General features: G+C 30.9%; 3 protein-coding genes across 5 annotated transcripts; 1 reads left to right on the plus strand and 2 right to left on the minus strand.

Annotated features, from left to right (window-relative positions):
* The first annotated feature begins 32861 nt into the window (after positions 1-32861).
* On the plus strand, positions 32862-37274 carry LOC139860325 (cytochrome P450 711A1-like). 3 transcript variants are annotated; one of them, XM_071849093.1, is made up of 6 exons: positions 32862-32949; positions 33042-33087; positions 35235-35411; positions 35498-36254; positions 36652-36747; positions 36818-37274. In XM_071849093.1, the coding sequence occupies exons 3-6, from the start codon at positions 35248-35250 to the stop codon at positions 37151-37153; spliced, it is 1353 nt and encodes a 450-aa protein (XP_071705194.1). In that variant the 5' UTR covers positions 32862-32949; positions 33042-33087; positions 35235-35247; the 3' UTR covers positions 37154-37274. The 3 variants fall into 3 exon arrangements, with proteins under 3 accessions (XP_071705194.1, XP_071705197.1, XP_071705202.1); XM_071849096.1 differs by having other exon boundaries at positions 35259-35411; XM_071849101.1 differs by having other exon boundaries at positions 35303-35411.
* Positions 37275-37941: 667 nt separating this feature from the next.
* LOC139873240 (uncharacterized) lies at positions 37942-39570 on the minus strand. The gene is made up of 5 exons (XM_071861204.1): positions 39490-39570; positions 39263-39396; positions 39138-39196; positions 38311-38552; positions 37942-38172 (listed from the first exon to the last, which is right to left on the minus strand). Exons 1-5 carry the CDS (start codon positions 39568-39570, stop codon positions 37942-37944), a joined length of 747 nt encoding a protein of 248 aa, XP_071717305.1.
* Positions 39571-39997: 427 nt separating this feature from the next.
* Positions 39998-41876, minus strand: LOC139860339 (cytochrome P450 711A1-like). The gene is made up of 3 exons (XM_071849109.1): positions 41139-41876; positions 40463-40558; positions 39998-40389 (listed from the first exon to the last, which is right to left on the minus strand). The coding sequence occupies exons 1-3, from the start codon at positions 41874-41876 to the stop codon at positions 40060-40062; spliced, it is 1164 nt and encodes a 387-aa protein (XP_071705210.1). The 3' UTR covers positions 39998-40059.
* Between the last annotated feature and the right edge of the window lie 30213 nt (positions 41877-72089).

A 72089-nucleotide genomic window follows, 5' to 3' on the forward strand; every position in this document is an offset into this window, starting at 1 on the left:
TAATAATAATAATAATAATAATAATAATAATAATGATGATGATAACAGTAGTTTTTAAATAATATGAAAGGTTTAATAATGTCACACCCCCAAATAAGGCATGGGGTATTTGTGACTAATTATATCAAATCATAGTTGTATAAATGAGAACGACTCTATATGAGACGTTTTATTAAGTTTTGCAGCGGAAGATAAATAGATTACATTGTATTTAGAACATTAAATGTCTTTAATTGATATGATATGTAATGAAGACTCCAAGTATAGCAAGCAATCATCATCAAAGCAGCAGATATACAGCGAAAGCAATACTTAAGTACCTGAGAATAAACATGCTTAAAAAGTCAACACGAGGTTGAGTGAGTTCATAGGTTTATTATAAATAATGATTTCAGTAATAGTGTTAGACCACAAGATTTGTTTTCATAAGTAGATCACTCAGATCCAGTCAAGTTGATCTCCCGCAGGATCAAAAGTTATGCCAGTGCGTGATATTTAGACTAAACGTTGTTTGCCCCGTGACAAGTTGTTCTGTCCTTGTCGTTTTAATTTCATTATCAAGTAATACAAAGACTTAGTCAAATGTATAGGGGACGTTACTCCCGATAGGCCTATCCCCAATAATTAAGAATGCCGCAGCAATTAAAAATATCACTGTAGGGACTTAGTCGGACATAGCCGGGTATAGCATAGTTTTGACAGTTGGTACTGATATTTAGACTAGACTTTCAAGTTTGCCCCGTAACAAGTTATCGTTTATACTTGTCGGTTGGGGACTTGCTGGTCATAGTCCAACATATCACAGTTTAATAGTTGGTACTTGTGTCTAACGTATAAAACAGTTATAAAATTTGTGCATGTATTCTCAGCCCAAAAATATATATAAAAAGGGAGCTATGAAAACTCACATTAAATAGCAGCTGAAGTATTCCACGCAAGAAGGAAAGTAAAGCAAGTAAGTGATCTAGATATCAACCTTGAGGTATAACGTTTGATTAGTTAATGTCTAACTTGACATAAAGTATGTTTATTAATATAGCAACTATATTGACAGTGACGGTTTTCGAGAAAAGTTCCTATTTCTCAAAAGTTTCTATTTTTGAAAACCTACTATTTATGAAAAACTTCCACTTATAGTAAGCTTCTAGTTTAAGAATGTTCGGGTTATAATTCTTAACAAAGATGTTGTACAATCTCGCCCAAACTTCGTTGCTAACATGCAAGTCACTCGAATGATCTATTGTTACCGAGCGGCCCAGGATCTCTTGACCAGAATCTAAGTCTTGGCATTCGAGATCCACAAGCGTCCCATAATGGTAACAAGGATCACCCTAGGCTACAAGTAGCGGTAATGTTTGTAGTCTTTGTACGCTATCTTTAATTATAACCTTCACGTTAGGTGCGTATATACATATATATTCATTAATTCGATTTTAATTATAACTCCTATATATTAATTCATAAAAATACTTTTATAATTTTTAGTAACATATATTACTAATTATAACATGTTATTTATTTTAATTTTAATTGCATATAATTTATAACATTATTTACATGTTTCGGTAAAAAAATAATAAATCGAAGTAAATAGTAAAAAGTAAAAAGTAAGAAAAAAATACTTACTAGTAGTAATTCTTCAAAGAGAGAATGAGAGAAATTTTGGTGTGAGTTTGAATGAGAAATAAGGGGTATTTATACTTGAAAAAATTAGGTAAAAAGAATAAAATAATTAAAAGAAAAAGAAATATTTTAATTTTTAATGGGATTTTAAAATTCAAAAGTATTAAATGTTAGGTCATGGGATAATGCACAAAATAAAATAATAAAAGTAATTTTCCATTATAATTTTTAATTAAAAAGTAATTTATTTATTTATTTATTTATTTTATTAAAAAATCATTTATTTTAAGGATTTTTTATATATATATATATATATATATATTTTTTAAATAAACAAATTGATTTACTACTTTACCAAGAATATTTGTCAATATTTTTTTATTCATAATAACAATACTGATAATAAAGATATTAATTATTGATATCTTGTTTAAAAGGATATTAATAATAATAATATTAATATATCAAATTAATGCGTAATTATTTACAAATAATTGTTCGTGAATCGTCGGAATTAGTCGAGGTTAAATGAAATCATATAAAGATTTTTGTTTAAATTTTGCCGGAAATTTACGGGTTGTCACAAATAATAATGATAATGATAATAATTCATCATAACTTAAATATATTTATTTTCGAAAATTGAAATAAGTACTTAATATTAATTTAAAAAGGTAACATATTAATGTTAATATATTCGAAAAGTATTTTAGTTTTAGTAATAAGAATCATAAAATAATAATGTTAGTATTAAGATTAATAACTTTAATAATAATTGTAGTAGTGATAATGTTAATGACAATGATAATATTAATTATAAGAATAATAATAACAAAAATAATAATAATAATAATAATAATAATAATAATAATAATAATAATAATAATTATTATTATTATTATTATTATTATTATTATTATTATTATTATTATTATTATTATTATTATTATTATTATTATTAAATTAGGCTACCTTAAAGGAATGGCTTTAAAAAAAATGCCCCGAACCGGGCTCGAACCCGCGACCTCTCGCTCACCTGCAAACACACAAACCACTCCTCTGTTTGATACTTTATTGTTTAACTTGCAAATTAAATCGTTTTATCTAATCTGTCTGACTTCATCTTCTTTACCATTACAAAATCGACCAGAGTACCAATTAACAATCATACAATTATCTAAACTAATTTTAGGTTCTTTTACATAAAATATTTATAAATACTTTAGTTAATTAAAACGGAAAAAGAAAAAAAAATTAAAACCTGCTGCTGTTGTTCGACGCAAAAAGAGAAAAAAATTATTGATTTTTATTTTTGAGATCGTTTTAGACTAAGATCATAACACAAAATACTTTGTAATTCACTCATAGAAAATATCTCGATCATCAATTGGACTTAAATTACAACAGAGAGCTCGAATTTAATCGAAGAACAACCTTTGACTTTTGAAAATAGAAACTTTGACTCGAAAATTAAGATTCGTTAAGATGAATTGGAACTTACTGTTTTGCAGATAGTTTGAGTGTATGATTCCAAACAAGACTGCATTTACACTTTTTGAAATTTAAATCGAATTCGTGCCATTGTATTTTGAGTTCAATAACAGAGGTACGAGCTTTTATACTTATTTTTCTGGTTTTTAAATTCAAGGAAACACAAGTTGCTGATAATGATAATGGAGAATGACTAGTTTACACTTAGATGTTCGATTATAATTGTTGTGGTGTCGATACAACATATTCACACTCACACAGAAATATATAAAAAAATCAATCACGATGGAAAAATAATAAAGCAGAAAATATAAAAAAAAATAAAAGCAGAGGGAAGAAAAAAATAAAAAAATCACGATCAATACAGATAATGTTATAACTAAATTAGGTATCTATTTTTTTCATTTTTTTTTATTTAATTATTAATTGATAATTTATATTAATAATAATAATAATAAATATAATTAATAATGAGAATAATATGATAATTAATAATAATATCAATAATAATGTTAATAAGTATATAACAATAATATTAGTAATAATAATACTAATAATGATAATACTAATAATAATAATAATAGATTATTTAATGATACTAATAATCATAATAATAATAATAATAATAATAATAATAATAATAATAATAATAATAATAATAAATGATATGAATAATAATAATTTTGGTAATAATATTAATAATAATAATAATAATAATGATATTTCATTATTTTAATATTAATGTTAAGTATTAATAATAATACTAATATATTAATAATATATTAGTAATTATATTAATGATAATGATAATTATTATTAATAATAATAATTATAATACTTGATAATAATAATAATGATGTATACACACACACACACACACACACACACACACACACATATATATATATATATATATATATATATATATATATATATATATATATATATATATATATTTACATATCTTTTATAACCAGTTCTTCGTGAATTGTCGGAAACAGTCAAAGTTTAGTTTAAATTTTGGAAATTTCCGGGTTGTTATAAATACGAATAGCAATATAAAGACACGGTAGAATTAAGAATAGTATCACCCCAAGGTAATAGTAGAAGTAAACAGATTTTCTTGGTGGGAGATTGAAAAGAAGGATGACAGAAATGATAATTAGGAAAATATCAAGGATTAAAACTGATTAAGCATTTTCACAATCTTTTGGATGTATGAACTAAGATAGAAAGTATAGGAATGGTGAGAATAATGGAACGGACGAGTTTAATTTATAATGAAAATATCAGACAGAGTAATCGAGGTAGATCACCGAATTTATTTATAGAGATCTTAATTTCCTTATTCACAGAAGAATCAAATCTTTTAGATTTCGAAGAATTTTCTTTGAATCCCTTAAATTCCAAAATTCAACCAAGATAACGTCAAAAGATTTGACGCACCTTATTTTCTAAATTCAACCTGACCACGTCAAAAGCTAATACAAATCTTTACTTCTTTAATTCACTCTTCTGTGATAACTTCACTCGTACTCTTCGAGTAATCGAATCATATTATCCATACTACTCAACAATAATAAAACTCTATCTATCAGCTCATATTCGTCAGGAAAACATTCTTACTGTTAGCCATGATGATCTTGATTAAATTTCAGGGACGAAATTTCTTTAACGGGTAGGTACTGTGACGACCCGAAAATTTTTGACCAAATTTAAACTTAATCTTTATATGATTTCGACTCGATAAGCAAAGTCTATTTAATTGAATCTCAAAAACTTTGAACTGTGTTCATATATACATTTGACCTTTGACTATTCCCGACGATTCACGAACAATTGGGTGTAAATATATAAATATATATATATATATATATATATATATATATATATATATATATATATATATATATATATATATATATATATATATGCAATTATAAATATAAGTGTATATATATATATAATATTAATAAAGTATACATTAATCATTTGAATTAAAATATAAAATAATACATAGAGTAATTGAGTTGTTATACATATATATATGACTTCTATATACAATTAGTACTACATGTATATTGTAAAATACATAAAATGTATAAATATTAAATATAAAAGACATGTTAAAAATTACATAATTAATAAATCATAATATTAATATATTAAATGTAATAACAAGTTTGAATATAATTGCTATAATATTATTACTTTTATTAAAAGAAATATAAATAGTAAAATCAGTATTAATAAAATTATTACATATAACATAAAGATGAAATTTGATATAAATAAATTGTTATATATTATTATTATCATTAATAATACTAATATTATTTTAATTAGTATTATTATTAATATCATTAATAATATCATTACTATCATTTTTTTGTTGTTGTTGTTGTTCTCATTATTATTAATATCATTATTAGTAATTAAATTTATTATTATTGTTAGTAACAATATTTTTATTTATCATTTATTATTAATATTCTCTTTATTAATAATATTATTATTAATAATATTATTATTAGTATTACTAATAACATTAATATATTTATACTTGCTAAAAATCAAAATGTAAAAATTATATATATATATATATATATATATATATATATATATATATATATATATATATATATATATATAAACAAAATATATATAAATATAGTTATATATAAATATATACACACATATATAAAATATAGAATTATATACATAATAATTTATACAGAAATAAATATACATATATATACAGATATATACAAATAAATAAAATTTCATATGTGTCCTGTTTCCAGTCATTTTCGAGCTGTTGCTAATTTGTTTTCTTGTCTAAAACTTCGTACAAATCAGTGCATTATCAGGAACAAATTCAAGGATTTGTTAACAGTCCATATCATCCTTTGTCTGTTCTTATTTTTTTATTTAAATACAGAATGAACCAAATCGATTTAAACCAGCAATTTCTTTGTGTTATTAACAAACTCCATCAATACATTATCACTCTTATTAATTACAATCACTATCAGATGGTTTTAACTATCACACTAAACAGAAAACGCAGGTAAAAGCTCGACTGCCCTGTTTTTGGATCAATTATGCAATACCTTGAAATCGAATGAAATTTTAAAATGTAATAATGCTGTTAGGTTGGAATTCTTTCACTGAAACTATCTGGAAAATCTCAAGTTTCAATTCCATCTATCAAGTATGAATTTGAGAGTCAAAGTGTCGGTTTTAAAAAGTCAAACGTTTGTTCTTCCTCGAATTAGAGTTAACTGTTATGATTCAAATTCAATTGATGTTTTCAGAAGTTTATAGGAACGATTTGCTAACTATTTCATGTAGAAACCATGTTCTAAAACTATTCGAATTTTGAAAACAAGGTTTGAGTTCATCATCGAGCTTTTACTACTGCTATTTATATTCTTTTTATTATTTTGATTCAATTTATTTAGTCACTCAATACAGGACGTTTTCGTTTCAATTACTGGTCATAACTCAAATTCTGGTCTTGTTGTTGTTATTGATTTTTACCACGATTGAATTTTTGGGAAGAAGATGAAGGGAACAAAAACAGTATTAAAACGGGTTATATTTAAATGGGGAGAGTTTAAATCAGAAAAACATGGATGGCAGGATGGATAGAGTGTTGGGTTGAGGAACGAGAGGTCTCGGGTTCGAGTCTTGTTAGGAGCATTTTTTTTAACAAGCTTTATAAAAGGGTTCGTGAATCCAAGGCCAACCCTGCATTGTTCAGTTTCGTCGTATGAATATTTTTACTACAAAATATTGGATAGTGAGTTCATTTGATTCCCTTTTACTCTTTACATTTTTGGGACTGAGAATACATGCGCTGTTTTTATAACTGCTTTATTAAATGGTTTTGAAATATATTTTGAACTGTGAATACATGAAATGCTTTTATAAATGTTTGACGAGATAGACACAAGCAAAACATTTCTCAAATGAATTATTATACAGACAGAAGTTTTGTGGATTATTATTGAATTATGTGGACATGATAATTGCCACCAATTGATGTGAATATTTTCCTCTGATTATTATTGCTTGGTAACCTAAGAATTAGAATCGGGTATGGCCCTAATTCACGCGAATCCTAAAGGTAGCTACCGGGTTTAACACACCCACCCAGAATGTTCACTAGACGGAAGAGCTAGTGGGCGTGGTGTTTAGTACTTCAAAGTTTATATATTATACAGATGAGAGGCTCTGTTTTGGGGATATTATTTATGTGCATTATATGTTAAGGTCGGTTACCATGTTGAGCAATAAAATCGAAATGAATGTTATGTATCGAGAGAATAATTTTTATACACAGGTTATGTGTATTAGTTTTGTGCACGAGATATGTGCACGATTATTGAAAATCGCGAGGCAACCTACGGGGGAGAAAAGGATACGAACCTACTCTGCTAAGCATTACGAAAAATGGTTTCGTACACGAGATAGGTGTACTATATTTGAATCTTGTGGTCTATCAAAATGATGAATTTTATTGTATACGATAAACTTATGAACTCACCAACCTTTTGGTTGACACTTGAAAGCATGTTTATCCTCAGGTATGAAAGAAATCTTCCGCTGTGCATTTGCTCATTTTAGAGATATTACTTGGAGTCATTCATGGCATATTTCAAAAGACGTTGCATTCGAGTCATTGAGTTCAACAAGATTATTATTAAGTCAATTATAGTTGGATATATTATGAAATGGTATCCATGCCGTCAACTTTCGATGTAATGAAAGTTTGTCTTTTAAAAACGAATGCAATGTTTGTAAAATGTATCATATAGAGGTCAAGTACCTCGCGATGTAACCAAATGTAATGTATTCGTCCAGATAGTTTAGGACGGGTCATTAAAAAGAGGTCCAATCGTGTTGAGTTTTGGTCGTTGGTTACGATCAGTTATAACCAAAGAGGTCCAAGTGTAAATCAAACTATTGACCAACTAATGTCAAAATGGTCCTCATTTATGCAACCTTGTCGTAAGTGGAATGCAATATGGCAAACCTCACCTGTTTACAAATAACGCTAACTGATGGCAAAAACTAAACTTCTGGACAAAATTTCCATTAACATGGGGATACTGTGACGACCCTCACTTTTCGGCTTCTGAAATTACTAAAATATCCCTAGGTTTTTCTGCATGACTATATGTATTAATTAATTAGGGTTGTTATATATACGATTTAATGAACGTTGACTCAATAGTGATTTTTAGTCAACAACGTACGCTTAAATAAATAATATAATTATTATAAACAAGGTTATATTATATAAATTTATATAATGTATTAATGTAACACTTTTTCTTATTAATTTAAATATATAACTTATATTACTTTTGTTATATAGTTAATGTATTATATAATTAACTATATAATAAATACAAGTTATATATAAAATAAATGTAATGATATTTAGGAAACTAATAAAACTATAAGTAATAATTGTAATTAAATTAAAATCATAATTATTAGTTATATATATATATATATATATATATATATATATATATATATATATATATATATATATATATATATATATATATTATCGAAATTACAATATTTTTTATGTAAATTCGTATTTATTAATTAAGCAAAAATAAAAATAATTTGATAAAAAGTTTTTGAAATATATAAATCTATAATACAGTATGTAAAAAAAATATATATATAAAAAAAGGGGGACGACCCATATTTAAAAAAAATGTTTATTTTTTATAAAATGATAAACTAATTTTGCTTTTTATTTAAAAATTATAATTAAAAAATGGCTTTTATTATTTTATGATTAATATGACTAGATGATATTACTTTTAATTTTTAAAACCCATTACCAAACCAACTAAGATTTAATATATATTTTCCTTTTTATTTCTTTTACCTATTTTATTTTTTTACCTAATATTTTTAACTATAAATACCACATACATTTCTCATATCAAACTTGCAACTTAATCTCTCATTTCTATCTTGAAGAACTACTTCTAGTAAGTATTCTTTTCTTTCTTTTATTTTTTTTATTTCGGTTTCTTTTTTTTTATCATAGCCGAAATAAATTAATTAATGATATAATCTATATATATAATTGATATAAATATACATAACATGCTATAATTCGTATTAGATATTGCTGGAAGTTATAAAAATATTTTTATGAATTAATATTTTGGAATTATATTTATTTTGTAATTAAAAATGAATTAATGAATATGTATATGTATATACGATGTATATATGGAATAATTAGTGAAAAATCAAATAAAATAATCTTAAAGGTTTCCTAACCTTAATATGATACAATACTGATCAAACATAATGTTTATAAATGTTAAATATGAATTTATAATTATTATTCATTTATTATTTCGGTATATAATGTATATAACATTTAATTAGAAAAAAATATTTTTAACAATAATAAAAATATATATAAAATTTTTATGGGATTATAAAACTCATATAAACAAGTGAAAATTATAAAAATAATTGTTTTAGTCGAATTGGTATTTTATCTTTATTTAAACTTATTTATGGTTAAAAATGAAGGTAAATACTAAATAAATATTAAACAGTAACAACAATATTTATAAAAAAAATTCTGAGTTTGTTAAACTTATAGAAGTCTGAGAAAATTATAAACTCAATTATTTAAGTCAATTTTGGTATTTTATACGTAATTAATTTTGATTTAATGCAAACCGAGAACAATATTAGAAATAAATATTAAAACGTGATAAAAATATTTTATAAAATTTTCGTATGTTTACTATGATTAGTAGATACTTTGAAAAATATAAAATATAATTTTAAACTCATTTACCTATTTTTTGTATTTTAAGTATTAAATGATTATTAAAGATAATAATTAATGTATAAAAACTAGTAATAGTATAGAAAATTTTATAAAATTTTGTATAAGTTTTCTACTGATATGAAGTCAATAAAATTATTAATTAGAATTCTTAAATAATTATTAATATACATATTTGAATTAAATTTGAATTTAGATAATATATATATTTATAGATTTCGATATATATAGTAAATACAAGATATATGTGACGACCCGGAAATTTTTGACTAAATTTAAACTTAATCTTTATATATTTCCGACACGTTAAGCAAAGTCTGTAAATTTAATTATCAAAATTGTTGAACTGTTTACATGGATTCATTTAACCTATGACCAGTCCCGACGATTCACGAACAACTATTAGTAAATAAATATGTAAATACATATATGGATGATGATGTAGCGTGAGGGTACGAAATAGTATTATTTTTACTAGGAAATACTACAAAATATGACACAAGTTTTATTAATTTACGGATGGGATATACCTAAACCTTGCTACAACACTATAGGCAGTGTACCTAATCGTAGAGTAGTGTAGTTTTTAGTAAGTCCGGTTCGTTCCACAGGGAGCTAGTGATTACGTACTATATTTTTATAAAACTATATTTATATAAATATATATATATATATATAAGTAGTAATATTATTATAAAAGGGGGGTTTTTACCGTTTAATGACCGGTTTGTCGATTTTATATTTTTAAGCGTAAAGATAAATGACAATAATTAAAGTGCGTAAAATAAATAAATGACGATAAATAAAATAACAATAAATAAAATTGCGATAGAATATGAAATAAAAGGATTATGCTTATTTAAACTTCCGTAATCATGATGTTTGACGTTTTGATTTTAATTAATTGTTACTCGGGTTAATTGTCCTTTGTCATGGTTTATTTGATACCTATCTGGTTTTTATCCATAATAGTCCATCGGTCATAAATATAAAGTGCGAGTGTCCTCGTCAAATTACCCTTATACCCGAAGTCAAATATTCCAACTAATTAAGGATTTAAACTGTGACGCAGTTATCACTTCTGTCAACAATTACACCAGTTATCACTGTATGTAATCTACCCCTGTTTTGATTAGATATGAATATTAATTTACCCACTTGATCAGTTTGAATAATCAATTACCCAACCCGAATAATTAATTAAATGATTATAATAGATTCCATATGAACGTCACTAAATAGGACAACCATAATCATTATTAATTATTAGGATAATTAATTTGAAGATAGGTTCGACAGACTCCAATGAGTTGTCACTCAATTAGACAATACCCCCCATCTATTAATAGTCAATAGTCCAATTTCCACAAGTGTCGGTCTTTTGCCCAAACCTTAATTATGGTACAAAGCCCAATTACCCAATTTTAGTAATTAGCCCAACATCATGATTACTTCGTTTTAAATAAGCATAATAATAACTTAGCTACGAGACATTAATATAAAAAGGTTGAACATAACTTACAATGATTAAAAATAGCTTAGCGTTACACGGACAGAATTTCGACTTACACACTTAAACGATCTCTATCATAAATCTTATTATTATTATCATAATTTAAAATTAAAATTAAGATTATTGTTATATCTTATTACATTAACATTATGATAGAGATTTTTAGATATTGATATTGATAATAGATTTTTAGGAGAGAAAAAGGGATGATTTTCAAATGATCGATAATCATCGCCTTTTATAGGCAAAATATGAAATTGAATTTTCATTTACGACCCCTGAACTATGCTAAATTAACAACTTTTTATTATTTAATATTATTCTTATTATGAATTATTTAAATATTATATTTTATTCTTGTGCATAGTTGACTCGTAATTTTTACACCGTTGCGTCGAGCGTTGAGAGTTGACTCATGTCCCGGTTCCGGATTTTCGAACGTCCTTGCGTACTATTTTATATCGTGTACTTTGCGTTTTGTAACTTGTACTCTTGTCATTTTTAGACGTTCTTCATCAATAATTTGAACCTTTTTAATTGTATCTTGTACATTTGAGCTTTTTGGACCTTTTTGTCTTCAATTTGTCGAATCTGCCTTTTGTCTTCACACTTATTTAATATAAACGAATATCACTTGAAAATGAAACAATTGCAACTAAAATCTTGTCTTTCTTGGGGGATAATGCTATGAAATATATGTTCCTTTTTAGCCTTATCAATATCCCCACACTTGAGCGTTGCTTGTCCTCAAGCAATATAGTCTTGAAATACTAGAATCACTTCTTTATTCTTCACACTTTGTACATCAGTGATTTTGATATGGCGGTATAAACAATGGTAGTAACGATATGGTTTACAGTCCCACATGACTATAAAAATTTAGATCCATTAAGGAAATTGGATCTTTATGAAAACATTTGATCTTTTGAAAATTCATTCTAGCTTTAACCCTAGATAAGTTTTCTGATTTGATCCATCATCGGTGTTGCAAAATATATTTGTGGATCAATATTTTGGCTAAAACTTTTAGGTTCGTGTAATCCACTGCTATCCCGGTATCGGAAAGCACACATCCAGTTTACTTGTTCCGTATATTACCTTTCGGTAAACTACCGTCCGGTTGTAAAGGAAAGCGATGAACAAGAAACTGTTAAGGCAATGTCCCGTGACATGCAGATGATTATGGTCTTATTAACGTGTCGGATGCTAGAACTATCCTTGGTAGGAGCGATAGTAAAGATCATCCTATAATTTTTCGGTCTGGCACAAGGTCCTGTCTCCGACCATGCTATGCAACCACCGTTCTTACGGTTGACACCCGATTTGGTTCAGGTGACCTAATGAATTCCAGGTGAATTTCTTAGGATTTTACGTTCAATGGTAATGAACGCATTGAAAATGGTTTTTCAGAAAACAAATCGGTTTGTATTTTTGATCAAAATATTTTCTCGTTCATGCTCGAGTTTAGATATCATCGAATTCCATGAGTTTGAATTCTCAATCTTTAAGGTCAATCTCTAGGATTGAGTATTATCAGTCTTAAAAGCTGATTTTTAATCTTTAAGGAGATTATCCTTTCTGGGGATCTGATTCATTAGTCTTATCAAGCTAATTTGCACGGTGCCCCCCCATTGTGCGAGATAAATCCTTCTCATGGTTAGGATAAATCTGACCACATGGCGACCCTGTTTGATGCTGAGGTCCGTGGATTTCCTGCTGATTTTAGTGATGACTTTTCTAGATTTTTCGTCAACCTACAGCTGGTCTGGACGACAACTTCATGACCTAAATCAAGAAGCGCGTGTCTTTTTCGGAAGACTTTACTTCCTTTTAATGATGGAATTGATTCATCGTGTAGATCCATCTTTCTTTAAAATATATTACAGTAAACCGGGTAAAACTGATTAGTATCGTCCAAAGCAAAAGTACCTGCAATAATTCTTATACAAAAATGTGATAGATAGTTTTTAATTGAATAACTTGGTACATTCTCCCCACACTTAGCTTTTATTTATTCTTTTCTTTGCCTTTTTATTCTCTTCTATCCCATTTTAAATGAATTCAAGCGTTTTGGGTTGTTTCTCAATTTATGTCCTTTTCGAGGTAACGATAATTTCGGTATTATCACCTAGTTTTCACCGTTCATAAATATGTATAAACATGATTTTAAATTCATTTAGTTGAAAATTTTTCAAATTTTCACAAAATTTGGCAAATAAACTAAGTGCAAACCTGAGAGAATTTATAACCCTTCCCCACACTTGAGATCTTGCAATGCCCTCATTTGCAAGAAATCAGTAAAAATTTAAATTCATGAGGGTGATTAGTGTAGAAAAATGATTAAAAATACCGAGTTTGCAAACATATTGTTGTTATTTCACATTTGATATTTTGTTTCTTGTCGTCAAAATTAGTAGCTTTTGCTGAACTTAATGACAGTCTTTGAAAGTGCGCTGTTTTACCCTGTTTTGTACATAACATAAAATACAAACATATATATACATATTTTTAAAGTTTGATATATTATCCCACGTTTAAAAATTTATAAAATATAATATATATATATATATATATATATTTTTTTTTTTGCATACTTTAGATCAATAAAATTAAAAAAATAATGATAACAAAATTTATCGCCCCGTCCTTGGGTAAAGCAATTTCGGTTCAACTACCTAATCTTCAACTCACGACGAATTTTAGAAATCATTTTTTTACTTAATGAAATAAAGTAAATTTTGTTTTTAAATTCACACAAAACTTAAATTTAAAAAGCATATTAATTTCATATAAAACCTACAAAATAAAAAAAAATCAGAATGGGGGAGAAAACTAGTTCTTTAGTGTCTGCTAGCGGAAAAGACCAATCGAATTCCATTCTCGGAACTACACGAGAACAGAACAACTAACTCCAAACAGCATTTTCTTTTTAGAACATTTGAATCTCCCCACACTTAGGTAGCCGTGGTGTCAAAATTGTGATTAACTTCATCGTTAATTTCTCTTGGTCCATAATCAACTTGCATATCCGTGACTTTTTCTTTAAGCCATTGGTCGGATTCCTGTGTAATATCCACAATTTCAACTAGTTTCTCCTTTTCTTTAGGTGATAGATTGGATACTAACCGGTTACATAACTTAAAGTTTCCCTTGGTTCTAGCATCGCGAATCCGTTTAATAAGTTTCTTCATTGAACTATTAATAACGGGATCATTTAATTTCGTATCAACAACGGGGTTCTTTGTTATCATGTCATCATTAGGTGTTACTTCATTTTCCCCACACTTAGGCGTTTCATTATTGCTAAGTATTACCGTTGGAGTTGGTAAAAGCACATGGTTCTTACCAATTGTTTTTACTGGTTCAACGGTTTTGGCTGGTGGAGATTTAGACTTTCGAATCATAAAGGTGATCGATTTGTCACCACTTTTAAGTGTCATTCTTCCATTTCCTACATCAAATAACGCCTTGGTGGACGCTAAGAATGGCCGACCTAAAATTAGAGGAATGTTTGGGTCCTCTTCTATGTCAATGACAATAAATTCGACTAGAAAGGTTAAATTGCCTACTTGAACGGGTAGGTTGTCAGCAATTCCAACTGGGTGCTTAATGGTTTGATCAAAGAGTCGAACACTCATATCCGTTGGACTTAACTTACCTACACCTAATCTCTTATATAAGGAAAGAGGCATAACACTTACACTTGCACCTAAATCTGTTAGTGCATCATACATGACACAATCACTAAGTAGACAAGGAACAATATATTCACCCGGATCACCTACCCTAGGTGGAGGTTTTGGTGGAACTGTCTTCACCGGGTTTATATTTACGGCTTTTGTTTCTTGCACTTTCTTATTCTTTTTCTTCTTCTTCTTTCCAGAGGTATCACAATCTTTATTACCTATCACTTGCTCATACTCAACTCCTTTTCTTGGAAACGGGATGGGTGGTTTGTATGGTGCCACCACTGGCTTTACATACTCGGGTGGTGGTGGTGATGTAACTTCTTCATTGTTACTCACATCTAAAACCTTCCCATCTTCTGGTGCTGGTTTTTCAGAATTCGTTGAAACCATATTAACATTCTCATTCCGAGGATTTACTTCAGTATTACTCGGTAGCTTTCCTTGTTCCCTCTCACTCATCATGCTAGCAAGAGTACCTACGTGTTTTTCAAGATTCAAAATGGAAGCTTGTTGAGTTCTTAATGACTGATCAAACCTCTCGTTTGTTTGGGTTTGAGATGTAATGAATTGTGTTTGAGATTCAATCAGCTTTGCCATCATTTCTTCTAGATTTGGCTTTTTCTCTTCGGGTTGTTGTGGTGGTTTATACAAGCTAGGTCTTTGTTGATTGAAAGTGTTGTTTTGAGTCGGTTGGTTATTCGGACCTTGTTGGTTATACCAGTTATTTTCAGGTCCTTTTGGATTGTAAAGAATGTTTTGATTTCGATTTAAGTTTAGCCTTGGCGGTTGATAATTATTTTGATAATTATTTCCCGGCCTTTGGTTCATATAGGAAACATTCTCTCGTTGTTCCATCGTTGGTTCAATGTGATAATCTTTCAATAAGTGTGGTCCACCGCATTGCTCACAACTGATTCGTATTGCGTGAATATCTTTATTCATCTTTTCCATTCGTCTTTCGAAAGCATCTATTTTTGTGGAAACGGAATCAAAGTCATGGCTAGAATCGGCTCTAGCCGCTTTAGATGATCTAACGATATCTTTTTCTTGGTGCCACTCATGTGAGTGGGATGCTGTGTTATCAATAATTTTGTAAGCTTCAGTTGCGGTTTTCTTCATAATGGAACCACCAGCTGTTATGTCGATGTCTTTTCTTGTAGCGATGTCTACGCCTTTATAGAAGATTTGCACTATTTGAAAAGTATCTAATCCGTGTTGAGGACATCCTCTCAACATCCTTCCGAATCTTGTCCACGCCTCATATAATGTTTCATTTGGCTTTTGCGCGAACGTAACAATTTCTCCTTGAAGTCTCACGGCTTTAGATGCCGGAAAGAATTGTTTAAGAAATTTTTCAACTAAAACATCCCATGTGTCAATCGCCCCTTCAGGTAACGATTCTAACCAATCTTTGGCTTCTCCCTTTAAAGTCCAGGGAAACAACATGAGATAGATCTGCTCATCTTCCACTTCTCGGATTTTGAATAGTGTACAAATTCTTTTAAACGTACGAAGATGTTCATTTGGGTCTTCATTCGGCGTACCACTATATTGGCACTGATTAGTTACCATGTGTAGGATTTGTCCTTTGATTTCATAATCTGGAGCATTAACTTCTGGTTTAATAATGGCGTGACCTTGGCCTGTGCGTGTAGCTCTCATTCGATCTTCCATACTTAGAGGTTCTAGATTTTCCATAATTGAATTCGTTGAATACGAATCACTAGAGGACTCTGATTTAACGGTTTGTGGTTCAGGAGGAATAATTAGTGGTTCAGGATCTTGGAATTGTCCTTGAATATCCTCCGGGTTCTCAGTTGTGAAATCGGGTTCAAAAAATGGATTGTCGGAAATTTGAATTGGAGTATTTGTTCGACTAGATGACGATTCTAAAGAAAAATCAACGGCGACAATATTTGCTAGATGTCTTGATCGAGTTACAGGTGGTGAACGTATGACCGGCGGCGAACGTCTTGCTCGGTGCATTCACTGAATATCCTATTAGTTTTTAAAAAGAAAAGAAAAATTATAATAAGTTATCCAATTAATAGACTTTTCTGATTTTGCCCACGTTTCGAATAGCCAAAAGATGCAGCAGAGGGGCAGGATTCGTTTGGTCTCAATATAATTGAGTACTGTTTGGCTCCAATAACACGGTCCACGTACAAATCCAACTATTACTACGAACCAGAAAATTTTGATGTCTATCAATTTAACCACTTAAAATAAATTTTCGTAATTTTAAGAAATTTAGAGAAGAAGTAGAAAAAAATTCTAAGTCCTAAAAACTAGAATGGCGAGAAATAAGAGAGAAAAAGATTGCGCGTCGAAAAGTGTCGAAAAATAAAAAGGTCGAAAAATAGGCGTCGAAAAATAAAAATAAGAAAGTAGTGCGAAATACGGCGTCGTAAAATTCTAAAGCACCTAAAACTTAGTCTAAGGAATAAGCACTTAAGAGATTTTACGGCAAAGCCTAAAAATTCTAGAAGTAAAAATAACTATGGCAAAACTAAACTTAATACTAAAAGTTGCGACTATAGTCTAAAAATCTAAAGGTAATAAAACTAAAAAAAAAAAAAACAATTTTTTTTTTATAGACAAAATCTTAAAAAAATATATATTTTTTTTTAATAAATTTTTTTTTTTTACGTTTTTTTTTTTTTACGTTTTTTTTTTTTAAACGATTTTTTTTACAAATTAATAATTTTTTTATAATTATTATTTTTTTCAAAACTTTTTTTTTTAATTCATTTACTATTCATGAATAGTAAATAAAAAGAAATTAATTAATTTACTATTCACATGAAAGCGATATGATAGAAATTATTAATTACAAGTTACATAATATACCCCTGAAGTATTTAATAAATACGACTTTTTAAAATTTTACGTATCATTTTGATTCTAAAATATTATTATATTATTATATTCTATTTCAATATTATTATATTATTATATTCTATTTCAATATTATTATATTATTATATTTTATTTCAATATTATTATAATTAAAAATATAGCGTTTTAGCGCTCCCGGCAGCGGCGCCAAAAACTTGATGATGTAGCGTGAGGGTACGAAATAGTATTATTTTTACTAGGAAATACTACAAAATATGACACAAGTTTTATTAATTTACGGATGGGATATACCTAAACCTTGCTACAACACTATAGGCAGTGTACCTAATCGTAGAGTAGTGTAGTTTTTAGTAAGTCCGGTTCGTTCCACAGGGAGCTAGTGATTACGTACTATATTTTTATAAAACTATATTTATATAAATATATATATATATATAAGTAGTAATATTATTATAAAAGGGGGGTTTTTACCGTTTAATGACCGGTTTGTCGATTTTATATTTTTAAGCGTAAAGATAAATGACAATAATTAAAGTGCGTAAAATAAATAAATGACGATAAATAAAATAACAATAAATAAAATTGCGATAGAATATGAAATAAAAGGATTATGCTTATTTAAACTTCCGTAATCATGATGTTTGACGTTTTGATTTTAATTAATTGTTACTCGGGTTAATTGTCCTTTGTCATGGTTTATTTGATACCTATCTGGTTTTTATCCATAATAGTCCATCGGTCATAAATATAAAGTGCGAGTGTCCTCGTCAAATTACCCTTATACCCGAAGTCAAATATTCCAACTAATTAAGGATTTAAACTGTGACGCAGTTATCACTTCTGTCAACAATTACACCAGTTATCACTGTATGTAATCTACCCCTGTTTTGATTAGATATGAATATTAATTTACCCACTTGATCAGTTTGAATAATCAATTACCCAACCCGAATAATTAATTAAATGATTATAATAGATTCCATATGAATGTCACTAAATAGGACAACCATAATCATTATTAATTATTAGGATAATTAATTTGAAGATAGGTTCGACAGACTCCAATGAGTTGTCACTCAATTAGACAATACCCCCCATCTATTAATAGTCAATAGTCCAATTTCCACAAGTGTCGGTCTTTTGCCCAAACCTTAATTATGGTACAAAGCCCAATTACCCAATTTTAGTAATTAGCCCAACATCATGATTACTTCGTTTTAAATAAGCATAATAATAACTTAGCTACGAGACATTAATATAAAAAGGTTGAACATAACTTACAATGATTAAAAATAGCGTAGCGTTACACGGACAGAATTTCGACTTACACACTCAAACGATCTCTATCATAAATCTTATTATTATCATAATTTAAAATTAAAATTAAGATTATTGTTATATCTTATTACATTAACATTATGATAGAGATTTTTAGATATTGATATTGATAATAGATTTTTAGGATAGAAAAAGGGATGATTTTCAAATGATCGATAATCATCGCCTTTTATAGGCAAAATATGAAATTGAATTTTCATTTACGACCCCTGAACTATGCTAAATTAACAACTTTTTATTATTTAATATTATTCTTATTATGAATTATTTAAATATTATATTTTATTCTTGTGCATAGTTGACTCGTAATTTTTACACCGTTGCGTCGAGCGTTGAGAGTTGACTCATGTCCCGGTTCCGGATTTTCGAACGTCCTTGCGTACTATTTTATATCGTGTACTTTGCGTTTTGTAACTTGTACTCTTGTCATTTTTAGACGTTCTTCATCAATAATTTGAACCTTTTTAATTGTATCTTGTACATTTGAGCTTTTTGGACCTTTTTGTCTTCAATTTGTCGAATCTGCCTTTTATCTTCGCACTTATTTAATATAAACGAATATCACTTGAAAATGGAACAATTGCAACTAAAATCTTGTCTTTCTTGGGAGATAATGCTATGAAATATATGTTCCTTTTTAGCCTTATCAATGGATATAAATACAAATATAAGTGTATATATAGAATTCTGAATTATAATGTACACGTAATCAATTAGAATTAAAAATGTAGAATAATAAATAGAATAAATAAGTTACTATGATATATATATATATATATATATATATATATATATATATATATATATATATATATATATATATATATATATAATTATTATTGTAAGGTATAAAAATTAAATGTTTAAAATATATATATATCTATATTAAAAAGGGACATATGTAATATTAATTACAAGTTTAAAAATAGTGTTTTATCAATGTTATTAATATCACCCTCATTTTATTATTAACATTAATATTAACATTATTAATTGTATTACTAATATTATTATAATATATAGATATGAAAGTAGAAATAGGTAACTTGTTATATCTTGATTATTACTTGTATTATCCTTAGATATTATTATCATTAATAAAATTATCATTATCATTTTTATAATCATTATTATTATTAATGTTATTATTATTATTTTTAATAAAATTATCGATATTTTTTTAGTATTATGGAATTATTATTATTTCTATTATCATTAACAAAATATTATTATTAATATTGATATAATTATTATTTGTAATATTGTTAATTATTTTTATTATTAATATAATTATTATTATTAAATTAATATTAAATATATATAAAAAATGGAAAATTGTACAATCCGTTACCCGTGCCCATCAATCTGTAGTTGATTTTGTAATTTGTCCCTAAATTGATTACAAGTCGATTTCAAGCAACAATTTAAAACAGCAATCAATCGCTATATATTGTATACTGCAATTCAAAGGATTAAAAGAAATAAATAAAAAGAAAAAAACCCAGTATTTCTCTGTTCTTGAACTCAAAACCTCATAACCCAAATTCGAACTCAATTTCAAAAACTAAAAATGTAGAAGTGTTAAGAATCCACTAAACAAACTTCGTGTAAAAATTTAGCTTTCAATTCCTCATATCGGTTAAGAATTCGAGAGTCAAACTATACAAGCAAAAAAAGTCAACATTTGTTCTTCAGCTAAATTCGAATTTTCTGTTTTAGATTGGGTTAAATTGATAATTTTTACAGTTTCTAGAGGTGATTTAAAACATATTTGGTGTTATAATCTATGGCTAAAGCGTTCCAAAAATCAAAATTTATTTATGAAGTTCTTATTTTTTTTGCGACACAACAGGTACCTATATATATATATTATTTTTTTTTTCCAATAAATCCAATCACTTCAATTAAGTCATTTCTGTTTTACTTATGAATTCTAAAAACAAATAAATAACCTGTTGTTATCATGGTAAATGTTATGGGTCGATTGTTTTTGTGAAGAGGAAGAAGACATAAGAACTTAGAATAATCGGTTAAATAAAATAAACTGGGGTTTTAAAACAGAAAAGCAAGGGACGGAGGAATGGTTTAGAGTGTTGACGGGTGAGCGGAAGGTCACGGGTTCGAGCCCGGCTTGAGGCATCTATTTTTTTTTAAAGCCTATTTTAGTGAGGTATAATTCTATTATTATTATTATTATTATTATTATTATTATTATTATTATTATTATTATTATTATTATTATTATTATTATTATTATTATTATTATTATTATTAGTATTATTACAATTATTATTATTAATATTAATTATGGACTACTAGTTATTATCATTATTATTAATAAATATATTAGTTATCATTTAACATAATTATAATTTCCATTATGATGATGATTATTACTATTGTTACTACTAATATTATTACCATCAATAGTATTATTATTATGTAGTATTATTATTAATATTATCATTTGTAATATGGTTGTTATTATTATTATTATTATTATTATCATTATAAGTATTATTATTATTGTTAATATTATTATTATTATTATTATGATTAGGATTATTAATATTATTATCATTATGAAGTAATACAAATTGTTATCATTTTCATAAATATTATTAATAGTATCATTATTATAAATATAAGTAGTAATATTAGTATTATTACTAAAAGTATCATAACTTTTAAATCTATCATTTTATTAAAACTATTATTATTACTATCATTATTATTATTATTATTATTATTACTATAATTATACGTATTCTATTATTATTATTATTATTATGTTGCAAATCAAAGATTTTCTATATAAAAATATATTCAACGATATATAAAATGAATTTATAAAGAAATATATAAGTTAATGGTATAAAAATTTATATCACTAATAATAATAATTGTTCGATTACAATTATGTGTGTTAATACATATACAAATGATATAGGTTCGTGAATCCGAGGCCAACCCTGCATTGTTCAGTATCGTCGTATGAATATTTTTACTACAAAATATTGTAGAGCGAGTTTCATTACTCCCTTTTTAACTGCTTTTGCAATATATATTTTTGGGACTGAGAATACATGCGCTTTTATAAATGTTTGACGAAATAGACACAAGTAATTGAAACTACATTCTATGGTTGAATGATCGAAATCGAATATGCCCCTTTTAGCTTGGTAGCCTAAGAATTAGGGAACTGGTCCCTAATTGACGTGAATCCTAAAGGTAGATCTACGTGAACTAACAACCCCCATTCTGAAATTTGGAATGCTTTAGTACTTCGATTTTATCATGTCCAATGGGTGTCCCGGAATGATGGGGATATTCTATATGCATTGTTAATGTCGGTTACCAGATGTTCACCATATGAATGATTTTTATCTCTATGCAGTTTGCGAAATGCCTGATATGAGATGTATATTTATTAGAAATGAAAATGAAAATCTTGTGGTCTATTAAAATTATGGAAATGATCGATTATGATAAACTAATGAACTCACCAACCTTTTGGTTGACACTTTAAAGCATGTTTATTCTCAGGTATTAAAGAAATCTTCCGCTGTGCATTAGCTCATTTTAAGGATATTACTTGGAGTCATTCATGGCATATTTCGAAAGACGTTACATTCAAGTCGTTGAGTTTATCGAGACTATTATTAAGTCAATTATAGTTGGGTGTATTATGAAATGGTATGCATGCCGTCAAGTTTCGATGTAAAGAAAGTTTGTCTTTTAAAAAATGAATGCAATGTTTGTAAAATGTATCATATAGAGGTCAAATGCCTCGCGATGTAACCAAATGTATTGTATTCGTCCTTATAGATTAGGACGGATCTTTACAATATATATATATATATATATATATATATATATATATATATATATATATATATATATATATTAAATAAATATTATTAATTATTTAACTTATCTACATAATTAAACTTATAATACTTTATTATAAGTTTTTTTCAAAAATAAATTAATAATGTTAATACATTAATAATTAATAATATTAAATATATTCAAACTTATATAATATATATATATATATTTATATTTATTATATAAGTAAAGTATTTAAAGTGTCGTATTCCTATACGAGCGATTTCTAATATACGATTAATATTATACTTTCGCATAATATTGGGGAGGAGATATTTTTGATAATGCTAAAAACGAACACATATTTCATAGCATTATCCCTCAAGAAAGACAAGATTTTAGTTGCAATTGTTCTATTTATAAGTGATATTCGTTTAAATAATAAAAGGTGAAGAAAAAAGGCAGATTCGACGATTTGAAGACGCAAACGACCAAAAAGCTAAAAAGTACAAAGTACAATCCAAGTGGTTCAATATATTGATGAGAAACGTCTAAAAATTACAAACGTACAAGCCACAAAACGCAAAGTACAAGATATTAAATTATACGAAAAGGCGTTCGAAAATCCGGAACCGAGACATGAACCAACTTTCAACACTCGACGCAACGGAGCTGAAAGTACAAGTCAACTATGCACAAAAATATAATATAATATTTAAATAATTCATAATAAGAATAATAATAAATAATAAAAAGTTGTTAATTGAGCATAGTTAAGGGGTCATAAGTGAAAATTTCAAATCAACATTTGCCTATAAAACGAGGCTACGGAGAATGAAGAAAGACACACCTTTTTCCAATCTTCTTTCTCTATATATGTAATTTATATATATTTATAATTATAATTTTAATTTAAGTTTAATAATAATTGAGTTATTGTAAGAAATGTTTTACGGGTTTTAAAGTCGGAACTCTGTCCGTGTAACACTACGCGATTATTCACCACTGTAAGCTATGTTCTTCCTTTTTAAATTAATGTCTCGTAACTAAGTTATTATTATGCTTATTTGAGCCGAAGTAATCATGATGTTGGACTAAATATTAAAGATTGGGTTATTGGATTTTGTACCATAATTAGGGTATGGACAAAAGACCGACACTTGTGGACATTGGACCATGGACCATTAATAGATGGGGGCTATTGTCTAATAGAATGACAACTCTTTGGAGTCTGTCGAACCTATCTTCAAATTAGTTAATCTAATAATTATTAAATGATTATGCATGTCCTATTTAGTGACGTTTATACGACATCTTTTACAATCATTTAATTAATCCATTGGGTTGGGTAATTTATTATTCATTCTGGCCAAGTGGGTAAATTAATAATCATGGACTAATTAAAACAGGGGCGGATTACATACAAGAGTAATTGGGGTAATTGTTAACAAAGTATTAAGACCATGGATTACACACAGTCGATAACCTGGTGTAATTATTAACAAAGTATTAAGACCTTGTTACAGTTCGAATCCCCAATTAGTTGGAATATTTGACTTCGGGTATAAGGTTAATTTGACGATCATTTTATAATTATGACCGATGAACTATTATGGGCAAAAACCAGATAGGTATCAAATAAATCCAGGACAAAGGACAATTAACCCATCATAATAAATTAAAATCAAAACGTCAAACATCATGATTACGGAAGTTTAAATAAGCATAATTCTTTTATTGTATTTCTCATCGTACTTTCATTTACTCGCAATTTTATTTATTGTCATTTTAATATTGTTATTTATTTTACGCAGTTTAATTATCGTCATTTATCTGTACGCTTAAAATATAAAATCGACAAACTGGTCATTAAACAGTAAATCCCCCCAAAGTTACCTATAATTACTATATCTAGTTTAACTACTTAATTAACTAATTTGACCTAGTAAGACACCCAATAATAGTGTCCACGGATCGACCTCTCAGACTTTACCTTAGCTATATTATTACACGATAGGTATACTTGCCTTTTGTGTTTTAGTTTAATTTAGGTGATTTCCTGTAGTAAATAAATATAAAACTGATAGCCGTTTCATACACCCTCTAGAACACATCAAGTTTTTAGCGTCGCTGCCGGGGACACTTTTTGTGTCTTCACGGGGTATTTAAGTTTTTTTTTTAATTTTTGATTGATTAAAGATATATTAATTTAAATATAATAATTTAATAAATATAATGATATAATAATATTAAAATAAAATATAATAATATTGAAATAAAATATAATAATATAATAATAATTTTGAATCAAATTTGAATCGTAAAGTTTTAAAAAGTCGTATTTATTAAATACTTCAGGGGTATATTATGTAACTTATAACTAATAATTTCTATCATGTCGATTTCATGTGAATAGTAAATTAATTAATTTACTTTCATTTACTATTCATAAATAGTAAATGAGTTAAAAAAAAAGTTTTTTAAAAAAATAATAAAAAAAAAATTATTAATTTCGTGAAAAAAAAATTTAAAAAAAAAATTTAAAATCCTTAAAAAAGAAATATTAAAATCGTTAAAAAAATATAAAAATAATTTTTTTTTTCTAAAAAAAATATTTAATATATATATATATATATATATATATATATATATATATATATATATATATATATATATATTTAAGATTTTGTCTATAAAATTAAAAAAAAAATATATTTATTTTAAGTTTTATTACCTTTAGATTTTTAGACTCTAGTTACAACTTTTAGTATTAAGTTTAGTTTTGACATAGTTATTTTTATACTTTTAGATTTTTAGGCTTTGCCGTAAAATCTCTTAAATGCTTTTTCTTTAGACTAAGATTTAGGTGACTTAAAATTTTGCGACGCCGTGTTAAAATTTTAGTATCATTTTAAGTAATTGCCGTTTTTCGTTTAGAATCTCTTTTAAGTTTCGACGCGCTACTTTCTTATTTTTATTTTTTCGACGTTTTTCGACGTTTTTCGACGCAATCTTTTTCTTTTTTATTTCTCGACGCTCTAGTTTTTAGGACATAGAATTTTCTATTTCTTCTCTAAAATTTCAAACGAAAAATTATTTTAAGCGATTAAATTGATAGACATCTAAATTTTCTGGTTCGTAGTAATAGTTGAATTTGTTAGTGGCGAGTTGTGGGCTTCCGATTTAAAGGGTCTTGGCTACCTGCTGCATCTATTGGCTATAAACGTGGGCAAAATCAGAAAAGTCTATTAATTTGATAACTTATATAATTTTTATTTTTATAACAAATAGGATATTCAGTGAATGCACCGAGCAAAACGTTCACCACCTTTCATACGTTCACCACCTGTAACTCGATCAAGGCATCTAGCCAATATTGTTGCCGTTGATTTTTCTTTAGAATCATCATCTAGTCGAACAAGTTCTCCAACTCAAATTTCCGATAATCCATTTTTTGAACCCGACTTCACAACTGAGAATCCGGAGGATATTCAAGGACAATTCCAATATCCTGAACCACTAATCATTCCTCCTGAACCACAAATAGTTAAATCAGAATCTTCTAGTGATTCGAATTCAAAAAATTCAATTATGGAAGTAACGGAACCTCAAAGTATGGAAGACCGAATGAGAGCCACACGCACGGGCCAAGGTCACGCCATTAATCAGCCAGATGTTAGAGCATCAGATTTTGAAATCAAAGGATAAATCCTACACATGATCACCAATCAGTGCCAATTTGGTGGTACAACAAAAGAAGATCCAAACGAACATCTTCGAACTTTTAATAGGATTTGTAATCTATTTAAAATCCGAGAAGTTGAGGATGAAACTATTTATCTTATGTTGTTCCCATGGACTTTAAAAGGAGAAGCCAAAGATTGGTTAGAATCGTTACCTGAAGGAACGATTGACTCATGGGATATTTTAGTTGAGAAATTTCTTCAAAGATTCTTTCTGGCATCTAAAGCCGTGAGACTTCAAGGAGAAATTGCCACGTTCGTGCAAAAGTCAAATGAAACGTTATATGAGGCATGGACAAGATTCGGAAGGATGTTGAGAGGATGTCCTCAACACGGTTTAGATACTTTTCAAATAGTGCAAATTTTCTATAAAGGCGTCGACATCGCCACACGAAAAGCCATCGACACAGCAGCTGGTGGTTCCATTATGAAGAAAACCGCAACCGAAGTTCACAAGATCATTGATAACACAGCATCCCACTCTCATGAGTGGCATCAGGAAAAAGATATTTTTCATTCATCTAAAGCGGCTAGAGCCGATTCTAGCCATAACTTTGATTCTGTTTCCGCAAAAATAGATGCTTTCGAGAGACGAATGGAAAAGATGACTAAAGATATTCACGCAATACGAATCAGTTGTGAGCAATGCGGTGGACCACACTTAACGAAAGATTGTAATGTTGAGCAAACGATGGAACAACGAGAGAATGTTTCCTACATAAACCAAAGGCCGGGAAATAATTATCAAAATAATTATCAACCGCCAAGGCCAAACTTTAATCGAAATCAAAACATTCTTTACAATCCAAATGGACCCAATAATAACTCATACAACCAACAAGGTCCGAATAACCAACCAACTCAAAACAACACTTTCAATCAACAAAGATCTGGCTTGTGTAAACCACCACAACAAACCGAAGAGAAAAAGTCAAATCTGGAAGAAGTGGTATTTAAGCTAGTTGAATCTCAAACACAATTTATTGAAACTCAAACCCAAACGAATGAAAGGTTTGATCAGTCATTTAGAACTCAACAAGCTTCCATTTTGAATCTAGAAAAACAAGTAGGTACTCTTGTTAGATTGATGAGTGAAGGGAACAAGGAAAGCTACCGAGTAATAATGAAGTAAATCCTCGGAATGAAAATGTTAACATGGTATCAACAAATTCTGAAAAACCAACACCAGAAGATGGGAAAGTTTTAGATGTGAGTAACAATGAAGAAGTTACAACACCACCACCACCCGAGTATGTAAAGCCAGTGGTGGCACCATACAAAACACCCATCCCGTTTATAAGAAAAGGAGTTGAGTATGAGCAAGTGATAGGTAATAAAGTTTGTGATACCTTTGGAAAAAAGAAGAAGAAGAAGAATAAGAAAGTGCAAGAAACAAAAACCGTAGAAGTAAACCCGGTGAAGACAGTTCCACCAAAACCTCCACCTAGGGTAGGTGATCCGGGTGAATTTATTGTTCCTTGTCTACTAAGTGACTGTGTCATGTATGATACACTTGCAGATTTAGGTGCAAGTGTGAGTGTTATGCCTCTTTCATTATATAAGAGATTAGGAGTAGGTGAGTTAAGTCCAACGGATATGAGTGTTCGACTCCTTGATCAAACCATTAAGTACCCAGTTGGAATTGCTGACAACCTACCCGTTCAAGTAGGTAATTTAACCTTTCTAGTCGAATTCATTGTCATTGACATAGAAGAGGACCCAAACATTCCTCTAATTTTAGGTCGACCATTCTTAGCGTCCACCGGGGCGTTATTTGATGTAAGAAAGGGTAGAATGACACTTAGTAATGATGAGAAATCGATCACCTTTATGATTCGAAAGTCTAAATCTCCACCAACCAAAACCGTTGAACCAGCAAAAACGATTGGTAAGAACCATGTTGTTTTACCAACTCCAATGGTAGTGCTCAACAATAATAAAATGCCTAAGTGTGGGGAAAATGAAGTAACACCTAATGATGACCTGATAACAAATAACCCCGTTGTTGATACGAAATTAAATGATCCTGTTATTAATAGTTCAATGAAGAAACTTATTAAACGAATTCGCGATGCTAGAACCAAGGAGAAATTTAAGTTATGTAACCGGTTAGTATCCAATCTGTCGCCTAAAGAAAAGGCGAAATTAGTTGAATTTGTGGATATTACACAAGAATCCGACCAATGGTTTAAAGCAAAAGTCACAGATATGCAAGTTGATTATGGTCCAAGAAAAATTGACGATGAAGTTAATCACAATTTTGACACCACAGCTACCTAAGTGTGGGGAGATTTAAAATGTTCTAAAAATAAAATGCTGTCTAGAGTTAGTTGTTCTGTTCTCGTGTAGTTCCGAGAATGGAATCCGATTGGTCTTTTCCACTAGCAGACACTAAAGAACTAGTTTTCTCCCCCCATTCTGAATTTTTTTTTTTTTGTAGGTTTTATATGAAATTAATATGCTTTTTAAATTTAAGTTTTGTGTGATTTTAAAAACGAAAATTTACTTTATTTAATTAAGTTTTAAAAAAATGATTTCTAAAATTCGTCGTGAGTTAAACACTAGGTCATTGAACCGAAATTGCTTTACCTGAGGGCGGGACGACAAATTTTGTTATCATTATTGTTATCATAACGAGCCATAGGACTAATTGAACACATTTCGACCGATCTTGTGTCGTAATCGGTAATTGATACAACTTACTTGTTTAGGTCAAGGCTAAGCAACTTTCATGCACACGTTTACTTTGTGAAGTACATTTATACTCGTGCACTCGAGGTGAGATCATAGTCCCATCTTTCAACAACTTTTATACTTTTAAATCATGGGATGAGAAACATATACAGTTTTATACTACATATTTTATACTTTGAACACAAGTACGGAAACAAACATTCCACAGCGAGTTAGAACAAAAATCCTCAATTCGATTATCATTAGTTACACTTGCAGGGTGTAAGCGAGAACTTATATTGTGTGGCCATACGGGTTTGACAAACCCTCATTCGGACGGTTCGCTACCGTTATGCGGATGAAATATATTTTTGAGAAACAGTGTATGTTCTAACACTATTGTGATGGGGTTCTATGGAAACATTAAGTCTTGATAATTGGGTGCTCGCGAAACATACTTTTGGAATGCAAACGATTTGGAAATCAACTTTATGGAAATACTAAATCTTGTGGTTCAAAATATAACGTTTACAAACACCTATGATTTCACCAACGTTTTTTCGTTGACAGTTTTCTATATGTTTCTCAGGTTCATGAATGGCTATTTGATACATGCTTCCGCGTACACTCATACTGGCTTGGGGTCAAGCATACATGCATACACTAGTGATAGCACCTTTGGATTCAAACAAATGTTTACATACTTACGCTATTTATAGCAACCGTGATTTTAAACTAATTATGTCGCAAGTTATTTCAATTATACTTTGTTACTTTTGTAACTTAAACTTGTTGTCGAACCGTTTGGTAACTTAAAACTTTGCAAGTCATGCACGTTTCAAATGAATGCGACATAATTTTGGTCAAACGCGTCTCATTTAGGGACTATGACCACGTAACGGGACCTAAGTTAACGGCGCCGTCAATGGCGATTTTGACGGGTCGCTACATTAGTCGACCATATGTGCATTGTAGTCGACCATTAAGTGGGTTGACTAACAATAAAAACACAATTTTTTTGGATAAGATATATCAGATAAGATTTTATTGATATTGGATATGATTTTTTGGATTTTAGATAAGGTTTTTGATGTTGTTTCAAGCCTATAAATACTCCCTCATTTTACTTGATTCATACACAACCTTTCTTCTAATCTTACATTGTCTACTCACAAAATGTCTAGTTTATTTGCTTCTGTCGTAAGTGATGATCTACTACTATGTTGTTGTTGGATTAACTTTTCCAAACATCCAAAGAGGTCCAATCGTGTTGAGTTTTGATCGTTGGTTACGATCAGTTATAACCAAAGAGGTCCAAGCGTAAATCAAACGATTGACCAACTAATGTCAAAATGGTCCTCATTTATGCAACCTTGTCGTAAGTGGAATGCAATATAGCAAAGATTAAGTCGTAGGACTAACAGACTCGAAGGTGCACATGAATTTAGGGGTCGAGTTGAAAGACAATATCAACTTTAATATGGGAAAATGTTTGAATATTTCTATGTTTGGGATTTTGTTAGACAACATAATCCTACTTTTGAGTAGTTTTTTATTTATGTTTTTTGTGTTACCATTATATGTTGTGTTTTCCGACAAGTTATGTAATTCCAATCTACTCTGTCATCTAATTTAGTGAAATAAAATTTAATTTGAACAATAATTATTAGATATTATCTCATACTACATTTATTACACAAGAAATAACACAAATTACAAACATATAATATACCTAACTTATTAATAAACTACAAAGACTTAAACACATGACAGTTAAACAGACAACATACAAACAGACATACCTAACATGCATGACAGTTAAACACATTTAAAACACAAAGAAGAAGCTAATCATCACTCAAATTATGTTGAGCATGACTCTTCATGTTTTCCCTTCCCCTTTCCCGTCCCCTTCGGCTTTGCCTTCGTTTTTGACTTAGACTTTGACTTTTGTGTTCGATCTAATAGATCATAATGTGCGGTGCAAGTTTATCTAGTGTGTCCATATTCCAAGCAACAAATGCATTTTCTTTTAGATTTGAAATTGTCTTTGTCTTCTCCTTGGGACGGTATACGAGCAGTACTCTTCGGTCGACCTGATTGTCGTTTTCTAACCAACAACGGTAGAATTTAGTGTTTCTGCAATGAATCAGGGTTGATGGTTTGTATCTAGAGCTTGTGGAGCGAAAATTTGTATTTTGAAATGTGAAACTCGCTATATCATTGTTTAATATGGATAATCGATCAACATTATGGTCACCCGTGCTGTTTTCGGTCGACTATAGTGGTAGACCAACCTAACATTGTAGTCGACCAACGCCTTTATAAACTATAGTCGACCACATTAAAAAATGAAGAGGTCGACCATACAATATGGTAGTCGACCGCAATGTTGGTCGACCTAATGGTGTAAAAATACAATTTTTTTAAAAATGTGTATTTTGAACGAAAACATTGAAAAAGTGTATTTTGACGAATTTCCCTTAATGGATCGTGTGACCGATGTCTCTAGTCTCTAGTTACATGATTTCAATTGGGGAAAAAAGGATTTCAATTGAGAAAAAAAGATTAAACCAATAAATAACACGTGTTAAAAGTCTAAACACATGGACAACACGTGGTAATGAGGTTTTCTTCGTTTTTCTAGTTTCGAGCCTAGCCAGTTTCTTGTTATATTCTTGTTCGTTTTTTTCATTTTTAGATGCTAATCTTTTTAGTTTATTGTAAATAGCAAGCCACTCCACTATCACTACAAAGGCCAGATAGAAGCAAACTCTCCCGAATACGACTCCCGAATACGACAGATGCGAAAGCGGGGAAGTCGGAAGTGGCTAAAGAAGTCGCCTTTGATATATACTACTAGTATTCGTTTTTTTTTTTTTTTTGCCACGTGGTGTTTAAACTTTTAACACCCGTTATTTATCGGTTAATTTTTTTTTCTTTCCCCAATTGAAACCTTTTTTCCCCAATTGAAATCCTGCAACAATCGTTACCGTCAAATGTTTTAGTTGCGTGAATAAACTAGGGAAAGGTGCTCCTTCCGGTCCGTTAAATATTACTACTAATTTATGACTTGACTCAATTGTTGGTCACTTGGTTGCAACCCTAAATCTGCGCAAATAACATTCGAAACCCTAAATCTAGGCATTCATCTTCGAAGAGTACTACTAATCCTAATGTCAATCAGGCTCATTCAGCATATTCTTGGAACCAGATCTTCAAGGTGTGCAACCATCATTCTAATTGTTGCTTATCTAATGTTTTTCCTTTTGTGTGATATTCATCATTTGTAGTGATCATGAGCTTAATCGAAAGCTATTGTTGTGGTCAAGATCAATTGTAAGTATAAGGGTTAACAGCTGCTCTTTACCAGTGAGTTATAAATTATATCTTATTTACTTACGATTAATTGTTGTTATCTGTCTATTTAGATTCGAAGATGTGCTTGATGAATGGATAAAGCAATTTAATTTCACGGTACTCTCAACTTTCAAGTTAGATGTTGTTTAACTATATTTTATTGTGTGAATTTTATATATATTTGTGTAATGGATATACATGTTTGACTTCGTTTACATGTAGGTTAACTTATTCTTTAGTTAACTGGTGGTTTATGAGGTGCCTTTATTGTTTCATTTCATTGTCTTTTGCAGTTGACCCATTTATAGATTAATGACTCAATGTGGGTTACACTTTGCCTCTTAATGGGTCGTATAAGTGACCTTAATGTGTTTGCCGTACACTGTAAGTAGATTGCTAAAATGTGTAGCTCGTAAAATGGAAATAACGTGTATTGTTAGATCCCATGCATCTTACTTGCATTTAGGTTTATGGTTGTACACAATTGTAACTACTAGAGAGCATCCTTTGTTATATTTATTATGTTTGGAATATAGTACATTGGATTTCCTAAATATGCATCAATATTGTTCATTTATTATATGGAGCATGATTAAAGAATGCATCATTTATGATATTGACCAGCATGTTCATTCAGTCAGGTAGTTATGTTTAGTAAATTTCTTAATATTTATAATTATACTCTTGAAAGCATAATTATTATATATATACGAAGAACATGCAATGTACTTTCCTATGAATCAAAGTGTAACAATGGCGACTAGGGTTCTTGTTTCCATTAGTATTATTGTAATATTAATTTCAATTTAAATGATATACTGATTGCATGAAACATTATCTTCTTTTCTGTTTATATTCTTGAGTACTGATAAGACCAATTAACCTGATTATCTTTACACCACCTAACTTATCTTAAAATAATACAGTAATAATGAAAAGACCAACTGCTACATAGTAAATTAAGATGCAAAAATAGCATCTATTAATTAGATTCCCTTATTTTAATAAGGACAACCTTTTCCTGATATTGTCCTCTATCCTTATTTTTAATATATTGTTTTTTGCTGATTAACAAAAAAAAAAAAAAAAAAAAAAAAATTAGATTCCCTTATTGCTGTCTATAAGTAACCTCTTGTTTTTCATCACTACCTTAATCATCTCTCAAGATGCAAACTTTATTATTTATTAGAAGTGTGATTACTAAGTTTGTAGGGCTACTGTCATATGGCCCCATCTACAGGTTTAACTTCACTTTCATATTTATACAACGATTTGATTGCGTTTTTTTTCTTCTTGAAAATTTCATTATTGTGATTCATATTTGATTGTGGGTGTTATGAGAAGTTATGTACTAGTAGTAGGTAATTATATTTTAACAATCGTGTCTTAAGGGTGTAGACAAAAAATACATAGCTTTCGAACTTGCGGGCATAGCCCAACGGTTCCCCCATGTACTTTGTGTCATGAGATTAGGGAGAGGTCATGGGTTCGATCCTTAGGGATGACATGATTTTCTTTAAACCAATTGAACACCAATAATGGTGGTATATATTGACCCTATAGGGAGGTTTTACCGGATTCGTTCACGGACCTCTACCCGGACCACTGCCCGAATGGATTTGTTCCCGGGTACCGTCGATCGGGTTCGGGTTTCCGCCCGAACGTGTGTGTTACGTGCAAATGATGAGGGTCGTTGAAATAAATGATCTACTGATGCTAAAAAATCGCCGTTAAAAAAAAAAAAAAAAAAAAAAAATACATAGCTTTCTATTTACTTTACAATTAACCTCTAATTTTTTTATTTTGTTTTACATAGAGTAAATGTAAAGATATAAACTTTACCTCATAATTTATATCTATTTAATGAACTTTTTTGAGACAGCGTAACAAGAAAAAAAATAGACTATTAAGTTGGGACACATTGAGTAATAGTTAACACATACCAGGTTTGACTCATAAAGTAAGTTCATAATTGTTGATCCATACTACGGACTAACCATCCATTTTCAGACTGTTCATCAATACGAGAAGATATATGTTTAATTTCTTACTAAAACAAGCCAAAAATAGAAGTCCTTAAATTTATTGAATTGTGAAATTGAAGCTAAGTATAGAACCATAAAGATTGTATTGTGGTTGTATATATAACCATAAAGATTGTATTGTATTATTGTATTGTGGTTGTATATATAACCATAAAGATTGTATTGTATTGTATTATTGTATTGTGGATCTATACTAAGAGACTTTATTTGACTCAAAAGTCAACATGTGTGAATGCTGATCAGATTTCATATGGGAAGACAACCACTTGTAATTGTTGCTGATGCAGAGTTATGCAAAGAAGCTGGAATCAAGAAATTTAAAGACCTATCCGATAGAGGTGTCCCTTCTGCCGTATTAGGTTCCCCACTTATGAGTAAAGGTCTCTTTTGTCTAAGGTAATTCACGTTAACTAGGGCCCACTATGTGAAAAACCGTTTAACTTAATTAATTACACTGAACAAAATCACCCTTTACATTTCAGGGAATCAAGATGGAAAACAATGAGAAACGCAATAGTTTCAGTCTACCAACCATCACATTTGGCAAAATTAATCCCAATGATGCATTCATTCATTGAGAACACTGAACAAAACATTCATACAGATAATCAAGATGTGAATCTTGATGACTTATTACACAAAGTGACTACTGATATGTTTGGAAAAGCTGCATTCGGGTTTGATTTTGGTCTCTCTAAATCAAACAAAAATCATCATGAAGATCAACGTGCCAATTCGTTTATCAAGGAGCACTTATACTCTCTACATATGCTCAAGATGAGCTTGTCAGGCTCGTTTTCAATCATCATAGGCCTCCTTTTCCCGATACTTCAAGAGCCAATTCGCCAAATATTCAAGAGAATTCCATACACTATGGACTGGAAAATCGATCGAACAAACATGAATTTGAGCAACCATGTTAACAATATTGTGGCCAAGAAAATGGAAGTCAAAGAAATGGAGTCAAAAGATTTCTTGTCATTAATATTGAATGTAATAAGAGAATCAGATGATGTTTCTAGGAACTTATTTACACCAGATTACATCAGTAGCTTAGCATACGAGCACCTTTTGGCTGGATCACCATCAACAGCATTCACAATTTGTACTGTCATTTATCTTGTTTCTGGGCATTTACAAGTTGAGAAAAAACTGCTTGCTGAGATCGACGCATTCGGTCCACACGATCAAGTGCCAACTGCTGATGATCTTCAATCAAGATTCCCATATCTTGATCAGGCAAGTCCAGTTACAGTAACTGTATGCAATAATATAACCTTCAATTTCTCAGTACGTACATACAACAAAAGTAGAAGTGTCAACATGGGTAGATTAACAATTCAGAAATGGGTAAATTTGGCTTGGGTTGAAATGAGTCGGTTGGGTTGACCCAAGGCACTTTTTGTCGGAAAATGTTTTAACATTTTAAATTATATAACAAGCATGTCAAAGATGATTACAAAAGTAATATTTCCTTTAAAGATATTATCACTATATCAACCCATGCCAAATTTACCACTAGTCATATTTCTTTGACCCGTTATAGTTGAAACATAACCTGAACCAACCGATTTATAGGTAAAACGGTTTGAAATTGCTATAAAACCTCATGTTAAACGCTTTTCTTAAATTGTAGGTGATCAAAGAATCAATGAGGTTTTATGTAGGTTCTCCTTTAGTAGCAAGGGAAACGTCAAGACTAGTAGAGCTTGGAGGTTACATTCTCCCTAAGGTACTTTTTTTACTGCACAAGTTACTACTCTGAACTTGAATTCGTTTTTACACACTCATATTTGTTCTAGGGGACATGGGTGTGGTTAGCAATTGGAGTTCTAGCTAAGGATCCCAAGAATTTCCCTGAACCCGAAGAGTTCAAGCCCGAGAGATTTGACCCGAATTGTGATGAAGAGAAACAAAGGCATCCTTATGCATGGATACCCTTTGGGATTGGGCCTCGAGCGTGCGTCGGTCAAAAGTTTGCAATGCAAGAAATTAAGCTCACTTTGATTCATTTATACCAGAGATACGTATTTCAGCACTCCCCAAACATGGAAAGCCCTTTGGAATTCGAATATGGTATGTCTCTCAGTTTCAAATACGGTGTTAAAGTTAGAGCCATGAAACGGACGCAATGCTAGAATCATCACTTGGTGTTAAAGTTGCAAATTTGTTTCCTTATTTTGTACACTCTATAAATCGAAACCATAGCGTCTTGTAAACCTAATACTTCCGAATTTAATAAGAAAACTCTTTCTAGGTGGTCGTGGATTAAACCAATAGCAATATTGGATATAACCACGTTATATACCCGCGTTCTTTACGTTTCTTGCATTTATTTTATTTGTCTTCTTTGCGTGTTTGAGCATATTATCTGTTTGATGTCGTTGAGTTATAACTTTGCTTATTAATTTCTTGTTGGGGCTCGTTAAATTCATAACAAGTGGTATCATAGCTTGTGTTGCGAGTGATTTACCTTGAACAATGGTAGATAATAACACGGTTTAGATCGATAGGTTTGATGGTTCAGAATTTGGCTTCTGGAAAATGCACATCGAAGATTTGTTATATCTGGTATTAAACCAAAGGATATGAAGCAGGATGATTTGAATTTGTTGGATAAGAAGGCCACTTGGGGTAGCCCGACTTTCCCTGGCCAAGAATGTCGCCTATAACATCGTGGGATTATATTTTTCGTAATTATTGTTGAAAACTTCTTTGATTTATTGTTGTGCCTTCTTAAGCTCACCATGTAAGAAACCCATGGAAGGCTTCCAATCGGCATCTACCATCCTTATGACTTTGACTAAAGGTTCAAAAACACTTAAGCATCTTGCCACACCGGCCCAAGTTTTGTCGTCCATCACCAAAGATTTAACGTCCGTCCCTTTCTTTGTCTTTGCTAAGCTACACTTTTCCCATTTCTCACTCAAACCATGTGTCTTAGTTGTGTCTTCTTTTCAAGTAGACTTTGCAAAGTAAGAAATGAGGAAGCAAATATTGTAACTCCCGGTCTTACAATATTCCTCTTCTTGGTGTATTTTCGCATTAAAGCCAATGACATATGGTGGGAATAGATGAACACCGTTATTTTTCTTGCTTCTTCTAGTGTCTTTTTGAAGCCTTTTTTCCCAATACCTCCAAGAATAGAAACTTTTAGCTTTAAATTGTTTTATACACATATAAACATATGCACATATATAATATATATTTTAATAATTATAAACTTATTACCTTCAAGCATAAGGTTAATTGTGTGCGCCGAACATGATGTCCAAAATATTGTAGGTCGTTTCACCTTCAACAACTTTGTCGCTCCCATATTATTAGCGGCATTGTCGGTCACAACTTGAACCACATTTTCGGGACCAACTTTTTCGATGCACATCTCAATATATTTGTATATGTAATCTCTTGTGTGAGCTTCATCCGAACACTCTTTTGAAGTCAAGAACACGTTACCCAAACTCGAATTTACACATAAGTTCATGATGCTCCTTCTGTTTCTATCGGACCATGCATCCGTCATAATTGCAAGTGCTGAAAGACCAAAGCAAAACAGGCATAAGTCAATGGATGAAACTGAAAGCATCAAGAATGGTGGGAAGCTTTCAAGAAAAGGTAAGAGTTTAAACTGTTCAAGGTGTGGTGAATAGGGCATAACATAAGGACTTGTACAAACGAAAAGAAAGGTACAATAAGAAAGGCTGAAGCTTGTGGCAGTGGAACTATGAAGAAATGAAGTGGGTTAAGCATACTCGCTATTAAGTTGTCTTTTGTAATTTGGTATGTGAATGACTTTGTGAATTTGGTGTGGTAATTTTTGGTTATGTTGTCTTTTGTAATGTCTTTTGTTATCAAGAATGGTTATGTTGTCTTTTGTAATGAATTTGGTAATCTAATGACTTGGGTTATGTAATGAGTTTGGCAATTTAATTAGCTACATTTGCATTGAGGTCCAATTGCAAGTGCTGGAAAACATGTCAATTACATTGGTTATGTAATGATTTTGAACTTGTGCATTTAGGTACAATTGTATAAGATAACTCAATTACATTGCATTACATTGTACATAAACAAGTCAAAACATCCATTCCATTTAATACTACTTAAATAATCCATTACATTCAAAAGAGACAAAGTTAGAAGTAAACTCCAAATTACCCATTACAATTACTTTACTTCTACTTGAACAAGATAAAAAAAATAAATAAATAACAAAAACTAAACATATTATAATCATCTTCAACCTTCGTTCTTTGATGTCACCAGCCTTAACCTTTACTTCTAACATATTTTTTGACCGAAGAAGACCAGGAATGATGTTAGTTGATTTATCACACATTGGAGGATCAATCCATCGGAAAAAACCGCAACTTGAACCCTAGCAAGAATGAAATGATGTTAATTTATAATCTGAAACACTAGAAAACAAAAGCATACCATGAATTACGTTTTTTTACCTGCATATTATTACAAGAAAAATAGCGTCTTCCAGGTTTCTACCGGTCCACGATGTTTGCTCACAAGCTCTTCTACCACAATTGCACTGGACCATGATTTTCTCTTACAAAGCTTTTGTTAATTTATGAGAGAAAAGTGAAAGAATGAGAGAAAACTTCTGATTTAGAGTTTACATTTACAACTTAACGACTCAAATAGATGAAATTCTGACGGGAGGACGAGCTATGAAACAACAAGAAACCACGAGGATTCGGAGTGCAAAAAAAAATTTAAGGACGAGGAGTGTGATTTAATACAAACTACAGGGACGAACCATGTAAATTTAAAAAGCACAGGGACTATCCTTGATTTTTGAGACAAACCACATAGACTATCCTTGGTCTAACTAAATTGAAGCTCAAAGATATGGGACAATTTTATGTGCTTCCAAAAATACGATTACAATAACTGGAAAAAATTACAGAGATAAAAACGAACTTATAAGGATAATTTAGGTAACAAATCCCATTAAATAGCAAAATAAACAACTGCTCATTCAGCCCATGATAACCTTCCAACAAATAACCCAGAGAGGATTGTAGCATTATGTTCGTTTAATGGCTCTAACTTTAACACCGTATTTGAAGTCGACAACAACGCCAAAATCGAATTCCAAAGGGCTTTCCATGTTTGGGGAGTGCCGAAATACATATCTCCGGTATAAATGTATCAAAGTGAGTTTAATTTCTTGCAATGCAAACTTCTGACCTATGCACGCTCGAGGCCCAATCCCAAAGGGTATCAATGCATAAGGATGCCTTTTTTTCTCTTCATCACAATTTGGGTCAAATCTCTCCGGCTTAAACTTTTCGGGTTCAGGGAAATTCGTGGGATCCTTAGCTAGAGCTCCAACTGCGATCCACACCCATGTCCCCTGGAGCAAATTTGAGTATGTAAAAACGTATTCAAGTTGAGTTTAGTAAGTTATGTATTAAATAAATTAGTACCTTAGGGATAACGTAACCTCCAATCTCAACTTGTTTCAATGCTTCCCTTGCTACAAGAGGAGAAACTACGTAAAACCTCATTGCTTCTTTGATCACCTACAAATTAAAAAGAGGAATTCTACATTTACATAATTTTTGCAAACGTTTATCCACAAAATTGAAGTAAACAAGAAAAACGGATAAGAGTTTTTCCAGTTCAGGCTATCAAGGAGAGTATTTCTACTTAGATTTATGCAGCCTAAGAGAGTTATCACGTGGCCATTAAAGACCCTTTACCATGTCTACCCTAAATATGACGTTAGTGAGGTTTGAAATATAATGAAGTGACATGTAGAAATATGCAATCAAATTTATCATTTGTTCCTCTTTCATTTTTCTCTTTGTGAAATGACTTGTTATTTCACTAATAAAGCTTTTTAATTACTATTAAATAAGTTGTCACTGGTTATTTATTAGTGACCTAACAAATGTTCAGTGATCTAACAAATGGTCACTATAATGACTAATGTTAGTATCTTGGTCTCTAATACTGTTTTGTGACGGATCTATAGTGGCCGGAAGTGACCAAGCCTATAGCCATTGTCACTAAAGTTTTTTCTTTTTGTTGTAGTGTGTTTTCACCTCTACTTTTGTTGAAGGTTATATTATATTATACAGTTACTGTAACAGGACTTGCCTGATTAAGATATGGGAATTTTGATTGAAGATCATCAGCAGTTGGCACTTGATCGTGTGGACCGAACGCATCGATCTCTGCAAGCAACTTTTCCTCAACTTCTGGATGCCCGGAAACCAGATAAATTAGAGCAGACAATGTGAATGATGTTGAAGCTGATCCAGCCAATAGGTGCTCATACGTTAGGCAACTGATGTAGTCTGGTGTAAATAAGTTCCTGGAAGCAGCACCTGATTCACTGGCTTTCAATATTAATGACAAAAAATCTTTTGAATCCCATTCTTTGTCATCTTTTTTTCTGTTGACCACAATATCTTCGAGTTGATTACTGAGATTCAAGTTGCACTGTTCCATTTTCCAGTCCATGGTGTATGGAATTCTCTTAAGTATTTGGCGAAACGGTTCTTGAAGTATTGGGAAAAGGAGGCCCAATATGACTGAAATCGAGCCCGATAAGTTCATTTTTAGCATACTTATTGAGTATATGTGCTGCTTGATAAACGAATCGGCACGTTTATCTTCAATGTGGTGTTTGTTTGACTTAGAGAGACCAAAATCAATTCCGAAAGAGGCTTTTCCAATCACATCAGTAGCCATTTTAAGCAATAACTCATCAAGTTTCATATCTTGATTATCTGTATGCAAGTTTTGTTCGTTTTTCTCGATAAAAGATTGCATCATCGGGATTAATTTTGCCACGTGTGATGGCTGGTAGATTGAGAGTATAGTGTTTCTCATAGTTGACCATTTTGGATCCCTGAAAAGAAAATGCTCAATCACGCCTACGTAGATACCATCCATTTGATATTTTTTAAAATGTAACACATGTGTATTTGGGTTAAACCGTAAACGGTTTGTAACCTCTACGTTCGGGATGCGTCAGTTACCTTGGTCGGGTTCAGGGTTGAGTATTTTTGACCCGCCAACCTGACCCAACTCTAATTGAGATCCTTAGCTTATTATCGACTAATTTACATGGGTGGTCCCTCATTTATACATCAATTTGCATGCCGCGTCCCTGTCATCTTTTTTAGCTTCGGTGATCCCTTGATTTTACAAATATTACCATGGTGATCCCTCGATTTAATACATGTTAAACGACATCACGTAATGGCACTTAACGAACCTTTTTAACGAAAATAATTGGAGGGACCACCAAGGCAACATTTGTAAAATCTAGGATCACCGGAATTTAAAAATGACAGAGACGCCGCATGCAAATTGATGTATAAATGATGGACCACCGGCGCAAAAAAAGTCGTTATTATTATTATTTTGGCAAAAAAAAAAAAAAAAACATATTAAATTAAACAAGGAGACCTTCATCATCAAACGATAAGAGAAACCTAAACGCACACAAACCATTTTTGTACAGTATAACATTATAAAGCATGATTTATTGTGTACATAACAAAAATAGTTGTGTACATATCATCACCCCAAACTAAAACAACATAACCGACAACGTACAAAGGAACCACAACTAAACAATACAAAAAAAAACAACCAATCCTGCTAATTAAGACCCTGTAGACTCACCCCACCGAACAAACTATGCATGCTACTACTAAGATCCTTAGCTTATTTATGGGTCAACTATTATATTTTGCATAAGTAGATGTATGGTACAAGTTAATATTGCAAAAGTAAGTGGGAACTACCTTATACAGAATAGGCCTTTACTCAGAAGTGGTGAACCCAAAAAGGGAGAAGGGATACTTCTATCGGGGAAAATTTTAAAATACTTGATTCCAACTTCTCTGCTTAACTCTGGATCAGCAAGAATCACAAGTGGCTGTCTTCCCAGGTGAAATCTGATCACCATTCACACATGCTTATTTTAGAGTCAAATAAAGTCTCTGTATATTTGAATTTCACGGTTCAATAAAGTCAAGGAGTCGTTTTTTTTTTTTACTTGATTTTAGTCAGAAATTAAACATATATATGTAATATGTTAGTCCGTAGTATAGATCAACAATTACAAACTTGACTTCAGGTTTCATAATTCATGTAAAAAATAATGCGACATATATATAATGTTGCAATGAAAAAAAAAAAAAAATGTTGATAAGACGAAGAATCTGATTTTTCATTTGTATAAAATAATACTAGAAGAAATATGATTTAAAATTGATAAACCTTCACTCATGGGTCTTATACACACCCACAATCGAAGTATTAAATGAAAATCGGAATTATAAAACTTTTAAATTCGTGAAAAATAAAAACAGAATCAGTCAAATAAGTCAAATATGAAAGTGATCGACGACAAACCTGAAGATGGGGCCGTATTTCTGGGCAAGAAAAGGGAACAAGTCAGGACCATGTTGAGCAAGCAAAGGCAAGTGTCCTAAGAATGGAATGGTTGGGGGGCCTGGTATTTTTCTAACACCCCAAAGTGGTTGATAAAAGTAGCCTAAAATCCCAGTAAACAAGGCCAATATGGTGAAGAAAAATGATGATGTAAATATGGAAGATGAACTTGTAAAGGACAATAGCCCTACAAATTCAGTAATCATACTTCTAATAATTTATGAAGTTTCTATCTTATGATCACGGCATTAAAGAAGAACAATAGGCTATTTATAGACAGCAATAAGGGGAATAAATGTAGGATGTGTTGGGTTAGAAACGAAAGTCCCACATCATATATGAAAAGAAACAAATGTATGTTTTATAAGTTATGGAAACCTCTCTCTATCATCAATCAATTTTATAACACTAAGAAACACGTTGGGCTAAAGTTGTTGGGCTAAAGTGATCCAACAAATGATATCATAGTCACCTTAATGGAAACACCATAAGTAGATCGTATATTACCAATTGATTCTAAAGAACAAGTGGTGGCTTACCACCCACTTAGTGGTGGCCACTGTCGATGGCCGAACTTCGGTGGATAAGTGAGGTGTTAGATTTGACGGTGTACGCGGTCAATTTCAGATTTGTCTATTACGGTGGTTGTTGTGGTTTTTCACCCTATTGGTGAACACAACTAATGGCAGATGGAGGTTGGCTGGTCGGGAGGGGAGCCGAAGGATGGCGGTGGGTGTGGTAATTGTGGAGGTTGTGGGCGCGCAGGTGTCGTGGTTTTGTTTACGAGTTTGTTCCTTTCCGGGCACCTTCGAGTCTAGATTCGGCGACGATCTTCGTGTTGATTTGGATTCATCGACGGAGGATGCGGATTTTGGGGCTTGTACTCAAATCTAGATGGGGTGTTTGTATTTTTGTTGTTGCTGTGGTGGTCGGCGTTCTTCCGACCACCGTCGTTGTTTATTGTATATGTGCTGTCTTATGTTTATTAGTGTAGTTGCTACAGAGGTTTCGTTTGTTAGTTTTTGTTAGACATGCTTTTCCCCTTCCTAGACTTTTTTGTTCTGTCGTATTGGCTGGAAATTGTATTAGGTTAGTATCTTTTGCCGCTTGTTTTAGCTTGGTCCGGATATCTCATGTATCGGTTGTACTTGTTGATCATCAAATCCGTTATGTGTTACTGCGTTTTTGGCCAAAAAAAAGACAAATATCGAGATTGTGATAACTAAACTTATTAGCTTACACATCAATAAGACATCAACACTACTATAAACTGTAAGTAATTAATACTCGTAAATAACTTAACACAAAATACTATCTAACATAAGATTCATACACTCGCGTACAAACAACAAATGCACTATGTTATAACTATGGTGATCTACGTATGGCACACACCCTTGGCTCGACCATGCATAAGATGTCTTAGCCATGGCTAAATATATCAGTAGGCGGACGGTAGCAGGTGTTACTACTTACCAGCCATCAAATATTAATAGATAAGGTAGATATTGTAAGCAACATGTACGACTTTTTTGCTCCGTTCGTCCCTTGATTATACACCAAATAGCAATCCGAGTCCCTTGATTAATTTTTTTGTTTATTTTTAAAAAAGTGCAATCAGAGTCCCTCTATCTAACGGTCGTCCAGTTTGTCCGTTAAGTGTCGTAACATGTTTAACATGAAATGTCCCGTTCTTATTGATTAAAAACGTTCCATATTAATTGATTTCGTTGCGAGGTTTTGACCTCTATATGAGACGTTTTTCAAAGACTGCATTCATTTTAAAACAAACCATAACCTTTATTTCATCAATAAAGGTTTAAAAAGCTTTACGTAGATTATCAAATAATGATAATCTAAAATATCCTGTTTACACACGACCATTACATAATTGTTTACAATACAAATATGTTACAACAAAATAAGTTTCTTGAATGCAGTTTTTACACAATATCATACAAGCATGGACTCCAAATCTCGTCCTTATTTAAGTATGCGACAGCGGAAGCTCTTAATAATCACCTGAGAATAAACATGCTTAAAACTTCAACAAAAATGTTGGTGAGTTATAGGTTTAACCTATATATATCAAATCATAATAATAGACCACAAGATTTCATATTTCAATACACATCCCATACATAGAGATAAAAATCATTCATATGGTGAACACCTGGTAACCGATATTAACAAGATGCATATATAAGAATATCCCCATCATTCCGGGACACCCTTCGGATATGATATAAATTTCGAAGTACTAAAGCATCCGGTACTTTGGATGGGGTTTGTTAGGCCCAATAGATCTATCTTTAGGATTCGCATCAATTAGGGTGTCTGTTCCCTAATTCTTAGATTACCAGACTTAATAAAAAGGGGCATATTCGATTTCGATAATTCAACCATAGAATGTAGTTTCACGTACTTGTGTCTATTTTGTAAATCATTTATAAAACCTGCATGTATTCTCATCCCAAAAATATTAGATTTTAAAAGTGGGACTATAACTCACTTTCACAGATTTTTACTTCGTCGGGAAGTAAGACTTGGCCACTGGTTGATTCACGAACCTATAACAATATATACATATATATCAAAGTATGTTCAAAATATATTTACAACACTTTTAATATATTTTGATGTTTTAAGTTTATTAAGTCAGTTGTCCTCGTTAGTAACCTACAACTAATTGTCCACAGTTAGATGTACAGAAATAAATCGATAAATATTATCTTGAATCAATCGACGACCCAGTGTATACGTATCTCAGTATTGATCACAACTCAAACTATATATATTTTGGAATCAACCTCAACCCTGTATAGCTAACTCCAACATTCACATATAGAGTGTCTATGGTTGTTCCGAAATATATATAGATGTGTCGACATGATAGGTCGAAACATTGTATACGTGTCTATGGTATCTCAAGATTACATAATATACAATACAAGTTGATTAAGTTATGGTTGGAATAGATTTGTTACCAATTTTCACGTAGCTAAAATGAGAAAAATTATCCAATCTTGTTTTACCCATAACTTCTTTATTTTAAATTCGTTTTGAGTGAATCAAATTTCTATGGTTTCATATTGAACTCTATTTTATGAATATAAACAGAAAAAGTATAGGTTTATAGTCGGAAAAATAAGTTACAAGTCGTTTTTGTAAAGGTAGTCATTTCAGTCGAAAGAACGACGTCTAGATGACCATTTTAGAAAACATACTTCCACTTTGAGTTTAACCATAATTTTTGGATATAGTTTCATGTTCATAATAAAAATCATTTTCTCAGAATAACAACTTTTAAATCAAAGTTTATCATAGTTTTTAATTAACTAACCCAAAACAGCCCGCGGTGTTACTACGACGACGTAAATCCAGTTTTACGGTGTTTTTCGTGTTTCCAGGTTTTAAATCATTAAGTTAGCATATCATATAGATATAGAACATGCGTTTAGTTGATTTTAAAAGTCAAGTTAGAAGGATTAACTTTTGTTTGCGAACAAGTTTAGAATTAACTAAACTATGTTCTAGTGATTACAAGTTTAAACCTTCGAATAAGATAGCTTTATATGTATGAATCGAATGATGTTATGAATATCATTACTACCTTAAGTTCCTTGGATAAACCTACTGGAAAATACAAAAATGGATCTAGCTTCAACGGATCCTTGGATGGCTCGAAGTTCTTGAAGCAGAATCATGACACGAAAACAAGTTCAAGTAAGATCATCACTTGAAATAAGATTGTTATAGTTATAGAAATTGAACTAAAGTTTGAATATGATTATTACCTTGTATTAGAATGATAACCTACTGTAAGAAATAAAGATTTCTTGAGGTTGGATGATCACCTTACAAGATTGGAAGTGAGCTAGCAAACTTGAAAGTATTCTTGATTTTATGTAACTAGAACTTGTAGAATTTATGAAGAACACTTAGAACTTGAAGATAGAACTTGAGAGAGATCAATTAGATGAATAAAATTGAAGAATGAAAGTGTTTGTAGGTGTTTTTGGTTGTTGGTATATGGATTAGATATAAAGGATATGTAATTTTGTTTTCATGTAAATAAGTCATGAATGATTACTCATATTTTTGTAATTTTATGAGATATTTCATGCTAGTTTCCAAATGATGGTTCCCACATGTGTTAGGTGACTCAAATGGGCTGCTAAGAGCTGATAATTGGAGTGTATATACCAATAGTACATACATCTAAAAGCTGTGTATTGTATGAGTACGAATATGGGTGCATACGAGTAGAATTGTTGATGAAACTGAACGAGGATGTAATTGTAAGCATTTTTGTTAAGTAGAAGTATTTTGATAAGTGTATTGAAGTCTTTCAAAAGTGTATAAATACATATTAAAACACTACATGTATATACATTTTAACTGAGTCGTTAAGTCATCGTTAGTCGTTACATGTAAGTGTTGTTTTAAAACCTTTAGGTTAACGATCTTGTTAAATGTTGTTAACCCAATGTTTATAATATCAAATGAGATTTTAAATTATTATATTATCTTGATATTATTATGTATGAATATCTCTTAATATGATATATATACATTAAATGTCTTTACAACGATAATCGTTACATATATGTCTCGTTTAAAAATCATTAAGTTAGTAGTCTTGTTTTTACATATGTAGTTCATTATTAATATAATTAATGATATGTTTACTTATCATAGTATCATGTTAACTATATATATATATCCATATATATGTCATCATATAGTTTTTACAAGTTTTAACGTTCGTGAATCACCGGTCAACTTGGGTGGTCAATTGTCTATATGAAATATATTTCAATTAATCAAGTCTTAACAAGTTTGATTGCTTAACATGTTGGAAATATTTAATCATGTAAATATCAATCTCAATTAATATATATAAACATGGAAAAGTTCGGGTCACTACAGTACCTACCCGTTAAATAAATTTCTTCCCAAAATTTTAAGCTGTTGAAGGTGTTGACGAATCTTCTGGAAATAGATGCGGGTATTTCTTCTTCATCTGATCTTCACGCTCCTAGGTGAACTCGGGTCCTCTACGAGCATTCCATCGAACCTTAACAATTGGTATCTTGTTTTTCTTAAGTCTTTTAACCTCACGATCCATTATTTCGACGGGTTTTTCGATGAATTGAAGTTTTTCGTTGATTTGGATTTCATCTAACGGAATAGTGAGATCTTCTTTAGCAAAACATATCTTCAAATTCGAGACGTGGAAAGTGTTATGTACAGCCGCGAGTTGTTGAGGTAACTCAAGTCGGTAAGCTACTGGTCCGACACGATCAATAATCTTGAATGGTCCAATATACCTTGGATTTAATTTCCCTCGTTTACCAAATCGAACAACGCCTTTCCAAGGTGCAACTTTAAGCATGACCATCTCTCTAATTTCAAATTCTATATCTTTTCTTTTAATGTCAGCGTAGCTCTTTTGTCGACTTTGGGCGGTTTTCAACCGTTGTTGAATTTGGATGATCTTCTCGGTAGTTTCTTGTATAATCTCCGGACCCGTAATCTGTCTATCCCCCACTTCACTCCAACAAATCAGAGACCTGCAATTTCTACCATAAAGTGCTTCAAACGGCGCCATCTCAATACTTGAATGGTAGCTGTTGTTGTAGGAAAATTCTGCTAACGGTAGATGTCGATCCCAACTATTTTCGAAATCAATAACACATGCTCGTAGCATGTCTTCAAGCGTTTGTATCGTCCTTTCACTCTGCCCATCAGTTTGTGGATGATAGGCAGTACTCATGTCTAGATGAGTTCCTAATGCTTGCTGTAATGTCTGCCAGAATCTTGAAATAAATCTGCCATCCCTATCAGAGATAATAGAGATTGGTATTCCATGTCTGGAGACGACTTCCTTCAAATACAGTCGTGCTAACTTCTCCATCTTGTCATCTTCTCTTATTGGCAGGAAGTATGCTGATTTGGTGAGACGATCAACTATTACCCAAATAGTATCAAAACCACTTGCAGTCCTTGGCAATTTAGTGATGAAATCCATGGTAATGTTTTCCCATTTCCATTCCGAGATTTCAGGTTGTTGAAGTAGACCTGATGGTTTCTGATGCTCAACTTTGACCTTAGAACACGTCAAACATTCCCCTACGTATTTAGCAACATCGGCTTTCATACCTGGCCACCAAAAATGTTTCTTGAGATCCTTGTACATCTTCTCCGTTCCAGGATGTATTGAGTATCTGGTTTTATGATCTTCTCTAAGTACTATTTCTCTCATATCTCCAAATTTTGGTACCCAAATCCTTTCAGCCCTATACCGGGTTCCGTCTTCCCGAATATTAAGATGCTTCTCCGATCCTTTGGGTATTTCATCCTTTAAATTTCCCTTTTTTAAAACTCCTTGTTGCGCCTCCTTTATTTGAGTAGTAAGGTTATTATGAATCATTATATTCATAGATTTTACTCGAATGGGTTCTCTGTCCTTCCTGCTCAAGGCATCGGCTACCACATTTGCCTTCCCCGGGTGGTAACGAATCTCAAAGTCGTAATCATTCAACAATTCAATCCACCTACGCTGCCTCATATTCAGTTGTTTCTGATTAAATATGTGTTGAAGACTTTTGTGGTCGGTATATATAATACTTTTGACCCCATATAAGTAGTGCCTCCAAGTCTTTAATGCAAAAACAACCGCGCCTAATTCCAAATCATGCGTCGTATAATTTTGTTCGTGAATCTTCAATTGTCTAGACGCATAAGCAATCACCTTCATTCGTTGCATTAATACACAACCGATACCTTGCTTTGATGCGTCACAATAAATCACAAAATCATCATTCCCTTCAGGCAATGACAATATAGGTGCCGTAGTTAGCTTTTTCTTCAATAACTGAAACGCTTTCTCTTGTTCATCATTTCATTCAAATTTCTTCCCTTTATACGTTAATGCAGTCAAGGGTTTTGCTATTCTGGAAAAGTCTTGGATGAACCTTCTGTAGTAACCAGCTAGTCCTAAAAACTGGCGTATGTGTTTCGGAGTTTTCGGGGTTTCCCACTTTTCAACAGTTTCTATCTTTGCCGGATCCACCTTAATACCTTCTTTGTTCACTATGTGACCGAGGAATTGAACTTCTTCCAACCAAAATGTACACTTTGAAAACTTAGCGTACAATTCTTCCTTCCTCAATACTTCTAACACCTTTCTCAAATGTTCACCGTGTTCTTGGTCATTCTTTGAGTAAATAAGTATGTCATCAATGAAAATAATGACAAACTTGTCAAGGTATGTTCCACACACTCGGTTCATAAGGTCCATGAACACAGCTGGTGCATTAGTTAAACCAAACGGCATGACCATAAACTCGTAATGACCGTAACGTGTTCTGAAAGCAGTCTTTGGAATATCATCTTCTTTCACCCGCATTTGATGATACCCGGAACGTAAGTCAATCTTTGAATAAACAGACGAGCCTTGTAGTTGATCAAATAAGTCGTCGATTCTCGGTAGTGGGTAGCGGTTCTTGATGGTAAGTTTGTTCAACTCTCGGTAGTCGATACACAACCTGAATGTACCATCTTTCTTCTTGACAAACAAAACAGGAGCTCCCCACGGTGATGTGCTTGGTCGAATGAAACCATGCTCTAAAAGTTCTTGTAATTGGCTTTGCAGTTCTTTCATCTCGCTGGGTGCGAGTCTGTAAGGAGCACGAGCTATTGGTGCAGCTCCTGGTACAAGATCTATTTGAAATTCAACGGATCGATGTGGGGGTAATCCCGGTAATTCTTTCGGAAATACATCGGGAAATTCTTTTGCAATGGGAACATCATTGATGCTCTTTTCTTCAGTTTGTACTTTCTCGACGTGTGCTAGAACAGCATAGCAACCTTTTCTTATTAGTTTTTGTGCCTTCAAATTACTAATAAGATGTAGCTTCGTGTTGCCCTTTTCTCCGTACACCATTAAGGGTTTTCCTTTTTCTCGTATAATGCGAATTGCATTTTTGTAACAAACGATCTCTGCTTTCACTTCTTTCAACCAGTCCATACCGATTATCACATCAAAACTCCCTAACTCTACTGGTATCAAATCAATCTTAAATGTTTCGCTAACCAGTTTAATTTCTCGATTCCGACATATATTATCTGCTGAAATTAATTTACCATTTGCTAATTCGAGTAAAAATTTACTATCCAAAGGCGTCAATGGACAACTTAATTTAGCACAAAAATCTCTACTCATATAGCTTCTATCCGCACCCGAATCAAATAAAACGTAAGCAGATTTATTGTCAATAAGAAACGTACCCGTAACAAGCTCCGGGTCTTCCTGTGCCTCTGCCGCATTAATATTGAAAACTCTTCCGCGGCCTTGTCCATTCGTGTTCTCCTGGTTCGGGCAATTTCTAATAATGTGGCCCGATTTTCCACATTTATAATAAACTACATTGGCATAACTTGCTCCGACACTACTTGCTCCGCCATTACTCGTTCCGACACCATTTGTTCCTTTCGTTCTATTAACCCCTGGTCCGTAGACCTCACACTTCACCGCGCTATGACTATTTCTTTTACACTTGTTGCAAAATTTGGTGCAGAACCCCAAGTGATACTTTTCACACCTTTGGCATAGCTGCTTCTGATTGTTGTTGTTGTTGCGGTTATTATTGTTATTGGGATGATTGTTGTAGTTGCTGTTGTTGTTGTTGTTGTTGTTGTTGTTGTTGTTGGGCCGTTTGTTGTAGTTGCAATTGATGTTACGATTGTTGGGATAATTGTTGCGATTATTGTTGTAATTGCTGTTGTTGTTGTATTGGTGATTCTTATCACCGTTTTCCTCCCACTTTCTTTTGACTTGCTTCACATTGGCCTCTTTAGCAGTCTGTTCTTTAATTCTTTCTTCAATTTGGTTCACTAGTTTGTGAGCCATTCTACATGCCTGTTGTATGGAGGCGGGCTCGTGTGAACTTATATCTTCTTGGATTCTTTCCGGTAATCCTTTGCCAAACGCGTCGATCTTCTCTTCCTCATCTTCCAATGCTCCCGGACACAATAGGCACAATTCTGTGAATCGTCTTTCGTACGTGGTAATATCAAATCCTTGGGTTCGTAACCCTCTAAGTTCTGTCTTGAGCTTATTGACCTCGGTTCTGGGACGGTACTTCTCGTTCATCAAGTGCTTGAATGCTGACCACGGTAGTGCGTACGCATCGTCTTGTCCCACTTGCTCTAGATAGGTATCCCACCATGTTAACGCAGAACCTGTGAAGGTATGCGTAGCGTACTTCACTTTGTCCTCTTCAGTACACTTACTTATGGCAAACACCGATTTGACCTTCTCGGTCCACCGTTTCAATCTGACCGGTCCTTCGGTTCCATCAAATTCCAAAGGTTTGCAGGCAGTGAATTCTTTGTAGGTGCATCCTACACGATTTCCTGTACTGCTAGATCCAAGGTTATTGTTGGTATGTAGCGCAGCCTGTACTGCGGCTATGTTTGAAGCTAGAAAAGTATGGAATTCCTCTTCATTCATATTCACGGTGTGTCGAGTAGTCGGTGCCATTTCCTTCAAAATAGTCAAATGGAACAAGTTAATCATACAGAATATTAAGAGTAGTTAATAGTATTTCGTAGCATAATATGAACTCATTTATAAAAGCTTTTTCTTCATATTAGCGTTTTATAAGTTTAAATTCGGGTAGTACCTACCCGTTAAGTTCATACTTAGTAGCTAATATACAATTCAACTACTACAATTCTATATGAAAAACTGATTATAATAATATTTCGCGTTCAAACTTTTACACAATATTTTACAAACTTACAATACCGCTTATTTTACATGTAGCATGAAATATAGCACACAATAAATTTGATACAAGATGGTTGTGAAGATAATTCTAGCTAGTACACAAGTCGTTCAGCAAAGGCAATAAAGACACGTAATTCATACGTCCAGAAACAAGTCATGCATTCTGGTTTTACTAGGATTACTTCCCATCCTTGGTCTTGTGGAACATAACCGTTATGGCCGTTGATAAGACAGCGTGTTGTAACGTTGTCAAAGGGATGAGGGTTACGTAATGTCCAACAGTCCCGTAACAATCTAAAAACCTCATTTATTACCCCAATTACCGACTCCGTCACTTGTGGGAACGTTTTGTTTAATAGTTGTAGCCCGATGTTCTTGTTCTCACTTTGGTGAGAAGCGAACATTACTAATCCGTAAGCATAACATGCTTCTTTATGTTGCATGTTAGCCGCTTTTTCTAAATCACGAAGTCCAATATTCGGATATATTGAGTCAAAATAATTTCTTAACCCATTGCGTAAAATAGCATTTGGGTTTCCCGCAATATATGCGTCAAAGTAAACACATCGTAACTTATGGATTTCCCAATGTGATATCCCCCATCTTTCGAACGAAAGCCTTTTATAAACCAAGACATTCTTGGAACGTTCTTCGAATGTCTTACAAACTGATCTCGCCTTAAATAGTTGTGCCGAAGAATTCTGACCGACTCTAGACAAGATTTCATCAATCATGTCTCCGGGTAGGTCTCTTAAAATATTGGGTTGTCTATCCATTTTGTTTTTTTATACTGTAAAATAGACAAGAGTTAGATTCATAAAAAAAATACTTATTAATATAAGCAATTTTTACATATATCATAAAGCATAAGCACACTATATTACATATATTACACCACACGAATACAACTATATTATTCCGACTCGGTTGTTTCTTCTTCTTCGGTTTTGGTTCGTTTTGCCAAGTTTCTAGGGATATATGATGTTCCCCTAATACGAGCTATCGTTTTCCACATTGGTTTAGAAAAACCTGGTGGTTTAGAGGTTCCCGGGTCATTGTTACAACTTAAGGACTTCGGGGGTTGACGATACATATAAAGTTCATCGGGGTTGGAATTAAATTTCTCTATTTTTATGCCCTTTCCCTTATTATTTTCTTTTGCCTTTTTAAATTCAGTTGGGGTAATTTCTATAACATCATCGGAATTCTCGTCGGAATCCGATTCATCGGAGAATTGGTAATCCTCCCAATATTTTGCTTCCTTGGCGGAAACACCATTGACCATAATTAACCTTGGTCGGTTGGTTGAGGATTTTCTTTTACTTAACCGTTTTATTATTTCTCCCACCGGTTCTATTTCTTCATCCGGTTCCGATTCTTCTTCCGGTTCCGACTCTTCTTCCGGTTCCTCTTCGGGAACTTGTGAATCAGTCCACGAATCATTCCAATTTACATTTGACTCTTCATTATTATTAGGTGAGTCAATGGGACTTGTTCTAGAGGTAGACATCTATCACATAATATCAAACGCGTTAAGAGATTAATATATCACATAATATTCACATGTTAAAAATATATAGTTTCCAACAAAATTTGTTAAGCAATCATTTTTCAAGTAAACACGGTCGAAGTCCAGACTCACTAATGCATCCTAAAAAACTCGATAAGACACACTAATGCAAAATTCTGGTTATCTAAGACCAACGCTCGGATACCAACTGAAATGTCCCGTTCTTATTGATTAAAAACGTTCCATATTAATTGATTTCGTTGCGAGGTTTTGACCTCTATATGAGACGTTTTTCAAAGACTGCATTCATTTTAAAACAAACCATAACCTTTATTTCATCAATAAAGGTTTAAAAAGCTTTACGTAGATTATCAAATAATGATAATCTAAAATATCCTGTTTACACACGACCATTACATAATTGTTTACAATACAAATATGTTACAACAAAATAAGTTTCTTGAATGCAGTTTTTACACAATATCATACAAGCATGGACTCCAAATCTCGTCCTTATTTAAATATGCGACAGCGGAAGCTCTTAATAATCACCTGAGAATAAACATGCTTAAAACGTCAACAAAAATGTTGGTGAGTTATAGGTTTAACCTATATATATCAAATCATAATAATAGACCACAAGATTTCATATTTCAATACACATCCCATACATAGAGATAAAAATCATTCATATGGTGAACACCTGGTAACCGACATTAACAAGATGCATATATAAGAATATCCCCATCATTCCGGGACACCCTTCGGATATGATATAAATTTCGAAGTACTAAAGCATCCGGTACTTTGGATGGGGTTTGTTAGGCCCAATAGATCTATCTTTAGGATTCGCGTCAATTAGGGTGTCTGTTCCCTAATTCTTAGATTACCAGACTTAATAAAAAGGGGGATATTCGATTTCGATAATTCAACCATAGAATGTAGTTTCACGTACTTGTGTCTATTTTGTAAATCATTTATAAAACCTGCATGTATTCTCATCCCAAAAATATTAGATTTTAAAAGTGGGACTATAGCTCACTTTCACAGATTTTTACTTCGTCGGGAAGTAAGACTTGGCCACTGGTTGATTCACGAACCTATAACAATATATACATATATATCAAAGTATGTTCAAAATATATTTACAACACTTTTAATATATTTTGATGTTTTAAGTTTATTAAGTCAGCTGTCCTCGTTAGTAACCTACAACTAGTTGTCCACAGTTAGATGTACAGAAATAAATCGATAAATATTATCTTGAATCAATTCACGACCCAGTGTATACGTATCTCAGTATTGATCACAACTCAAACTATATATATTTTGGAATCAACCTCAACCCTGTATAGCTAACTCCAACATTCACATATAGAGTGTCTATGGTTGTTCCGAAATATATATAGATGTGTCGACATGATAGGTCGAAACATTGTATACGTGTCTATGGTATCTCAAGATTACATAATATACAATACAAGTTGATTAAGTTATGGTTGGAATAGATTTGTTACCAATTTTCACGTAGCTAAAATGAGAAAAATTATCCAATCTTGTTTTACCCATAACTTCTTTATTTTAAATTCGTTTTGAGTGAATCAAATTGCTATGGTTTCATATTGAACTCTATTTTATGAATATAAACAGAAAAAGTAAAGGTTTATAGTCGGAAAAATAAGTTACAAGTCGTTTTTGTAAAGGTAGTCATTTCAGTCGAAAGAACGACGTCTAGATGACCATTTTAGAAAACATACTTCCACTTTGAGTTTAACCATAATTTTTGGATATAGTTTCATGTTCATAATAAAAATAATTTTCTCAGAATAACAACTTTTAAATCAAAGTTTATCATAGTTTTTAATTAACTAACCCAAAACAGCCCGCGGTGTTACTACGACGGCGTATATCCGGTTTTTCGTGTTTCCAGGTTTTAAATCATTAAGTTAGCATATCATATAGATATAGAACATGTGTTTAGTTGATTTTAAAAGTCAAGTTAGAAGGATTAACTTTTGTTTGCGAACAAGTTTAGAATTAACTAAACTATGTTCTAGTGATTACAAGTTTAAATCTTCGAATAAGATAGCTTTATATGTATGAATCGAATGATGTTATGAACATCATTACTACCTTAAGTTCCTTGGATAAACCTACTGGAAAAGAGAAAAATGGATCTAGCTTCAACGGATCCTTGGATGGCTCGAAGTTCTTGAAGCAGAATCATGACACGAAAACAAGTTCAAGTAAGATCATCACTTGAAATAAGATTGTTATAGTTACAGAAATTGAACCAAAGTTTGAATATGATTATTACCTTGTATTAGAATGATAACCTACTGTAAGAAACAAAGATTTCTTGAGGTTGGATGATCACCTTACAAGATTGGAAGTGAGCTAGCAAACTTGAAAGTATTCTTGATTTTATGTAACTAGAACTTGTAGAATTTATGAAGAACACTTAGAACTTGAAGATAGAACTTGAGAGAGATCAATTAGATGAAGAAAATTGAAGAATTAAAGTGTTTGTAGGTGTTTTTGGTAGTTGGTGTATGGATTAGATGTGACAACCCGAAAATTTCCAACCAAATTTAAACTTTAATCTTTATATGTTTCCGACACGATAAGAAATATTTGTTAAGTTGAATTTCAAGAATTTTAAACTATGTTCATACATTCATTCAACCTCGACCAAGTTCCAACGATTCACGAACCATTAAACGAATATGATTATATATGTATATGTGTATATATATTATAACTTGAAACGTAAACAAAATATTAGATTAAATACTTTATATGATTGTATCTGTTTCAAAATGTTTATCAATGGAATTAGAAGATAAGATCAAATGATTGAACTATCAGATATATTGAATTATGATTACAAGTCTCTGTTGAAAGGCCCACGTTGATTTGAGAAATATTTCCATTTTAACAATATTCGAAAAATGGTAAAGTGATTTATAAATAAGAACAAACTGTCAATCATTGAGAACTAGACAAAGGATAGTGGAAGATTGAATCTCATAAAGACTCGATTGATCTATTTAGTTTCAAACGTACAAAAACGTTTTCAGTTTAAAAAGAACTTTATTATTAAAACATATATAACCTTTATAAATATCTAGAACCACTTTTGACAATTCATTACTTAACTAGTATGATAAAGATAAAGATATTTATATTTTATTTTATTAAATATATATATAACGATTTAAATTAATATTATATATATTTATACGCGTATTATACATACATAGTTTTATACTTTTACTATACTTAAACTTTACTTTTACTTTATTTTTACTTTACTTTAACTTTAATAATTCACTTTAATAATTCATACTTTAATAATTTACTTTAATAATTCATACTTTAATAATTCATACTTTAATAATTCACTTTAATAATTCATACTTTAATAATTCACTTTAATAATTCATACTTTAATAATTCACTTTAATAATTCAAAAATCTATTATTAATAGAATTCAATAGGTTTCATTATTTCATAGAAACTTGAAAATATTTTTCTCTAAACTCTCTCAATCGATTTGCATATATATATATTTACTCCGTATTATTTCAAGATATTATTAGTATACATAAAATATTACGACGGAGTGCTGTCCGAGTGATTTCGAAATTATTTTTCGAGTAGGATAGGATTAAGGAAATTATGGGTTATAGCTATGGAGGTGATTGAGTATGGTTCATGGGTATGCTCGTGAGGTCAATATAGTGTTTATCATTTCCGTTGCGTCTACGTACCTTTCCTGCAATATTGAATCTCAATATTGATACGTGAATACTCATAATTTAACTTTTACATACTAATAGTGTATCCCTGACTAGTGCTCGAGTATTTAGGATTATGCATGCTTGTACTTTTGATATTGCCCTTAGACAGGTTAGGTTGAATCTTGAATTAGTTACACTTACGGTTGAGATAAGGTATAAGATATGCATGTCCTTGAAAAGCTAGCGAAAAATTAAGAACTTTTCCTTTAGATATCGAATGGTTTCGATGAACGGATTAGAAGTTATAATCAATTGAATTTTCGATATTTTTATTAAAAATGATTATTATTATCGTCATTTTTATCGTCGTTCTAGTTTTATCTTATTATTATCATTATTATTATCTTTATCAATAAAAGGGATTTATCATTAAAAATTGTTATTTTTTTTTTACTATCGTTATTATCGTTAAAGTTATAATTAGTATTATTATTATTATTATTAGTATTATTATTATTATTATCATTATTAATATGTATATCATTATTTAAAAATGGTTATTGTTATTGTTATTATTATTATTACTATATTATCATTAAGATAATTATTAGTATTTTCGTTAATAATGTTATAGTAACTATCATTATTAATATTAGTGTAATTAAAACAAATATTTGTAACACCTAATTATTTTGATTACTATTATTATCATTATTATGAACACGATATAAAAGACGATTAAAAGCTATTAAATGAAACGATTAGGAAATAATAAGTAAGAGTATCATGATGAAATTAAAATATTATAAGATATTGATTTAGATAAAATTATCGTTCTTATTATTTTTATCATTACTATTATTATTAAAAGTATCGTTAGTATTAAAACTATCATTTTAACAAAAATTATCATTTTAATAGAAATGTCATTGTTACTATAAAATATCATTATTATTATTATTATTTTAAATAGAATTATTATTTTAAAGATAATATTAAAAATTATCGTAAATATTAAAGTTATCATAATTAGAATTATCGTTTTATCATAATGTCATCTTAGTAATTATAAATATTGATATTTTTATAATAATAATTATTATTACAAAATAATACAACTTTTACTTACTATCATTATAGATATTATTTTATCAAATAAATATGTGATACAAACATATTTTACTACGTGTAATAACTTACTTTAATAATACCTATCATATTATCTTTATGATATTAAATGAACCCTATAAATTTTATTACTTAATATATATAAAAGTATATTTTATTATATAAATTTAATATAAAATTTTATTTATTAATAAATAAATTATATTATTTACTCTAATAAATCTTTTAAAAATATTTAAAAATATAAAACGACGATATTTAAACTATATATTTATCATGTATAGATTTTTGAAAATTATTTTGAGTCAAATTTACTTTTGTTGACTTTTGCATATTAGTCTCGAGCATTAGGATTGTGGTACACTATGACTTGACCTAATTTGTTAGACAAATATTGACCAACACATAAATATATAATTAATTTAGGTTCGTGAATCCGAGGCTAACCTTGCACTTGTTCAATGACGTTATATGTATTTTTACTACGAAATACAGTATGGTGAGTTTCATTTGCCTTTTTACCCTTTATATTTTTGGGACTGAGAATACATGCGCTTTTATAAATGTTTGACGAAATAGACACAAGTAATTGAAACTACATTCTATGGTTGAATTATCGAAATCGAATATGCCCCTTTTTATTAAAGTCTGGTAATCTAAGAATTAGGGAACAGACACCCTAATTGACGCGAATCCTAAAGATAGATCTATTGGGCCTAACAAACCCCATCCAAAGTACCGGATGCTTTAGTACTTCGAAACTTATATCATGTCCGAAGGAGGATCCCGGAATGATAGGGGATATTCTTATATGTATCTAGTTAATGTCGGTTACCAGGTGTTCAATCCATATGAATGATTATTTTTGTCTCTATGCATGGGACGTATATTTATGAGAACTGGAAATGAAATTCTTGAGGTCTATTAAAATGATGGAAATAAATGATTATGATAAACTAATGAACTCACCAACCTTTTGGTTGACACTTTAAAGCATGTTTATTCTCAGGTGTTAAAGAAATCTTCCGCTGTGCATTTGCTCATTTTAAAGATATTACTTGGAGTCTTTCATAGCATATTTCGAAGAACGTTGCATTCGAGTCATTGAGTTCATCAAAGATTATTATTAAATCAATTTATAGTTGGATAGTGGATATTATGAAATGGTATGCATGCCTGTCAATTTTCGATGTAAAGAAAGATTGTCTTTTAAAAACGAATGCAATGTTTGTAAAATGTATCATATAGAGGTCAAATACCTCGCAATGTAATCAACTATTGTGAATCGTTTATAATGTATATGAACGGGTCCTTTCAGTTGGTATCAGAGCGGTGGTCTTAGCGAACCAGGTCTGCATTAGTGTGTCTAACTGATAAGTAGATAGGATGCATTAGTGAGTCTGAACTTCGACCGTGTCTGCATGTCAAAAGTTTTGCTTATCATTTTGTGTCGAAAATTAACTACTTATCATCCTCAAGAAATTACCTGCTTATCATTTTTAGTCTAAGACACGTCTTGCTGCATTGATTGCATGAATAGTGTATAGACAAAAATTCATATCTTAGCATATCTGCTAAATCATATCTTATCGTATCTGTTACTTTAAACTTTGCCTGACATATCCCGCAAAGTCCTCCGTAATCTACGAAATCTTTTGATATATATATATATATATATATATATATATATATATATATATATATATATATATATTCTATGTAATTAGAATACCATCCGTTAGCCAAAATCATTTCATATCGAGAAAAAAAATCCTTTATCCAATCGTACGAAATGGAATTCGTTATTAGTTCAAGTCACTCAGATTCCGAAATGGAATCCCATTCAAGCTCCGAAAGCAGTGTGACCAGAATAGATCAACCAATCAGTCATCACCTATTCTGGATGAATTGGGGATGAGTTCGTAGCCTCCTCAATCATTGGAGACAAGAAGAAGGTGATCCCTTCCATCCACCACATTACCCTTCTGACGAAGAACCTGAAGCACTTACCTGCGAACCTGTCCGAAACACCATTTTCTCGCTCATTTCCAGAGTATCTCGTCACGATTTACATCAAATTTTATATTTTATTTATCCGCTCGTCCGAACCGACAATCACCCCGGTGTAATAGAAGAAGTCAACGAACTTCGCACTCGGGTAGTGGCTTTGGAGAATATGGTGCAGAGATTACAAACACCAGCAGCAGCATCAACAACATAACCAGTACCACCATCATCAACGCCAACAGTACCATTACCACCTCCAACCACAACCGCGTTGTAAACCTCAACTTCACAATCTGTCCTACGAGCATCAACGTCATACGCACCATAGATACCAAGGAGTACCAACAACAATAACTGACGAAGTATTAATTCATAACTTCATTGGAGAAACATTCCGCGGCAATTATATAATCTCTAAAGTCTTAGAGATTATCTAATCTAGCCCTAACCATAAATCAGTTAAGCGAACCAAAATGATAGAAGGAAGAGTAGAAACCCTGACAAAAATGGTGTGTGATTAACAAGTTAAACTTGTTTTACCAATAGCATCAACAGTACCGTCAGCGTCACCAGCATCGTCAGTACAGTCAACATCAGAATCAACAACACCTATAACATCACAAACTCCGTCAGTTCAAGAATCACTGTTTACATCATTACGAATCAATAACGTGTATATTGTATCAACAAGTTATGAAGAATTAACTCATTCCCTCTGAAGAAATTATATATATATTTTATATATATATATTTTGAAATAAAAAATAAATCTTTCCGTGCTAAGCTATTGTGTGTGAATCTTAACTACTCGGTTAATTCATATTACAAATATGCAATAATGTACGTCCCTCACCCGCGACTTAACCATCGTTAACTACAATCTCTGTCTCAATTCAACAAATTCCAATTCCTAATAAATCAAGTATATATTTGATTTTACACTTCATCATTGATGTAACCGAAACTTTTCAGATAACATCATTCCTACTTTGCGAAGTTCACAAGAATTTAACAAAAACCAACATCACATCTCAACAAATAACGAAGTATTGATTCATAATTTCAATATTATTGAAGAAATACTTATGTAACCTCTAAAGCCTTCAAGGAATTATTCAATTCTAGTTCCAACCGTAAATCGAATGAGTTTAATTTAGTATTAACTCATTAAAATCTATGTTACATCTGAGAAGAATATATACATATATATTTTCATAAAGACTGTAATAAAATTCTTATGTACAAAATATTAATTTTGAAATTTTTTTTAATGGGTAGGTAATACCCGAGAGATATATATAAATTCACAATTAATATGTTACATTCTTCGAATCAGATTAAGCAAATTATCAATTATACTTCCTACTTTCACAATAATATACATTCTTTCATAGAAATCAAAACAACCATACTCATTCAATCCCAATTACATATTCTGATTTTAAAATCTCAGAATTCAATTTGAGATATAACCGGTACCATCACTTTTAGATTCCTACATCTATCAAAGCTATACTTTGACTTCAAAAGTGTGTTAGAACATCAAATGTATACAAACGATTACAATCTGTGTTCAAACCCTTCGAAAATCTCTGAAGACACTTCAAATAATGAGCAATCGAGATGATGATCCAACCACATATTACCCACAGTTATGTACTTAAAAAGCTCTCGAAACCAAAGTCATAATTCAACACATATCTGTGTCAGATCTTTTGGCATTTATTAGCAAAAATAACCTTGCAATTCCTTTGCAAAGTAGCAAATTATATCACAGCTCCAGCAAGACAACTTCGATTTTTTCATTCGGAGTAGCCTTATCATAATTTTGATATATGTGATTACCCTTTTGTTACCGGAGAACCTTTCATATTCCACCACATTAGCAATAAACTTACCAACAACTTCACTGATCTTGGGCATTCCGAAGAATCATTATATTTATCGAAACCTCATCATTTACTCATCTGCCTCTTGTAACGAGAATTGCCATATGAATCATTGGGAATTAGAAATTAGTATTTTGAAATCTCACAGCATGTTGACGCCAACAGTTATACATAACGTCTATTTCCAAGGCTTACATACTTCGAATGTGAAGTTTCTGAAAAACACTCTGAACCGCGAACTAGTTCTCGAAATGCTGATGAAGTAACAAAAACTGTAAACGACCTTAGCAGTAAAAAGTTTGATGATAAAGATTAGTGTATTAGCAAAGCTCAGAAATAGAGAAGTTTTGGAACTGGAAAACGGATTGAGCAAAGTATGAAGGAGGCTGTGGACAAATCACAAAGACTGAACCTGCCTTCAAAGAATCCAATTGATTCAGTGTCTGCTGAAGTCATTAACGAATACCTTGCTCCTGACACTAAACCCTTACAGACAACATACTTCATCATCCTCTGATATTAGAAATTCTAAAATATCATCATATCTTTCATTATAAATATCCTCCATATTTCTGAAGATATTTTCTTAATTTTTCTTATTTGAAATCATTTACCTCTTCGCGCTATATCATAAAAGAAACTATTTTAGTTTCTAAATTCTGAAACATTCAAGTTTAAAATAGGAATATTTTGAAGTAGTGTTGGGAACTGAAGCATGAATTAGTATAATATAATGACACTTGATCAATGTGATTATATTACAGTAAGTCATGCTGAGTTTCTAAATGGAACGTGATGATTCACAGATCATAACATCATCATGTGCCATATTATACGACTCTTGTATTCTATTTAACCTCTAAAATATCAAGAAAATATTTCTTGATGATTCGGCCTTTTCCAAGGTATTTTAGTAATTTGACAAGTCAAGATCGTGTCATCACAATTTCCTTCCTAGAACATTAACAATGTTCATTTCGGAATTCATATCTGTGAATTCTGGACCATTACAAGCGGTGCTTAATTGAAAGAAGAAGAAACGAAAGGACAAAACTCCGAAATAGAAATTGGGGTATAAATTGCAGCAAATAAAAGAGAGCATTAACTGTGAATAATAATGATTATAGAAGACAGAAGCAGAGACTTTGAAATATAAGGGAACATATAAAGCCCAACGACAAACCAAAAATTATAAACCATATATATCGATGCATATAGCAATATAAAGACACGGGAGAACTAGGAACACTATAAACCCAAGAGTATAGTAGAAGTAAATAGATTCTTCCGGCGGTAGATGAAAAAAAAGAAGAATGGCCGATATGAAAGTTAGAAGTATATCGAGAATCAGAACTGGATGGAGCATATTGATGAATACTTTAAAATATGAGTTGAGGGGGAAAGAATAGAAGGTGATGAAACATGACTAGGAACTTAGAAATCAACAGATTTAACTCACACAATGGCAGAATAAGTGAATCAAACCCTCTAGTGAATAGGTTAAGTTTTTTTTTTTTTTTTTTGATTAATTTAGTCAAACCACAACTAAATCAAGTGTGATTAGATCAACACCTAGAGCTATTATTCACCACCTGGGTGATTTGGACTGAGAGAGAATCGAAGGAGCTCACTAGATCTGAGTGTGTGTAACAAATGAGAGGCTTAACCAAAAATGAAGAACATAAGAGTTTATATACCCCTGCTGTTGACACACCCATACGATTCATTCATCACACGTACGAGTTGGCTTCATCAGCCGTACGGGTGATCACTCACTCGTGTCTTATTATTTAGGTTGTAATTGTGACTTAGCTCAGCATCAACCATGCGTATGAGCCTGTCAGCCGTACTAGTGAGGCTTCACTCGTACGTCTGACTAAGTCTAACATAGTCAAACATCTAAATCTCGTTCCTGCAGTTCCTGTAACCACATACAAACACGGATAGGATAATAACGAGCAATCATGGTGGCCTGTAAACTATTGTACCTGCAATGGACGTGGGTAGATGTCTAGGGACTTGCATAAAATGCATCAACAGAAGGTGTGAGTTGTAAGGAAACGAAGGAGGTGAATTTATAAAAAATCTCTGACAGAACAATTAAAATGGACGATCGCATTTAAAGCGGATCCTAATTCCCTTGATTACCGGAGAGTCAAATCTTATTAAAAATATTTTCTTCAAATCCCTTGAAATCTGGGAATCAATCATATCTACGTCAAATGATAAGATGAATCTACACTTACTCATTTCACTCTTCTATGTTAGCTTCATTCGTACTCTTCATATAAATGGATTGTTTATTCAAATTATTCGCTGATGATAAAACTCTAATTTTCAGCCCGTATGCATCATGAAAACATACTTATTATCATTCACGACCTTTTCACTCAAATTTCGGGACGAAATTTCTTTAACGGGTAGGTACTGTGACAACCCGAAAATTTCCAACAAAATTTAAACTTTAATCTTTATATGTTTCCGGCACGATAAGAAATATTTGTTAAGTTGAATTTCAAGAATTTTAAACTATGTTCATACATTCATTCAACCTCGACCAAGTTCCAACGATTCACGAACCATTAAACGAATATGATTATATATGTATATGTGTATATATATTATAACTTGAAACGTAAACAAAATATTAGATTAAATACTTTATATGATTGTATCTGTTTCAAAATGTTTATCAATGGAATTAGAAGATAAGATCAAATGATTGAACTATCAGATATATTGAATTATGATTACAAGTCTCTGTTGAAAGGCCCACGTTGATTTGAGAAATATTTCCATTTTAACAATATTCGAAAAATGGTAAAGTGATTTATAAATAAGAACAAATTGTCAATCACTGAGAACTAGACAAAGGATAGTGGAAGATTGAATCTCATAAAGACTCGATTGATCTATTTAGTTTCAAACGTACAAAAATGTTTTCAGTTTAAAAAGAACTTTATTATTAAAACATATATAACCTTTATAAATATCTAGAACCACTTTTGACAACTCATTACTTAACTAGTATGATAAAGATAAAGATATTTATATTTTATTTTAATAAATATATATATAACGATTTAAATTAATATTATATATATTTATACGCGTATTATACATACATAGTTTTATACTTTTACTATACTTAAACTTTACTTTTACTTTATTTTTACTTTACTTTAACTTTAATAATTCACTTTAATAATTCATACTTTAATAATTTACTTTAATAATTCATACTTTAATAATTCATACTTTAATAATTCACTTTAATAATTCATACTTTAATAATTCACTTTAATAATTCATACTTTAATAATTCACTTTAATAATTCAAAAATCTATTATAAATAGAATTCAATAGGTTTCATTATTTCATAGAAACTTGAAAATATTTTTCTCTAAACTCTCTCAATCGATTTGCATATATATATTTACTCCGTATTATTTCAAGATATTATTAGTATACATAAAATATTACGACGGAGTGCTGTCCGAGTGATTTCGAAATTATTTTTCGAGTAGGATAGGATTAAGGAAATTATGGGTTATAGCTATGGAGGTGATTGAGTATGGTTCATGGGTATGCTCGTGAGGTCAATATAGTGTTTATCATTTCCGTTGCGTCTACGTACCTTTCCTGCAATATTGAATCTCAATATTGATACGTGAGTACTCATAATTTAACTTTTACATACTAATAGTGTATCCCTGACTAGTGCTCGAGTATTTAGGATTATGCATGCTTGTACTTTTGATATTGCCCTTAGACAGGTTAGGTTGAATCTTGAATTAGTTACACTTACGGTTGAGATAAGGTATAAGATATGCATGTCCTTGAAAAGCTAGCGAAAAATTAAGAACTTTTCCTTTAGATATCGAATGGTTTCGATGAATGGATTAGAAGTTATAATCAATTGAATTTTCGATATTTTTATTAAAAATGATTATTATTATCGTCGTTTTTATCGTCGTTCTAGTTTTATCTTATTATTATCATTATTATTATCTTTATCAATAAAAGGGATTTATCATTAAAAATTGTTATTTTTTTTTTACTATCGTTATTATCGTTAAAGTTATAATTAGTATTATTATTATTATCCAATTATTATTATTATTATTATTAGTATTATTATTATTATTATTATCATTATTAATATGTATATCATTATTTAAAAATGGTTATTGTTATTATTATTATTACTATATTATCATTAAGATAATTGTTAGTATTTTCGTTAATAATGTTATAGTAACTATCATTATTAATATTAGTGTAATTAAAACAAATATTTGTAACACCTAATTATTTTGATTACTATTATTATCATTATTATGAACACGATATAAAAGACGATTAAAAGCTATTAAATGAAACGATTAGGAAATAATAAGTAAGAGTATCATGATGAAATTAAAATATTATAAGATATTGATTTAGATAAAATTATCGTTCTTATTATTTTTATCATTACTATTATTATTAAAAGTATCGTTAGTATTAAAACTATCATTTTAACAAAAATTATCATTTTAATAGAAATGTCATTGTTACTATAAAATATCATTATTATTATTATTTTAAATAGAATTATTATTTTAAAGATAATATTAAAAATTATCGTAAATATTAAAGTTATCATAATTAGAATTATCGTTTTATCATAATGTCATCTTAGTAATTATAAATATTGATATTTTTATAATAATAATTATTATTACAAAATAATACAACTTTTACTTACTATCATTATAGATATTATTTTATCAAATAAATATGTGATACAAACATATTTTACTACGTGTAATAACTTACTTTAATAATACCTATCATATTATCTTTATGATATTAAATGAACCCTATAAATTTTATTACTTAATATATATAAAAGTATATTTTATTATATAAATTTAATATAAAATTTTATTTATTAATAAATAAATTATATTATTTACTCTAATAAATCTTTTAAAAATATTTAAAAATATAAAACGACGATATTTAAACTATATATTTATCATGTATAGATTTTTGAAAATTATTTTGAGTCAAATTTACTTTTGTTGACTTTTGCATATTAGTCTCGAGCATTAGGATTGTGGTATACTATGACTTGACCAAATTTGTTAGACAAATATTGACCAACACATAAATATATAATTAATTTAGGTTCGTGAATCCGAGGCTAACCTTGCACTTGTTCAATGACGTTATATGTATTTTCACTACGAAATACAGTATGGTGAGTTTCATTTGCCTTTTTACCCTTTATATTTTTGGGACTGAGAATACATGCGCTTTTATAAATGTTTGACGAAATAGACACAAGTAATTGAAACTACATTCTATGGTTGAATTATCGAAATCGAATATGCCTCTTTTTATTAAAGTCTGGTAATCTAAGAATTAGGGAACAGACACCCTAATTGACGCGAATCCTAAAGATAGATCTATTGGGCCTAACAAACCCCATCCAAAGTACCGGATGCTTTAGTACTTCGAAACTTATATCATGTCCGAAGGAGGATCCCGAAATGATAGGGGATATTCTTATATGTATCTAGTTAATGTCGGTTACCAGGTGTTCAATCCATATGAATGATTATTTTTGTCTCTATGCATGGGACGTATATTTATGAGAACTGGAAATGAAATTCTTGTGGTCTATTAAAATGATGGAAATAAATGATTATGATAAACTAATGAACTCACCAACCTTTTGGTTGACACTTTAAAGCATGTTTATTCTCAGGTGTTAAAGAAATCTTCCGCTGTGCATTTGCTCATTTTAAAGATATTACTTGGAGTCTTTCATAGCATATTTCGAAGAACGTTGCATTCGAGTCATTGAGTTCATCAAAGATTATTATTAAATCAATTTATAGTTGGATAGTGGATATTATGAAATGGTATGCATGCCTGTCAATTTTCGATGTAAAGAAAGATTGTCTTTTAAAAACGAATGCAATGTTTGTAAAATGTATCATATAGAGGTCAAATACCTCGCAATGTAATCAACTATTGTGAATCGTTTATAATGTATATGAACGGGTCCTTTCATTAGATATAAAGGATATGTAATTTTGTTTTCATGTAAATAAGTCATGAATGATTACTCATATTTTTGTAATTTTATGAGATATTTCATGCTAGTTGCCAAATGATGGTTCCCACATGTGTTAGGTAACTCACATGGGCTGCTAAGAGCTGATCATTGGAATGTATATACCAATAGTACATACATCTAAAAGCTGTGTATTGTACGAGTACGAATACGGGTGCATACGAGTAGAATTGTTGATGAAACTGAACGAGGATGTAATTGTAAGCATTTTTGTTAAGTAGAAGTATTTTGATAAGTGTATTGAAGTCTTTCAAAAGTGTATAAATACATATTAAAACACTACATGTATATACATTTTAACTGAGTCGTTAAGTCATCGTTAGTCGTTACATGTAAGTGTTGTTTTGAAACCTTTAGGTTAACGATCTTGTTAAATGTTGTTAACCCAATGTTTATAATATCAAATGAGATTTTAAATTATTATATTATCATGATATTATTATGTATGAATATCTCTTAATATGATATATATACATTAAATGTCTTTACAATGATAATCGTTACATATATGTCTCGTTTAAAAATCATTAAGTTAGTAGTCTTGTTTTTACATATGTAGTTCATTGTTAATATACTTAATGATATGTTTACTTATCATAGTATCATGTTAACTATATATATATCCATATATATGTCATCATATAGTTTTTACAAGTTTTAACGTTCGTGAATCACCGGTCAACTTGGGTGGTCAATTGTCTATATGAAACATATTTCAATTAATCAAGTCTTAACAAGTTTGATTGCTTAACATGTTGGAAACATTTAATCATGTAAATATCAATCTCAATTAATATATATAAACATGGAAAAGTTCGGGTCACTACATAACACATGATGTGCATCTTCATCTTATTACTTCATTTTCAGTCTTTTTTCCTCTGTGTTGGTCCCTTGTTTTTATATTATTTAACTACAGTGATCTCTTCATTTTACAATTGATGGGTGGGTGTTCCTTCCGTATAACTTTCGTTAAAAAATTTGTAAACTCTTGACATGTGCAACCCATGTGAGGGTAAATACGTCTTTTTACTCTCGTCGTCAATTTCATCTTCATCTTCTTAACTAAAACTTCATAAACCCTAATTTAATTAACCCATCAAAATCAAACATTTAAAAAACGCTCGTATAATTAACAATTTTAATTGGTTTCAAGAGTTTGAAAGTTCGTTAATTTCGATTTGGTTTCAAGAGTTTGAAAAAAAAACCGCTCGTACAATAACAACTTTTTTTTAATGTGTTTGATTTTGATGGGTTAATTAAATTAGGGTTTACGATGTTTTGGTGAAGAAGATGGAGATGGATATGAAGATGAAGATGAAGATGAAGATGAAGGGTGAAAACACGTAATTACCCTCACTTGCAATGCACATGTCAAGAGTTAACAACTTTTCAAACAAAAGTTAGACAGAAGGACCACACACGCAACAATTGGAAAATGAATGGGTCGACGAAGCTAAAAGATATAAAGTGAGGGACCAACAGTGTAAAAAGGATGAAAATGAAGTAAAATTCAGAAAATGCCGATCACGTGATGGCAATTAACGGACACTTTGGACAGCCATTCGATAGAGGGACTCTGATTTCACTTTACTAAATGCAAAAAATAAAATAAAAAAATAACTGGGGGACTCTGATTGCTATTTACTGTATAATTAAGGGATGAATGGAGCATGAAAGTCCAATATGTACTTTATATGGAAAAACATTTTTATAACGCAAATGGGCCATTGCTTAAGTGTTATTATGATAATAATATTGATTTTTTTTTTACAAAAATAACAAAAACTTTAAATGGGAGCTTCATCGAAAAATCAAGATCCCAACCCAATACAAATCTCGGAAAAATCGAACGAGCTCGAAAAAAGTAAACATCACAAATTAACGATAACTCCAACCGAGCCTAAACACCCGCAAAACATAATGACACATTTAACATAATCGCTACATATAACTAACCGACTACGAGCCTGTAGGTTTGAACCTAGCTTAAAACCAAACAGTGAAGAAAGAAATAATCTATCCAACTGTACAAAGCAGAGAAATCATACGACAAAACCATATTAAGAGGGACCTTTACCATTTCGCTCGTCCGGGCAGTTTGTGACCAGTCTACCTTATCGATATGGACTTCTTTGCCTCTCCGAGACCTGGAATTATACGAATAACATCGGAGGAAGAAGAGCTACCAATGTGATAAATCTTGAAAAGAACTTTTAATATCCCCCGAACGAAGGACAAGTAACTTGATCTTGTACAAATAATTTTTCAATTGCATCTCCAAACTCAAAGTCTTCGACATTATCTTATAACATCAAAGAACCCAAATCTGAAACCCCTTTTGCCTTGTTACTCGTACCCGACTTTAATATCCCCCGAAAGAAGAGCTACCCATTGGGCAACCTAGGTTATCCAAGACTTCTTCGACCC

The sequence above is a fragment of the Rutidosis leptorrhynchoides genome, chromosome 1 (genome assembly GCF_046630445.1).
Source record: "Rutidosis leptorrhynchoides isolate AG116_Rl617_1_P2 chromosome 1, CSIRO_AGI_Rlap_v1, whole genome shotgun sequence".
NCBI lineage: Eukaryota > Viridiplantae > Streptophyta > Magnoliopsida > Asterales > Asteraceae > Rutidosis > Rutidosis leptorrhynchoides.

What these genes read in the sequence shown, in the direction of transcription:
- LOC139860325 (XM_071849093.1), top strand. Translation starts at nt 35,248, where the DNA reads ATGCTGATCAGATTTCATATGGGAAGACAACCACTTGTAATTGTTGCT. An exon ending in AAAGGTCTCTTTTGTCTAAG is followed by an intron (nt 35,412 to 35,497) that starts GTAATTCACGTT and finishes TTTACATTTCAG; the next exon opens with GGAATCAAGATGGAAAACAA. An exon ending in GATTCCCATATCTTGATCAG is followed by an intron (nt 36,255 to 36,651) that starts GCAAGTCCAGTT and finishes CTTAAATTGTAG; the next exon opens with GTGATCAAAGAATCAATGAG.
- LOC139873240 (XM_071861204.1), bottom strand. Translation starts at nt 39,570, where the DNA reads ATGGTCCAGTGCAATTGTGGTAGAAGAGCTTGTGAGCAAACATCGTGG. An exon ending in TGGAAGACGCTATTTTTCTT is followed by an intron (nt 39,397 to 39,489) that starts GTAATAATATGC and finishes CATTCTTGCTAG; the next exon opens with GGTTCAAGTTGCGGTTTTTT. An exon ending in GGTGACATCAAAGAACGAAG is followed by an intron (nt 39,197 to 39,262) that starts GTTGAAGATGAT and finishes TTGTTCAAGTAG; the next exon opens with AAGTAAAGTAATTGTAATGG.
- LOC139860339 (XM_071849109.1), bottom strand. Translation starts at nt 41,876, where the DNA reads ATGAGAAACACTATACTCTCAATCTACCAGCCATCACACGTGGCAAAA. An exon ending in AATTCCCATATCTTAATCAG is followed by an intron (nt 40,559 to 41,138) that starts GCAAGTCCTGTT and finishes TTTAATTTGTAG; the next exon opens with GTGATCAAAGAAGCAATGAG. An exon ending in GAGGTTACGTTATCCCTAAG is followed by an intron (nt 40,390 to 40,462) that starts GTACTAATTTAT and finishes AATTTGCTCCAG; the next exon opens with GGGACATGGGTGTGGATCGC.